The sequence below is a fragment of the Ranitomeya variabilis genome, chromosome 6 (genome assembly GCF_051348905.1).
Source record: "Ranitomeya variabilis isolate aRanVar5 chromosome 6, aRanVar5.hap1, whole genome shotgun sequence".
Classification (NCBI taxonomy): domain Eukaryota; kingdom Metazoa; phylum Chordata; class Amphibia; order Anura; family Dendrobatidae; genus Ranitomeya; species Ranitomeya variabilis.
This window is the reverse complement of record NC_135237.1, coordinates 167,940,839-168,012,927: the sequence shown is the minus strand read 5'-3', so window position 1 is coordinate 168,012,927 and position 72,089 is coordinate 167,940,839.

Here is a 72,089-nt window from a genome sequence, read left to right as displayed (position 1 = left end):
TACTCACTCAGCGCACTGCACTCTTTATCCTCTGGAGTGCAGCCGGATACAAATAAGACAGAGTCTCTGTACTCACTCTTTACTCACACAGTCGTACACAGTTCAGGATATCCTCCGGATAGCAGCCGGGCACCATATCCACCTGTTTGCAATCGTTGCACATGCTAGTCCTCTTTTGGGTACAGGACATCCACCTCCGGGCACAGAACATCCACATCCGACTCCTACGGGCACAGGACATCCACCTCCGGGCACAGGACTGTCCACATCCGAGACCAGTACCATGGACGACTTGCATCTCTGTGTACGCTGCGGGTGCCAGGCTATTCAGCTGCCCTGGGTGCTGGCTCTGCTGGCCTCCATGCACTCTGCAGACCAGCACACACCAGACTGACACTGACGTGCACCTCGCACACCTGGCCTCACACCTGACACGGCCTGCACTGCCTGACACACCCATACCCCTTACTGCAGGGCTTTTAAACACACACAAACCTGTGGCCTTCAGCCACCTAGAAAACCCGGACTGGAAATCCGTGACTCTCATGCACACCTATGGACTTCATCTGTCTGCATGCACATTCTGGGGAGAACAAACAGCGCCCCCTAGCTGTATCAGAGGCCACAGCCTCACACATGTGAACAAAAAAATGCACTATACCTATAATCCAGATGTCAGTAAATATTCCACCAGTTCCTCAGGTAAACGCATTCATTCTCTATGTACAATTATGTTGTTTTCATTTTTTCTATCTAGTTAAACACAATTTATATTTCTGTTTAAATGCTGATAATTGTATGAAAAATAATGATAAAAAAATGTATAGCGTCAGTAAAACAAGGTTAAGACAAATATAATACAAGCACATTTGTGTCCCTGTATTACAGACACAATTAGCACACTAAATCTTGATGTCCATAGGATTCTATATTCAAATTGCCTCTTCTGAGAAAAAGAGGACTTAAACTCTATAGCGCCACCTGTTGGAAGTAGCGATCCTACAAGTCACAATCAACCCTTTAACGAGTCGTGCAATATGACTTAAGGTACCGTCACACTCAGCGATGCTGCTGTGATATAGACAACGAGCCGACCTAAACTAGATCGCTGCAGCGTCGCTGTTTAGGTCGCTGTAGAGACGTCAAACACAGCAACTCCAGAATGATGCAGGAGCGATCCAGTGACGTAACGGCGACTCACTTCTCGTTCTCGCTGGTTGTTAGCTCCATGTGAAACATTGCTGGCGTCGTTGCTTTTGATGTCAAACATGACGATACACGCCGACCTGGCGACGAAATAAAGTTCTGGACTTCTAGCTCCGACCAGCGATGGCACAGCGGGATCCAGATCGCTGCTGCGTGTCAAACACAACGAGATCGCTATCCAGGACGCTGCAACATCACGGATTGTTCTCGTTCTCATGGCAAAGGTGCTGAGTGTGACGGTACTTTTAGGATAAAAGCCAAATCAGTATCTCAGTTCGCAGACGTGGTTTTTCGGGCTGTTGGCCCTCGTCAGTGCGAAGCATGAGAACTGATTTGGCTAGGTGAGAGGCTCTGGACTTGGGTCTAAGGGGTAGCGTTTCTCCTTATGGAGAGTGACATACCAGCTGGCTTGTCAAGCTAAGGAGGCTTATTCGCCGTGCAATGCTCCTCTGGGAAATTAAATATTCAAATTGCCTCTTCTGAGAAAAAGAGGACTTAAACTCTATAGCACCACCTGTTGGAAGTAGCAATCCTAGCTCCTCCTAGCTCCTAGTAGCTAAGGAGGCTTATTCGCCGTGCAATGCTCCTCTGGGAAATTAATTAATTTGATGAAGTTTGGCCGGAGTCATATGCCATCTAGTTAGAATTTTATAGGAGTTTTCCTGAAGTAGAATACATCTAGAGAAACCACGTGCATTGAGAAAGATTTTAGAAATTTGTTCTCCTGAGAAACTAACTTTAAGTTCTGATTCCCAGGAATATAAAAAAGAAGGTTTAAACTTAGGGGGAGTGATTCTAAGGCAAGCATAAACGGGAGATAAGTTTTAATCTCCGGGATGGTAATTTAGTCATGATATCCAGCCAAGACCAGTTAGATTTAGATGGATGCTTTTGTCTAAACTGGCACAGGGTCCGCCTAACATGTTGCAGTTGAAGAACATTTTTTGGATGAGCCAAGGCATTATCAGGCCACTCATTATTCCCCAAAATATTATTGTCATAGAAACTGGTCAATGTATCCCTAGGCAATGCAAACCAAAGGTTATACAGATCATTAAAATCAGGATCTAATAGATATGGTATAAAGCCAATACGTGTCAATGTACATGGGAAAGAGGCAGCCAGAAGTTCACTGATCACTAATCGTTTAACCCGAAGAGTGGCAGAGAGGATTTCATCCAACCGAAAGGTGTCAGGGGGATTCGCTCGAGACCATAGATATGGTATCCCTTTAACCCCTAATAAGATCAAATCAATGTCCTATAGGTCTCCTCTTTCATAATCAAAAACCATTCTTAGCCATCTGCCCAAATGTATAGCTTTAGAATAAATATAAGAATCAGAGACTCCCAAACCTCCTGAAGAAATCTGGTATGAAAGGAATTTGAAAGGCAATCTCACTCTTTTCCATTGCCATAGGAATCTAGGAACATAGCTAAAGTAGGAATTAAAACGTAACCTTTAATATTACGAAGTAAAATGTAAGAAACAAAAAAACACACAGTGTCACCCCAGTAAAACCTAAAATGGTACTAGATGATGTAACCTATTTGATACAACACCATCATAGATAGTACCACAATAGTGTATCGATGAGGACAGCCGTTGATACGAAAAAAGTGTGCTGTCCCACACTCACAAGATACCTCTAGTGTATAACAGCAACGCACAACCGTGCCAAGATGTCTGACTAGATGACCTTATTAATATAGGTATTAGCAGGTATCAAAAACAATAATGAAAGGAGGGAGGGGGGTATAGAGAGACAGGTGGAAATCATGAACAATAATTGTATCAAAAAGGAACAATCTCACCAATTCCCAGAGGTCAATGACATGAAAGGCCCACAATTCGCTGGAGTGGAGAAATCCATACGAGCAGCGTTATCGGGAGACAATACCCTGTCGATCCCTAAGGGGCTAACAATAGACCTCAAAACCCCAGCTCCCGCCCTTACAAGGGCAGTCCACAGCTACCCCTAAACAAAATCATGCCCTGCACTCTCCCTACTGGTGTGTTCCAACGCGTTTCTTCACAGGCTTAATCATCAGGGGACTGCCTGCTTGGGAGATAAAGTGCACGAGTGCTAAAAGTAAGGACATCAAAACCTGCCGCCCTCCATATTGTGCTAAGGAGTCTCCTTAGCACAATATGGAGGGCGGCAGGTTTTGATGTCCTTAATTTTAGCACTCGTGCACTTTATCTCCCAAGCAGGCAGTCCCCTGATGATTAAGCCTGTGAAGAAACGCGTTGGGACACACCAGTAGGGAGAGTGCAGGGCATGATTTTGTTTAGGGGTAGCTGTGGACTGCCCTTGTAAGGGCGGGAGCTGGGGTTTTGAGGTCTATTGTTAGCCCCTTAGGGATCGACAGGGTATTGTCTCCCGATAACGCTGCTCGTATGGATTTCTCCACTCCAGCGAATTGTGGGCCTTTCATGTCATTGACCTCCGGGAATTGGTGAGATTGTTCCTTTTTGATACAATTATTGTTCATGATTTCCACCTGTCTCTCTATACCCCCCTCCCTCCTTTCATTATTGTTTTTGATACCTGCTAATACCTATATTAATAAGGTCATCTAGTCAGACATCTTGGCACGGTTGTGCGTTGCTGTTATACACTAGAGGTATCTTGTGAGTGTGGGACAGCACACTTTTTTCGTATCAACGGCTGTCCTCATCGATACACTATTGTGGTACTATCTATGATGGTGTTGTATCAAATAGGTTACATCATCTAGTACCATTTTAGGTTTTACTGGGTGACACTGTGTGTTTTTTTGTTTCTTACATTTTACTTCGTAATATTAAAGGTTACGTTTTAATTCCTACTTTAGCTATGTTCCTATAATTTGGTGGGATCTGTTAGTTTATTCTAACACATTTAGAATTATACAATTGCTGTTTTTGCGTCCATAGGAATCTAGACATTAAAAGTTTTAAGGTTTTTAAAAAAAGCTTGGGGTACATTTATGAGAATCATATTCATAGTATATAAAATTATTATATACGCTTTGAATATGTTAATACATCCCATCCAAGAGAGTGTAGGTAGGTCAAAAAACTCCATTAATGTTTCCACTTTCTTCAATAGGGCTGGCCAAAAGAGTTTTTAAGCCGCCACCACAACATGGTAGACTCTTTTGGCAGGACCCTACTCTACTCTAACCTATTAAATATAAATGTATATGCAACCCACCATTCCAAATATAAATTATAATACGCCACTGAGCCGCTTCTACTGTAGCTATACATAGCCACTTTCCCCACCTAATAAATATATAAATGAATTAGCCCTTGTACTCTTTCCCCCAATTCATTACCAGTCACTGCATACTCAACGCCCCCCACTATGTACCTCCCGCTCCCCCGACTCATTATATTTACATGCCCCTTCCGCCCCAATTCACTGTCATTAGTGATGAGCGAGTGCACTCATTGCTCGGGTTTTCCCAAGCATGCTCGGGTGACCTCTCTAGCAACCAGGCAACCCCCACATGTACTCAGCCTGGCTAGTAGCTGTAAATCATTCAGCTGACACGATGAAAGCTAAATCTCCGAGCAGTCATACATTTTTGGAGGTCACCCAAGCAACAAGTACACTCGCTCATCACTAATTGTCATGTCTTCTCTCTCCCACCCTCTATTCATTATCAACAGCACTATCCCCACATTCAATACATCATTTACTCCCCACCGTCAAAATTCATTATTATTTGCTATCTCCCGATCATTTGCTCTCACCACCCCCCACCTTCTATTCAATTGCTGTCCCTTTTCCCTCACTCTCAATTCATCATTTGCAGTTCCCCGTCCCCTCCCCCAACTTCATCATGCGCAGTCCCCTTTACCCCCACTTCATCATTTGCAGTCGCTTTTACCCCATATCATCCTTTGCAGTTCCTTTTATCCCCCTACTTCATATGCAGTCCCCCTTTAACCCCCTCCCTACATCATCATGTGCAGTCCCCCTTTAACCCCCACATCATTATGTGCAGTTCCCTTTTAACCCTCACATCATCATGTGCAGTCCCCCTTTAACCCCTACATCATCATGTGCAGTCCCCCTTTAACCCCTCTCCCACATCATCATGTGAAGTCCCCTTTACCCCTTGTCATCCTTTGCAGTTCTTTTTAACTCAACACTTCATGTGCAGTCACCCTTTAGCCCCCTCCAAACATCATGTGCAGTCCCCCTTTAATCCCCCACATCATCATATGCAGTCCCCCTTTATCCTCCCACATCATCATGTGCAGTCCCCCTTTAACCCCCTCCAAACATCATGTGCAGTCCCCCTTTAATCCCCCACATCATAATATGCAGTCCCCCTTTAACCTCCAACATCATCATGTGCAGTCCCCCTTTAACCCCCCACATCATGTGCAATCCCCCTTTAACCCCCCTCCCCACATCATGTGCAGTCCCTTTTTAACCCTCCACATCATGTGCAGTCCCCCTTTAACCCCCACATTATTTGCAGTCCCCCTTTAACCCCCACATCATCTTGTGCAGTCCCCTTTAATCCCCCACATCATCATATGCAGTCCCCCTTTAACCTCCCACATCATGTGCAGTCTGTTGTGAATTTGCTTTATGCTCCCTCTAGTGGTTACTAGTTTTTTGACTCTGGTTTTTCTGTCATTCCTTTTATCCGCACCTGGGTCGTTAGTTAGGGGTGTTGCTATATAAGCCCCCTGGACCTTCAGTTCAATGCCTGGCAACGTAGTTATCAGAGCTAGTCTGCTGTGCTCTTGTCTACTGATCCTGGTTCCAGTTATATCAGCTAAGTCTGCCTTTTGCTTTTTGCTATTTGTTTTGGTTTTGTATTTTTGTCCAGCTTGTTCCAAATCTATATCCTGACCTTTGCTGGAAGCTCTAGGGGGGCTGGTGTTCTCCCCCCGGACCGTTAGACGGTTCGGGGGTTCTTGAATTTCCAGTGTGGATTTTGATAGGGTTTTTGTTGACCATATAAGTTACCTTTCTTTATTCTGCTATCAATAAGCGGGCCTCGCTGTGCTAAACCTGGTTCATTTCTGTGTTTGTCATTTCCTCTTACCTCACCGTCATTATTTGTGGGGGGCTTCTATCCAGCTTTGGGGTTCCCTTCTCTGGAGGCAAGAAAGGTCTTTGTTTTCCTCTACTAGGGGTAGCTAGATTCTCCGGCTGGCGCGTGTCATCTAGAATCAACGTAGGAATGATCCCCGGCTACTTCTAGTGTTGGCGTTAGGAGTAGATATATGGTCAACCCAGTTACCACTGCCCTATGAGCTGGATTTTTGTATTCTGCAGACTTCCACGTTCCTCTGAGACCCTCGCCATTGGGGTCATAACAGTTTGCCAGGCCAGTATTAAATGTTTAATGCATTGCAGAAGAGGGATTATAAGAAAGAAGATTCTGAGTTTTTTTTTTTTTTTCTTCTTCCCCTTTACCTCAGAGTGGCTATGCTTGCTGCAGACATGAATGTCCAGACCTTGATTACAAGTGTGGACCAGCTGGCTACTCGTGTGCAGGGCATACAAGACTATGTTATCAGAAATCCTAGGTCAGAACCTAAAATACCGATTCCTGAACTGTTTTCCGGAGACAGGTTTAAGTTTAGGAATTTCGTGAATAATTGTAAATTGTTTTTGTCCCTGAGACCCTGTTCATCTGGAGATTCTGCTCAGCAAGTAAAAATTGTTATTTCGTTCTTACGGGGCGACCCTCAGGATTGGGCTTTTTCGCTGGCGCCAGGAGATCCGGCATTGGCTGATCTTGATGCGTTTTTTCTGGCGCTCGGTTTGCTTTATGAGGAATCCAATCTTGAGATTCAGGCAGAAAAGGCCTTGCTGGCTATGTCTCAGGGGCAGGACGAGGCTGAAGTGTATTGCCAAAAATTTCGGAAATGGTCCGTGCTGACACATTGGAACGAGTGTGCACTGGCCGCTAATTTTAGAAATGGCCTTTCTGAAGCCATTAAGAATGTTATGGTGGGCTTTCCCATTCCCACAGGTCTGAATGATACTATGGCACTGGCTATTCAAATTGACCGGCGGTTGCGGGAGCGCAAAACCGCAAATTCCCTCATGGTGTTGTCTGAACAGACACCTAATTCGGTGCAATGTGATAGAAAAACCGCAAATTCCCTCATGGTGTTGTCTGAACAGACACCTGATTTAATGCAATGTGATAGAATCCTGACTAGAAATGAGCGGAAAATTCATAGACGCCGGAATGGCTTGTGCTACTACTGTGGTGATTCTACACATGTTATCTCAGCATGCTCTAAACGTATAGCTAAGGTTGTTAGTCCTGTCACCGTTGGTAATTTGCAACCTAAATTTATTCTGTCTGTAACTTTGATTTGCTCACTGTCATCTTATCCTGTCATGGCGTTTGTTGATTCAGGTGCTGCCCTGAGTCTCATGGATCTCTCATTTGCTAAGCGCTGTGGTTTTACTCTTGAACCATTAGAAAATCCTATTCCTCTTAGGGGTATTGATGCTACACCATTGGCAGCAAATAAACCGCAGTATTGGACACAGGTTACCATGTGCATGACTCCTGAACACCGCGAGGTGATACGTTTCCTGGTTTTACATAAAATGCATGATTTGGTTGTTTTAGGGCTGCCATGGTTACAGACCCATAATCCAGTCCTGGACTGGAAGGCTATGTCAGTCTCAAGTTGGGGCTGTCGTGGTATTCATGGGGATTCCCTGCCTGTGTCTATTGCTTCTTTTACGCCTTCGGAAGTTCCGGAGTATTTGTCTGATTATCAGGATGTCTTCAGTGAGTCTGAGTCCAGTGCACTGCCTCCTCATAGGGACTGTGACTGTGCTATAGATTTGATCCCAGGCAGTAAATTTCCTAAGGGAAGACTGTTTAATCTGTCGGTACCTGAACATACCGCTATGCATTCATATATCAAGGAGTCTCTGGAGAAAGGACATATTCGTCCGTCTTCTTCCCCTCTTGGTGCGGGATTCTTTTTTGTGGCAAAAAAGGACGGATCTTTGAGACCTTGTATTGATTATCGGCTTTTAAATAAGATCACTGTCAAATTTCAGTATCCTTTACCGCTGTTGTCTGACTTGTTTGCCCGGATTAAGGGTGCCAAGTGGTTCACCAAGATAGACCTTCGTGGTGCGTATAACCTTGTGCGCATTAAGCAAGGTGATGAATGAAAAACCGCATTCAATACGCCCGAAGGTCATTTTGAGTACTTGGTGATGCCTTTTGGGCTCTCCAATGCGCCTTCAGTTTTTCAGTCCTTTATGCATGACATTTTCCGGAAGTATCTGGATAAATTTTTGATTGTTTATCTGGATGATATTTTGGTTTTTTCTGATAATTGGGATTCGCATGTGGAGCAGGTCAGGTTGGTCTTTAAAATTTTGCGTGAAAATTCTTTGTTTGTCAAGGGCTCAAAGTGTCTCTTTGGTGTACAGAAGGTTCCCTTTTTGGGGTTCATTTTTTCCCCTTCTGCTGTGGAGATGGACCCAGTCAAGGTCCGAGCTATTCTTGATTGGACTCAGCCCTCGTCAGTTAAGAGTCTTCAGAAGTTCTTGGGCTTCGCTAACTTCTACCGTCGTTTTATCGCTAATTTTTCTAGCATTGTGAAACCTTTGACGGATATGACCAAGAAGGGCTCCGATGTAGCTAACTGGGCTCCTGCTGCCGTGGAGGCTTTCCAGGAGTTGAAATGCCGGTTTACTTCGGCGCCTGTTTTGTGCCAGCCTGACGTCTCACTTCCCTTTCAGGTTGAGGTGGATGCTTCGGAGATTGGGGCAGGGGCCGTTTTGTCGCAGAGAGGCCCTGGTTGCTCTGTTATGAAACCTTGTGCCTTTTTCTCTAGGAAGTTTTCGCCTGCCGAGCGAAATTATGATGTGGGCAATCGGGAGTTGTTGGCCATGAAATGGGCATTTGAGGAGTGGCGTCATTGGCTCGAGGGTGCTAAGCATCGTGTGGTGGTCTTGACTGATCACAAAAATCTGATGTATCTCGAGTCTGCTAAACGCCTTAATCCGAGACAGGCCCGCTGGTCATTGTTTTTCTCCTGCTTTGATTTTGTTGTCTCGTATTTACCTGGTTCAAAGAATGTGAAGGCCGATGCTCTTTCTAGGAGCTTTGTGCCTGATGCTCCTGGAGTCGCTGATCCTGTTGGTATTCTTAAAGATGGAGTTATCTTGTCAGCTATTTCTCCGGATCTGCGACGTGTGTTGCAGAGATTTCAGGCTGATAGGCCTGAGTCTTGTCCACCTGACAGACTGTTTGTCCCGGATAAGTGGACCAGCAGAGTCATTTCCGAGGTTCATTCCTCGGTGTTGGCAGGTCACCCGGGAATTTTTGGCACCAGAGATCTGGTGGCCAGGTCCTTTTGGTGGCCTTCCTTGTCAAGGGATGTGCGGTCATTTGTGCAGTCCTGTGGGACTTGTGCTCGAGCTAAGCCTTGCTGTTCTCGTGCCAGCGGTTTGCTCTTGCCCTTGCCTGTCCCGAAGAGACCTTGGACACATATCTCCATGGATTTCATTTCTGATCTTCCGCTATCTCAGGGCATGTCCGTTATCTGGGTGATATGTGATCGCTTCTCCAAGATGGTCCATTTGGTTCCTTTGCCTAAGCTGCCTTCCTCTTCCGATCTGGTTCCTGTGTTTTTCCAGAACGTGGTTCGTTTGCACGGCATCCCTGAGAATATTGTGTCAGACAGAGGATCCCAGTTCGTTTCCAGGTTCTGGCGATCCTTTTGTAGTAGGATGGGCATTGATTTGTCGTTTTCGTCTGCTTTCCATCCTCAGACTAATGGACAGACGGAGCGAACCAATCAGACTTTGGAGGCTTATTTGAGGTGTTTTGTCTCTGCTGATCAGGACGATTGGGTGACATTCTTGCCGTTGGCTGAGTTTGCCCTTAATAATCGGGCTAGTTCCGCCACCTTGGTTTCACCTTTTTTCTGCAACTCTGGTTTCCATCCTCGCTTTTCTTCGGGTCATGTGGAGCCTTCTGACTGTCCTGGGGTGGATTCTGTGGTGGATAGGTTGCAGCAGATCTGGAATCATGTGGTGGACAACTTGAAGTTGTCACAGGAGAGGGCTCAGCGCTTTGCCAACCGCCGCCGCGGTGTGGGTCCCCGACTACGCGTTGGGGATTTGGTATGGCTTTCTTCCCGCTTTGTTCCTATGAAGGTCTCCTCTCCCAAATTTAAACCTCGTTTTATTGGGCCTTACAAGATATTGGAAATCCTTAATCCTGTATCTTTTCGTCTGGATCTTCCTGTGTCGTTTGCTATTCACAATGTATTTCATAGGTCCTTGTTGCGGCGGTACAGGCGGTGTGCCTGTAGTTCCTTCTGCTGAGCCTCCTGCTCCGGTGTTGGTTGAGGGCGAGTTGGAGTACGTGGTGGAGAAGATCTTGGATTCTCGCCTCTCCAGGCGGAGGCTTCAGTACCTGGTCAAGAGAAGGGCTATGGTCAGGAGGATAATTCCTGGGTGGTCGCCTCTGATGTTCATGCGGCCGATTTAGTTCGTGCCTTTCATGCCGCTCATCCTGATCGCCCTGGTGGTCGTGGTGAGGGTTCGGTGACCCCTCACTAAGGGGGGGGTACTGTTGTGAATTTGCTTTTTGCTCCCTCTAGTGGTTACTAGTTTTTTGACTCTGGTTTTTCTGTCATTCCTTTTATCCGCACCTGGGTCGTTAGTTAGGGGTGTTGCTATATAAGCCCCCTGGACCTTCAGTTCAATGCCTGGCAACGTAGTTATCAGAGCTAGTCTGCTGTGCTCTTGTCTACTGATCCTGGTTCCAGTTATATCAGCTAAGTCTGCCTTTTGCTTTTTGCTATTTGTTTTGGTTTTGTATTTTTGTCCAGCTTGTTCCAAATCTATATCCTGACCTTTGCTGGAAGCTCTAGGGGGGCTGGTGTTCTCCCCCCGGACCGTTAGACGGTTCGGGGGTTCTTGAATTTCCAGTGTGGATTTTGATAGGGTTTTTGTTGACCATATAAGTTACCTTTCTTTATTCTGCTATCAGTAAGCGGGCCTCGCTGTGCTAAACCTGGTTCATTTCTGTGTTTGTCATTTCCTCTTACCTCACCGTCATTATTTGTGGGGGGCTTCTATCCAGCTTTGGGGTTCCCTTCTCTGGAGGCAAGAAAGGTCTTTGTTTTCCTCTACTAGGGGTAGCTAGATTCTCCGGCTGGCGCGTGTCATCTAGAATCAACGTAGGAATGATCCCCGGCTACTTCTAGTGTTGGCGTTAGGAGTAGATATATGGTCAACCCAGTTACCACTGCCCTATGAGCTGGATTTTTGTATTCTGCAGACTTCCACGTTCCTCTGAGACCCTCGCCATTGGGGTCATAACAGCAGTCCCCCTTTAACCCCTTACATCATCATGTGCAGTCCCCCTTTAACCCCTCTCCCCACATCATCATGTGAAATCCCTTTTACCCCTTGTCATCCTTTGTAGTTCTTTTTAACTCAACACTTCATATGCAGTCCCCCTTTAACCCCCTCCCTACATCATCATGTGCAGTCCCCCTTTAACCCCCACATCATCATGTGCAGTTCCCTTTTAATCCTCACATCATCATGTGCAGTCCCCCTTTAACCCCTACATCATCATGTGCAGTCCCCCTTTAACCCCTCTCCCCACATCATCATGTGAAGTCCCCTTTACCCCTTGTCATCCTTTGCAGTTCTTTTCAACTCAACACTTCATGTGCAGTCACCCTTTAACCCCCCTCCAAACATCATGTGCAGTCCCCCTTTAATCCCCCACATCATCATATGCAGTCCTCCTTTAACCTCCCACATCATCATGTGCAGTCCCCCTTTAACCCCCCACATCATGTGCAATCCTCCTTTAACCCCCCTCCCCACATCATGTGCAGTCCCATTTTAACCCTCCACATCATGTGCAGTCCCCCTTTAACCCCCACATTATTTGCAGTCCCCCTTTAACCCCCCACATCATCTTGTGATGTCCCCCTTTAACCCCCTCCCCACATCATCATGTGCAGTTCACCTTACTACTTCCCCCTTGTCATCATTTGCAGTTCCTCCTCCTCCCATCACCCATTTAATTCATATTATAAAGAAAACAAAAAAGTTTTGCATACTTACCTCACAGTCACTCCCTAGCAGCGCAGCTCTGCCTCCAGAGTCCAGAACATGTCGGGCATACGCGCCGTCACCCGACATGAAATACACAGAAGATGGAGGGAGAAGTAGCTGCTCAGCCATCAAGGTAAGATGGCTATGCAAAGCTCCAGGAAAGCTCCCAGGCCCCAGCACCGAAATGTGCGCCACAGCTCGCACCACTTTGCTGCACGATGGGACCCGATGAACTGTAGAACGTAAGCGGGGCCCCGGACCTGCGGGTCCTTCTGTGTACTGCTGTTCACTGGGCCCCATACAGCAGTAAGGGCAGTAATGCCCTGATGGCAGCCCTGCCAACCTGCACAAACTCCTCATCCTACTGGTACCCCAATGCTGCTGCCGTATGTGTCCCTATTACTGTACCTGCTGTGTGGTTCTCTGTGCCCTCTAAATTCTAAAACAACCCTTGAGGGTATGTGCACACGTTCAGGATTTCTTGCAGAAATTTCCTGAAGAAAACCGGAAATTTTCTGCAAGAAATCCGCATTTTTTTTTTTGCGTTTTTTTTCCGTTTTTTTCGCGTTTTTTTAGCATTCTGCAAGCGTAATTAGCTTGCAGAATGCTAAAGTTTTCCAAGCGATCTGTAGCATCGCTTGGAAAACTGACTGACAGGTTGGTCACACTTGTCAAACATAGCGTTTGACAAGTGTGACCAACTTTTTACTATAGATGCAGCTTATGCCGCATCTATAGTAAAAGATAGAATGTTTAAAAATAATTAAAAAAATAAAAAAATGCTTATACTCACCCAGACATCTCCTCACCGGCGTCCGGCTCCTCTTCCTATAGCTGGTCTGTGCGCACAGGACCTTCCGTGACGTCACGGTCACGTGAGCGGTCACATGACCGCTCACGACCAATCACAGGACAGTGACGTCATCGGCAGGTCTTTCGCCGCACACCAGCTACAGGAACCGAACGGCAGCGTGCAGTGGAGGCGGGAAGACATCGAGGGTGAGTATAGGACTGTTTTTTATTTTAATTCTTATTTTTTGACCACTTATATGGTGCCCAGTGCGTGGAGGAGTCTCCTCTCCTCCACCCTGGGTACCAACCGCACATAATCTGCTTACTTCCCGCATGGTGTGCACAGCCCCGTGCGGGAAGTAAGCAGATCAATGGACCCCTAGGTGTGCGGAATCCCCTGCAATTCCGCATTTTAATGAACATGTTGCTTTTTTTTCCGCGATGCGATTTTTTCGCGGAAAAAAAGGCTACATTTGCACAAAAAATGCGGAATACACTTAAAATAATAGGAGGCATATGTAAGCGTTTTTTTCGCGTTTTTATCACGTTTTTATAGCGAAAAAACGCGAAAAAAACGCGAAAAATACTGAACGTGTGCACATGGCCTGAGGGATCATTTTAATCAGTATACCGGCGCCGACCTGACACTGTGTGTAGGTTACTGTGCACAATTCTGCTGACAGGTTCCCTTTAAACAAAGAAACATGTAACTTACAGGATAATAATACTTTCAAGTAACTTTTTAACTGTCCTGAGGAAGAAAACAATGAATCACATTATTTTAGCCCTTAGACAATGGAGTATAGAATTTTTTGGTCTAGCTTAAAAAACTATATATTTTCAAACGTCATACTATTTTATTCAACATAACCACCATTCAAATCTATATACTGTCTTTAATGATTTAATGCATGGTTCAAAAAGTCATTCTAATATTTTAGGGAAAAAAAATGTTAGGGCATGTTAGGTTAGGCTATGGGTTGAACTAGATGGACTTACAGTCTTCCTTCAACCTTAATAACTATGTAACTATGTAACTATGTAAAAAGTTATCCAGATCTGAAAACCACGACTCCCCAGCATCAATATTCATCTTGTTTGTTAAAAATGATAGTCCTGTCAATAAATTTAGAAGTTTCAGAAAGATACATGGGACCAGATCAGGAGAATATGGTTGATGATAGACAAAATCAAAGATTATTTTACTTAGCTTTTGAAGAACAATACTAGACGCTTTCCTGTAAATAACGAGCCTTATCCTGTAAAAGCAAGACGCCTTTGGAAAATTTTTGCTGAAGATTCAATCTTCACTTGTCATGACATAATATTTTCCGCTAAAACTTAGCATGTGCAAAGTTAATACTGGCTTTCACAGCCATGGAATTTATTTTTTCTGCTAAAAATATTCAAGGCCAACAATTTACCAGTACCTCCTTGCACGTCTTTTATTCATCCTTTTCATCACCTTTCTTGTATCCTGCAGTTTAACCACACCCTATCTCTTAAGAAGTAGTTGCAGTGCTGACAAAGCTCAGCATATCCTTGGCAGGCTAATGATTGCATGACTGTGAAATATAATCATGTGTCAATTGGCAACAGAGGTGACCGTAGTTTTGGCCGCACGCGCCTGCTGAGCCTTCTTAATAGACAAACATTTTTCTATAATTTTTACTTATTTTTTTTACTTAGTCCCACTTTGGGACTTGAATATTATACACTTTGATCATTGATTTAATTGACTCCATTGCAGGGAATTGGACCTGTCAGTTTTATACTGACATATAACCTGTTCAACTCTTCTTATGGCAGAGTCTAACAGGCCACTGTATGGGGCAGGCCCTAAGGTCATTGCTTGGCTTTGGGTTGCCATAGCAGTCATTGGCATCTATAGATGGAGCCTCCAAACTTCTAGATACCACTGAGGCTATTGAAAGGGTCATCTAGGAGTTTAAACGCCTGCGATCAATGCTGGAACCACTTGTGGCCATTTCAATAAAGTGTAAAGTGTAGTATATAGCTGACACCAACTGCATACTCGCCTGTCAGGGGCACTATTTCCTTATTTTTCATAGGTTTAAAAGACACTGCTGATAAACAAGGACCCTCAATGTTTATCAATGAGATATTTTGTATATTTGTAAAATTCATCAAATGAACCCAGATTACCCCAGTCCATCCATAATTGATAGCTTTCTCCATTATACTATGTGTAAAGAGAAAGTTGGGTGGGGCCCTCATGAATATAAATACTTTTACTTTTGAAACTACTACATGAAAATCAGAGGAATAGCCTCATAATTAAAGTGCCGTATCTTTCATTACTTTATGCAGCTTTGAAATATGCAGCATAAACCGGTATTCTAGTAGTTCACTGAAATACATCAATTATTTCATTCTGATGCCTTCATATAGCAATTAAGAGTTGAGCACTAGAGTAGGACTGAAGGCTATTTTTAGTAATGGGAAAAACAATATAATTTCACCCTGGATATGAAAATTGCTGAGTTTAAATTTATAATTACAGTTCAGGTAAGCCAGGAGAATATTACTAATATGAGTTTAGAACCATAGCTGGTGTATAACAAAATGATGATGAATTAATACACATTAGATAGCTGTCGACTAGAGAAGAGTGGATCACTTCGCACAACCCTGGTCCATGGTCCAGGTCAGTAGCCTCTTGCTCTGGACAGAAGTTGTGTGAATTTCCTGAGCTGCCAGGTTCTCAAGCGCAGTGTTTGCTTAGCCAGGCAGTCATGATATTATCTGTGCGTCTTGCCGAGGCTGGGGTAGCGCGAAGAAATCTGCTCATTTTATTTGTGGACTAATCGATGGTTCAGCCAACAGCTATCTCTTCTCTCTCCCCCATACACAGGAACACACAACTCAGTGGAGCGCTTCCATGTTACATTTGAGAGTACTGTTGCTGGACTACTCAAGTGGAAAGTTATCTAAAGGGAGAACAAAATGATCATCTGCTGAATTCCACAGGCTGTATCCCTCTCTCTTCCAGTGCAATATTCTAAACAAAATGATTTGCTTATTTATTGCATTTCTACAACTTCCAGGAAACATCTATCCTTTTCCTGCTCTTTTCTACATGGTCTGAACACCCTCCTGTTGCAGGAAATACTTCTGATAGGAAATTGGTAACTGTATTCATTAGGGCCCATATGTAGCAGTGTGGGAAGCAAGTCTGCATAAATCACTGGTCATATAAATGTGTCTTGTAGAGATCTGCATATCCGATTTAAAGCAAGATAGTATTCAAGAGTTGCATTAAAGGAATGCTATAGCTCAATGTACTGTCTACATGGCATCCTAATGACCATTGATAGCCTATCTCATTGTTTGTAGCCCTAGGGCTGCTATTTTTACTATGACTTTTTAATCACGGAGTCTTACAGAGGTCTAGGACTGCATCTAGATTTCTTTGGAGCTCCATCATAGTTCTTAATAACTGATTTCAGAAGAGGAAACATTTTTTTTCTTCTTGATTTGAATATTTTGTGTATCTCTCTATGACTGTTTATTTAAAATTGCAATAAATGAGCTAGGCAGAATGATTTTAGGGATGCAATAAATAATGTTGGTTCGTTATATGTCCGTCTATCATAGCAGAAAGTGCAGTTACTTGCAGAGAACCTTGGATGCTTTAGCACTGGACTTTTTTTTACATAATTCTGAGTGTATTTAAAAAATGTAAAGGGATCCTGTCACCAGGTTTGTCCCATGTAATATAAGACCACTATCTGTATAGATTAACCCATTCCGGCTTGCAAGACAAGAAAAGGACCTTTTATTATACTCACCTACAGGGCAGTCGGGTCTGATGGGCGTTGCTGGTCTTGGTCCGGTGCCTCTATTCTTGCGATGCCATCCTCCTTCTGTGCTCTGTGTGGATGATGCATCCTACATCATCCACATTGTGTCCCTGGCATCGTGTTCCTGTGCAGGTATACTTCTCTGCCATGTACTGTAGTGCACATGCGCAGGGGCTCTTTGACCTTTTCCGATGCATGCACACTGCAGTACTTTGCTTTGCCCTGGACAGGGAAGACACAAGATCACCTACTTTGGAGGGCGTTGCCGGGGACTCTGAGTGGATGACATAGAACTAGAGATGGGGGAACCTGAAGAGTAAAGTTCAGGGTCCATATCAAACACCAGGATGCCAGTGTTACTGTTCAAGTTCGGCAGCCTGAACATCGGGTGTTTCCACGTTGTTATCTGCGCAACAGAGCACCCATCAGAGAGCTGCGGTTCCCACGCTGTTAGATGACAGCATTAGCCAATAGCTGTAACCGGTGGTAAAAAGGTTACCTCCAGTCACACGTGTCGGCTGATGACAGTGTACTACTCCCATTAGCCTACTCATGCTTTAGCTGATAACAGCAAGAGCAGGCACCACTGATGGGAGTATTCATAAGCCAGTGTCTGCACTATAAATAAATTTAAAAAAAATAATACTCGGGGTCTCTCCTATTTTTGATAACCAGCACAGGCAAAACTGTCAGCTGTAGGTTGCAACCCTCAGCTGTCAGCTTTATCATGGCTGGTTATCAAGAATAGAGGGGTAAAAAGCAATTTTTTTAAATTATTTAAATAAATAGTTTAAAAAACGGCTTGGGGGTCCCCCCCATTTTTGACAACCAGTCAAACTAAAGAAAACAGCTGGGGCTGGTATTCTTAGACTAGTAAGGGGCCATGGATATTGGCCTCCCCAGCCTAAAAATATCAGCCCACAGTAGCTCCAGAAAAGGCGTATCTATTAGATGCACCAATTCTGGCACTTTGCCTGGCTCTTCCCACTTGTCCTGGTGCGGTGGACAGTGGGGTAATTGTTATGGGGTTGATGTCAGCAGTTTTATGGCAGCTGACATCAAGCCCACAGGTTAGTAATGGAGACGTATCTATCAGACGCCCCCCTTACTAACATCATAGTTAGATTGTAAAAAAGACATAGCCAGAAAAAATCCTTTAATTGAAAGAAAGACACAGACTCCTTTATTTGAATTAAAAGTAAAAAAAAAGCACAGATATACTCACCTTAAGCATGATCCACTGATGCCCATGTCATCCATCTGTAAAATACAGAAAATAATTAACAACCATAAAACTTCATGTGGGGGACAGGTGAGGGATATGATTGTTTATTATTTTCTGTTTTTACAAGTGACATGGGCATCAATGGATTAGGCAAAAGGTGAGTGTAAATGTGCTTTTTTTATTTTTAATTCAAACTAGCTGTACTACCCGGCTTCGCCTGGGGTAATAACTGCTGTTAGCAAAATAGAATGTGTTAACAAAAATTTATTCTGCACAAAAAAACCACAAAACAAATAGATAGAAATATAGTTATTAAAAGGCAAAAACTAAGCTAATAGAAGCATTTTACAACATATATTTCAACACCAGAGATATTCCACCCAGATTTAACTAAATTGGCCAAGTAATGTGAAGTAATCTTCTACTACTTATTCGAGAGCCTTTTGATAAACGACATTCTTAGTTTTTCCTTCAGGTGCAAAGACAAACAGATTTTTGGCTGTTCCAACTCTTGAACAGGCCACATAAAGTTGACCATGAGAAAAGCATGGAGATTGTAAATCTAAGCTAGCTGAAGAGCCCGGCGTTGCCTGGGCATAGTAAATATCTGTGGTTAGTTATAGCACCTCACTTCTCTTATTTTCCCATCAAGCCTCTCATTTTCCCCATCACATCTTTCATTTTCCCCCTCACATCTCTCATTTTCTCCCTCACACCTCTAATTTTCCCCCTCACACCTCTCATTTTCCCCCTCACTCCTCTCATTCCCCCCTAACACTTGTCATTTCGACCTCCACATCTGTCATTTTCCGATCACTCCACTATTTTCCCTCACTCCTCTCATTTTGCACTCACACCTTTTCATTTTCACCTCACACCTCTCATTTTCACCTCAGTATATACATGTTTGTCATCTCCCTTATATATAGTATACACCTGTATGTCATCTCCTGTATATAGTATATACCTGTATGTCATCTCCCCTGTATATAGTATATACCTGTATGTCATCTCCTCCTATATATAGTATATACCTGTGTGTCATCTCACCTATATATAGTATATATCTGTGTGTCATCTCCTCCTGTATATAGTATATACATGTATGTCATCTCCTCCTATACATAGCATATACCTGTATGTCATCTCCTCCTGTATATACTATATACCTGTAGGCAATCTGCTCCTGTATATAGTATATACCTGTGTGTCATCTCCTTCTGTATATAGTATATACCTGTATGTCATCTCCTGCTGTATATAGTATGTACCTGTATGTCATCTCCTCCTCTATATAGTATATACCTGTGTGTCATCTCTCCTGTATATAGTATATATCTGTATGTCATCTCCATCAGCATATAGTATATACCTGTGTGTCATCTCCCCTGTAAATAGTATATACCTGTGTGTCATCTCCTCCTGTATATAGTATATATCTGTATGCCATCTCCTCCTGTATTAGACCTCGTTCACACGTTATTTGGTCAGTATTTTTACCTCAGTATTTGTAAGCTAAATTGGCAGCCTGATAAATCCCCAGCCAACAGTAAGCCCACCCCCTGGCAGTATATATTAGCTCACACATACACATAATAGACTGGTCATGTGACTGACAGCTGCCGGATTCCTATATGGTACATTTGTTGCTCTTGTAGTTTGTCAGCTTATTAATCAGATTTTTATTTTTGAAGGATAATACCAGACTTGTGTGTGTTTTAGGGCGAGTTTCATGTGTCAAGTTGTGTGTGTTGAGTTGCGTGTGGCAACATGCATGTAGCGACTTTTGTGAGATGAGTTTTGTGTGGCGACATGCGTGTAGCAATTTTTTGTGTGTCGAGTTGCATGTGACAGGTTAGTGTAGCAAGTTGTGTGCAGCAAGTTTTGCGCATGGCGAGTTTTGCGCATGGCGAGTTTTATGTGTGGTGCCCTTTGAGTATGTGCAAGTTTTGTGTGAGGCAACTTTTGCATGTGTTGCAACTTTTGTGCATGTGGCAATTTTTCCGCGTGCGCAAGTTTTGCGTGTGGCGAGTTTTCCATGAGGTGAGTTTTGCACGTGTGGCGAGTTTTGCATGTGGAGAGTTTTGCGCGCGGCGAGTTTTGAGTGGCGACTTTTGTGTGTCAACTTTTATGTGGCGAGGTTGGTGTATGTGTGGTGAAAGGTGCGCTGAGGGTGGTATATGTGTTCGAGCACGTGGTAGTGTGTGGCGCATTTTGTGTGTGTGTTCATATCCCCGTGGTGGTGTGGTGATTATCCCATGTCGGGGCCCCACCTTAGCAACTGTACAGTATATACTCTTTGGCGCCATCGCTCTCATTCTTTAAGTCCCCCTTGTTCACATCTGGCTGCTGTTAATTTGCCTCCAACACTTTTCCTTTCATTTTTTCCCCATTATGTAGATAGGGGCAAAATTGGTGAATTGGAAAGCGTGGGGTTAAAATTTCACCTCACAACATAGCTTTGACGCTCTCAGGGTCCAGACGTGTGACTGTGCAAAATTTTGTGCCTGTAGCTGCGACGCCTCCAACACTTTTCCTTTCACTTTTTCCCCATTATGTAGATAGGGGCAAAATTGTTTGGTGAACTGGAAAGCGCGGGGTTAAAATTTCACCTCACAACATAGCCTATGACGCTCTCGGGGTCCAGACGTGTGACTTTTGTGGCTGTAGCTGCGACGGTTCAGATGCCAATCCCGGACATACACACATACACACATACATACACACATTCAGCTTTATATATTAGATAAAAGAGTCTGTGTCTTTCTCTCAAATAAAGGATTTTAATTTGGCTGTGTCTTTTTTTACAACAGCATGGGAACCTTTATGGCTAGGGTTGAGCGAAACGGGTCGATCATTTTCAAAAGTCGCCGACTTTTGGCTAAGTCGGCGTCTCATGAAACCCGATCCGACCCCTGTGCTTGTCGGCCATGCGGTACGCGACTTTCGCGCCAAAGTCGCGTTTCAATGACGCGAAAAGCGCCATTTCTCAGCCAATGAAGGTGAACGCAGAGTGTGGGCAGCGTGATGACATAGATCCTGGTCCCCACCATCTTAGAGAAGGGCATTGCAGTGATTGGCTTGCTGTCTGCGGCGTCACAGGGGCTATAAAGGGGCGTTCCCGCCGACCGCCATCTTACTGCTGCTGATCTGAGCTTAGGGACAGGTTGCTGCCGCTTCGTCAGAAGCAGGGAGAGCGTTAGGCAGGGTCCACTAACCACCAAACCGCTTGTGCTGCAGCGATTTCCACTGTCCAACACCACCTTCGGTGTGCAGGGACTGTGGAAGCTATTTTTTTTTTTTTTTCCCCTCAGCGCTGTAGCTCATTGGGCTGCCCTAGAAGGCTCCGTGATAGCTGTATTGCTGTGTGTACGCCACTGTGGAAACCAACTGCTTTTTTCAAAGCACATATCCTCTTGTTCCTTCCTTTCTGCACAGCTATCTTTTTTGTTTGTCCACACTTTTTATTTAATTTGTGCATCAGTCCACTCCTATTGCTGCCTGCCATACCTGGCTTACATTACTGCAGGGAGATAGTAATTGTAGGACAGTTTTTTTTTTTGTTTTGTTTTTTTTTTGTGGGAGATTAAGATTGGCATTTCTGCTACAGTGCCATCCCTGTGTGTGCCATCTCTCACTGAGTGGGCCATAGAAAGCCTATTTATTTTTTCCGTGATTTGTGTTCTAAAATCTACCTCAACACAAAAACACTACATCAATCAGTGGGAGAAAAATATTGGCCTCAGTCAGGGCTTGTGTGCCACTGCTGTGTGTGCTATCTCTCATTCAGTGGGCTATAGCAAGCCTATTTTTTTTTTTTTTTTTTATATATTATTTGGTTTCTAAAGTCTCCCTGAAAAAAAAAAAAAAAACATACAAAAAACAGTGGGAGAGTAATATTGCCCTTTCAGCTTGTGTGCCAGTCTTGACTCCTGGGTGTGCCACCTCTCTCCCTTTCATTCAGTGGGCCATAGAAAGCCTATTTATTTTTTTTTTTAAATATTATTGGGTTTCTAAAGTTTCCCTTAAAAAACAAAAAATACATAAAAAAACAGTGGGAGAGTAATATTGCCCTTTCAGCTTGTGTGCCAGTCTTGACTCCTGGGTGTGCCACCTCTCTCTCTCATTCAGTGGGCCATAGAAAGGCTATTTTTTTTTTGGTTTTTTTAATATTATTTGGTTTCTAAAGTCTCCCTGAAAAAAAAAAAAACATACAAAAAACAGTGGGAGAGTAATATTGCCCTTTCAGCTTGTGTGCCAGTCTTGACTCCTGGGTGTGCCACCTCTCTCCCTTTCATTCAGTGGGCCATAGAAAGCCTATTTATTTATTTTTTTAAATATTATTGGGTTTCTAAAGTCTCCCTTAAAAAACAAAAAATACATAAAAAAACAGTGGGAGAGTAATATTGCCCTTTCAGCTTGTGTGCCAGTCTTGACTCCTGGGTGTGCCACCTCTCTCTCTCATTCAGTGGGCCATAGAAAGGCTATTTTTTTTTTGGTTTTTTTAATATTATTTGGTTTCTAAAGTCTCCCTGAAAAAAAAAAAAAAAACATACAAAAAACAGTGGGAGAGTAATATTGCCCTTTCAGCTTGTGTGCCAGTCTTGACTCCTGGGTGTGCCACCTCTCTCCCTTTCATTCAGTGGGCCATAGAAAGCCTATTTTTTTTTTTTTTTTAATATTATTGGGTTTCTAAAGTCTCCCTTAAAAAACAAAAAATACATAAAAAAACAGTGGGAGAGTAATATTGCCCTTTCAGCTTGTGTGCCAGTCTTGACTCCTGGGTGTGCCACCTCTCTCTCTCATTCAGTGGGCCATAGAAAGGCTATTTTTTTTTTTGTTTTTTTAATATTATTTGGTTTCTAAAGTCTCCCTGAAAAAAAAAAAAAAACATACAAAAAACAGTGGGAGAGTAATATTGCCCTTTCAGCTTGTGTGCCAGTCTTGACTCCTGGGTGTGCCACCTCTCTCCCTTTCATTCAGTGGGCCATAGAAAGCCTATTTATTTTTTTTTTAAAATATTATTGGGTTTCTAAAGTCTCCCTTAAAAAACAAAAAATACATAAAAAAACAGTGGGAGAGTAATATTGCCCTTTCAGCTTGTGTGCCAGTCTTGACTCCTGGGTGTGCCACCTCTCTCTCTCATTCAGTGGGCCATAGAAAGGCTATTTTTTTTTTGGTTTTTTTAATATTATTTGGTTTCTAAAGTCTCCCTGAAAAAAAAAAAAAAACATACAAAAAACAGTGGGAGAGTAATATTGCCCTTTCAGCTTGTGTGCCAGTCTTGACTCCTGGGTGTGCCACCTCTCTCATTCAGTGGGCCATAGAAAGCTTTTTTTTTTTTTTTCCTTGATTTGTGTTCTAAAATCTACCTCAACACAAAAACACTACATCAATCAGTGGGAGAAAAATATTGGCCTCAGTCAGGGCTTGTGTGCCACTGCTGTGTGTGCTATCTCTCATTCAGTGGGCTATAGAAAGCCTATTTATTTATTTATTTTTTTTCTTATTATTTGGTTTCTAAAGTCTCCCTGAAAAAAAAAAATACATAAATTAGGTGGGAGATTAATATTGACACTAGTGCTTGAGTGACAGTCCTGCGTGTGTGTCATCTCTGTGATTTTGTGCCACAGAAAACAGAGTGTGTAACATTGTGCCTGATTTTCCTTGTGGTCTCACCAACCTGTTAAGGGATATTGAAATCATACTGAAGTTATAGCTCACCGTGTAAGTTGTTTGACAGCAACAAATAAAGTTACTTTGGTTAAGATTTTAAAACAATGAGGAAGTCTGGTGCAAGAGGTCGTCGTGGGCGTTCATTGTCAGCTGGTAATGATGGTAGTGGTAGTGGAGCATCAGGTGGTCGTGGGGATAAAAATATTCCACCTAAGTCTGGAGCTGTGGAGCCAGTTTCGTCGTCAGGCTACACAAGGCCTCGAACGCTCTCTTTTCTGGGAGTAGGAAAACCGCTTTTAAAGGCGGAGCAGCAACAGCAAGTTTTGGCTTACATTGCAGACTCAGCCTCTAGCTCTTTTGCCTCCTCTTCCGAAACTGGTAAATGTAAAAGCAGCGCGTCGCTTGTGGATGTTCACGGTCAGGGACAAGTCGCTTCCTTGTCCTCCTCAGCAAAAACTACAACAAGAGAGAAGGATGCAGCAGGCGACACAACGGGTCACTCCATGGAGCTCTTTACACATACCGTCCCTGGCTTAGAAAGTGAAACATTTAACAGGCCATGCCCATTACAAGTATATTCTGACATGGAGTGCACTGATGCACAGCCACAGCCAGAGTACTATGCTGCTCCTTTGACTCAGACCACCACATTGCCCTCTCAGGGTACAGATCCACAATCAGACCCTGATGAGACTATGTTGCCCCGCCACGAACGCTATACCACCGACCGACACAGTGACACAGACGAAGTTGCACACGAGCTCGAAGAGGAGGTAATAGATGACCCAGTTATTGACCCCGATTGGCAGCCATTGGGGGAACAGGGTGCAGGCGGCAGTAGTTCAGAAGCGGAGGTGGAGGAGGGGCCGCAGCAGGCATCAACATCGCAACAGGTTCCATCTGCCGGGCCCGTATCTGGCCCAAAACGCGTGTCAAAGCCAAAACCTGTTGGAGCACAGCGTTGCCATCCGGTTAAAGCTCAGTCTGCAATCCCTGAAAAGGGATCCGAGTCTAGGAAGAGTGCAGTCTGGCATTTTTTTAAACAACATCCAACTGATCAGCGCAAAGTCATCTGTCAAAAATGTTCAACTAGCTTAAGCAGAGGTCAGAATCTGAAAAGTCTAAATACTAGTTGCATGCATAGACACTTAACCACCATGCATTTTCAAGCCTGGACTAACTACCAAACGTCCCTCAAGGTTGTAGCACCCTCGGCCAATGAAGCTAGTCAGCAACGCAACATCCCTTCCGTCACTGTAAGGCCACCATTTTCCGCACCACCGGCAGTATCTGTGCAGGTTTCTTTGCCAGCCAAAAGCAGTCAGGGTCAGGGAATCACCAGTTTTGTAGGAGGAAATATTGCATCTAGGGCACCGGCGGAAACAATACCGTCTCCAACCGTCTCTCAGTCTGCCATGTACACCGGCACACCCGAAAGTTCCACGATCTCCAGCTCTCCAGTCCAGCTCACCCTACATGAGACTCTGGTTAGAAAAAGGAAGTACTTATCCTCGCATCCGCGTACACAGGGTTTTAACGCCCACATAGCTAGACTAATCTCGTTAGAGATGATGCCCTACCGGTTAGTTGAAAGCGAAGCTTTCAAAGCCCTGATGGAGTACGCTGAACCACGATGCGAGCTACCCAGTCGACACTTTTTTTCCAGAAAAGCCATCCCAGCCCTGCACCAGCATGTTAAACAGCGCATCGTCCATGCACTCAGGCAATCTGTGAGTACAAAGGTGCACCTGACTACAGATGCATGGACCAGTAGGCATGGCCAGGGACGTTATGTGTCCATCACGGCACACTGGGTGAATGTGGTGGATGCAGGGTCCACAGGCGACATCAATTTAGGGACAGTTGTGCCTAGCCCACGGTCTAGGAAACAGTTGGCTGTAGGCGTTCGCACCCCCTCCTCCTCCTCCTCCTCGTCCTCCTGCAGAAGCTACAGCTCTTCCACAGAACGCAGTCTGCCAACCACTCCATCGGCAGATGACACTGTTGCACACCAGTTGTCCCATTATGGGCCAGCTACTGCCAAGCGTCAGCAGGCTGTATTGGCTATGAAGTGCTTGGGCGACAACAGACACACCGCGGAAGTTCTGTCCGAGTTCTTGCAACAAGAAACGCAGTCGTGGCTGGGCACAGTAGATCTTGAGGCAGGCAAGGTAGTGAGTGATAACGGAAGGAATTTCATGGCTGCCATCTCCCTTTCCCAACTGAAACACATTCCTTGCCTGGCTCACACCTTAAACCTGGTGGTGCAGTGCTTATTGAAAACTTATCCTGGGTTCTCCGACCTGCTCCTCAAAGTGCGTGCACTTTGCTCACATATCCGACGTTCGCCTGTACACGCCAGCCGTATGCAGACCTATCAGCGGTCTTTGAACCTTCCCCAGCATCGCCTAATCATAGACGTTGCAACAAGGTGGAACTCAACACTGCACATGCTTCAGAGACTGTGCGAACAGAGGCGTGCTGTTATTTATTTGTGGGAGGATACACGGGCAGGCAGTAGGATGGCAGACATGGAGTTGTCAGGTGTGCAGTGGTCTAAGATACAAGACATGTGTCAAGTCCTTCAGTGTTTTGAGGAATGCACACGGCTGGTTAGTGCAGACAACGCCGTAATAAGCATGAGCATCCCCCTAATGCGTCTGCTGATGCAAAGTTTGACGCACATAAAGGAGCAGGCGTCTGCACCAGAGGAAGAGGAAAGCCTTGATGACAGTCAGCCATTGTCTGGTCAGGGCAGTGTACAGGACGAGGTAGCGGGCGAAGAGGAGGTGGAGGACGAGGAGGATGATGGGGATGAGTATATTTTTAATGCCGAACCTTTCCCGGGGGCACAGGAAATTGGTTGCGTGTCACGGCCGGGTTCTGGTTTTTTGAGGGACACAAGTGACGTAGATTTGCCTGCAACTGCCCCTCAACCAATCACAACCGGAGATTTGACAACTGGAACTTTGGCCCACATGGCGGATTATGCCTTACGTATCCTAAAAAGGGACACACGCATTACGAAAATGATGAACGATGACGATTACTGGTTGGCCTGCCTCCTTGATCCACGCTATAAAGGCAAATTGCAAAATATTATGCCACATGAGAACTTGGAACTAATATTAGCAACCAAACAATCAACTCTTGTTGACCGTTTGCTTCAGGCATTCCCAGCACACAGCGCACGTGATCGTTCTCACACGAGCTCCAGGGGGCAGCAGACTAGGAGTGTTAGGGGTGCACACATCAGAAGTGGCGTTGGACAGAGGGGTTTTCTGACCAGGTTGTGGAGTGATTTTGCTATGACCGCAGACAGGACAGGTACTGCTGCATCAATTGAAAGTGACAGGAGACAACATTTGTCCAGTATGGTTACGAACTATTTTTCATCCCTTATCGATGTTCTCCCTCAACCGTCATTCCCATTTGATTACTGGGCCTCCAAATTAGACACCTGGCCAGAATTGGCAGAATATGCATTGCAGGAGCTTGCTTGCCCGGCAGCAAGTGTCCTATCAGAAAGAGTATTCAGTGCTGCAGGTTCAATATTAACCGAAAAAAGGACTCGTCTGGCTACCCAAAATGTTGACGATCTAACATTCATTAAAATGAACCACAACTGGATTTCGAAATCTTTTGCCCCACCTTGCCCGGCCGACACCTAGCTTTCCTATGAAAAGCTCTTGCCTGTGAATTACTTTTCTAATGTCTAATTTGCTGCAGCTGATTGTACAGCATACGACATGTTTACACCTCCCTAAATGGCAAAACTCCCCACACGGGGCCGTGGTATCGCGACTTGGCGCAAGCACCCGTGAGACTGCTGTTTGTCTGAAGAGGTGGGTGTGCTCGCTTTTGGTTGACGGCATTGCTACTGGGTCCCTCATAGTACAATGTAGTGTCTCTGGCGGTGGTGGTGCGCACCCAACGTCAGACACACCGTTGTAACATGAGGGGCCCTGGGGCGGTCCCGCCGGCCTCAAGAGAGTTCCCCCCTACCCCAGCTCAAAATGTGCTCTACCACGTCCAAAATTATGTCGCACAGCTCCACCAATCTTTAGTCTATTCGCTGACATCATTCAATGTCTGGCACTGACAATACAAATTTGTAGACATCTATGATGCAACTTAAAGTAGTCTGTGTCTGTGTCCTATATTGGCACCATTAAATAGTTACTGCCAAATTACTATGTCAGAAACTCAGTAGATGAGCCCACCCCTGTACCTAAGTATGCCACCTTTTTTTTTGTTGTGGTTGTTTTGCGAGACATTAACATCTATTTATATTTTGGGAGTACTGGGACAGACACTCCTTGCACTACTCCTCCACTCACCACCAAGCTGCCTGTGTATCCATGTAACCGCTGTAAAGCTGCCATGAGCCTATTGTTTGTTATTTTAGGCCTTTGATAGCCTGTCTGCGGTCCCTACTTTAAATACTCCTCCACTCACCACCACCAAGCTGCCTGCCCGTGTATCCATGTAACCGCTGTAAAACTGCCATGAGCCTATTGTTTGTTATTTTAGGCCTTTGATAGCCTGTCTGCGGTCCCTACTTTAAATACTCCTCCACTCACCACCACCAAGTTGCCTGCCTGTGTATCCATGTAACCGCTGTAAAACTGCCATGAGCCTATTGTTTGTTATTTTAGGCCTTTGATAGCCTGTCTGCGGTCCCTACTTTAAATACTCCTCCACTCACCACCACCAAGTTGCCTGCCCGTGTATCCATGTAACCGCTGTAAAACTGCCATGAGCCTATTGTTTGTTATTTTAGGCCTTTGAAGCCTGTCTGCGGTCCCTCCTTCCACTAGTCCTCCACTGACCAGACCACTGCTGCCCGTGTACCCCTGGAACCAATTATAAAGTGCCTACAGCCAGCCCATTTTCTTATGTTAGGCCTTTGAAGCCTGTCTGCGGTCCCTACTTTAAATACTCCTCCACTGACCACCAAGCTGCCTGCCCGTGTATCCATGTAACCGCTGTAAAACTGCCATGAGCCTATTGTTTGTTATTTTAGGCCTTTGATAGCCTGTCTGCGGTCCCTACTTTAAATACTCCTCCACTGACCACCAAGCTGCCTGCCCGTGTATCCATGTAACCGCTGTAAAACTGCCATGAGCCTATTGTTTGTTATTTTAGGCCTTTGATAGCCTGTCTGCGGTCCCTACTTTAAATACTCCTCCACTCACCACCAAGCTGCCTGCCCGTCTATCCATGTAACCGCTGTAAAACTGCAATGAGCCTATTGTTTGTTATTTTAGGCCTTTGATAGCCTGTCTGCGGCCCCTACTTGCAATACTCCTCCACTGACCACAATGCTGCCTGGAGTGCCTGCCTGTGTATCCATGTAACCGATGTAAAACTGCCATGACTGCCTACTGTTTGTTATTTTAGGCCTTTGATAGCCTGTCTGCAGCCCCTACTTGCAATACTCCTCCACTGACCACACCAATGCTGCCCGTGTACCCCTGGAACCTATTTAAAAGTTCATAGAGCCTAGTTATATATTTTATTTACTATTAATAAGGCCATGATGGACTACGCTGTACCACGCTACAAGCTAACCAGTCGACACTTCTTTTGCGAGAAAAGCCATCCCAACCCTCCACCAGCATGTAGAAGACCGCATTGTCCATGCACTCTGGCAATCTGTGAGTACAAAGGTGCACCTGACAACAGACGCATGGACCTGTAGGCATGGCCACGGAAGATTACGTGTCCATTACGGCGCAATGGGTTAATGTGGTGGATGCATGGTCCACAGGGGACAGCCTACTAAGTCTGTCTGCAGTCCCTAATTCAAATTGTCCTCCACTGTCTAAATCGGAGCTTCCACCTTCTGGCTTTCGGCCTATAGTATCAGAAATTAAACTGCATTTGGCCTTCAACTTTGGTTAGGGCCTACTAACGGCTTCTGCCCCTCCCTGGTGTTGCCCTCAACTAAATAAAGCTGAGCTTCAACCTTCTGCTCCAAATTACCATTTTGAAAAATGCAATAGGCTTTTCCGGCCTACTAAAGGTGTCTGTCTGTGTGCCCCTGCCTGGTGTTGTCCTCAACTAAATAAAGCTGAGCTTCAACCTTCCGGCTCTCATTAAGTGGTTTTAAAAAAAAAAATGGTGGTTAGGGCCTACTAACGGCTTCTGCCCCTCCCTGGTGTTGCCCTCAACTAAATAAAGCTGAGCTTCAACCTTCTGCTCCAAATTACCATTTTGAAAAATGCAATAGGCTTTTCCGGCCTACTAAAGGTGTCTGTCTGTGTGCCCCTGCCTGGTGTTGTCCTCAACTAAATAAAGCTGAGCTTCAACCTTCCGGCTCTCATTAAGTGGTTTTAAAAAAAAAAATGGTGGTTAGGGCCTACTAACGGCTTCTGCCCCTCCCTGGTGTTGTCCTCAACTAAATAAAGCTGAGCTTCAACCTTCCGGCTCTCATTAAGTGGTTTTAAAAAAAAAAAATGGTGGTTAGGGCCTACTAACGGCTTCTGCCCCTCCCTGGTGTTGCCCTCAACTAAATAAAGCTGAGCTTCAACCTTCTGCTCCAAATTACCGTTTTGAAAAATGCAATAGGCTTTTCCGGCCTACTAAAGGTGTCTGTCTGTGTGCCCCTGCCTGGTGTTGTCCTCAACTAAATAAAGCTGAGCTTCAACCTTCCGGCTCTCATTAAGTGGTTTTAAAAAAAAAAATGGTGGTTAGGGCCTACTAACGGCTTCTGCCCCTCCCTGGTGTTGCCCTCAACTAAATAAAGCTGAGCTTCAACCTTCTGCTCCAAATTACCATTTTGAAAAATGCAATAGGCTTTTCCGGCCTACTAAAGGTGTCTGTCTGTGTGCCCCTGCCTGGTGTTGTCCTCAACTAAATAAAGCTGAGCTTCAACCTTCTGCTCCAAATTACCATTTTAAAAAATGCAATAGGCTTTTCCGGCCTACTAAAGGTGTCTGTCTGTGTGCCCCTGCCTGGTGTTGCCCTCAACTAAATAAAGCTGAGCTTCAACCTTCTGCTCCAAATTACCATTTTGAAAAATGCAATAGGCTTTTCCGGCCTACTAAAGGTGTCTGTCTGTGTGCCCCTGCCTGGTGTTGTCCTCAACTAAATAAAGCTGAGCTTCAACCTTCCGGCTCTCATTAAGTGGTTTAAAAAAAAAAAATGGTGGTTAGGGCCTACTAACGGCTTCTGCCCCTCCCTGGTGTTGCCCTCAACTAAATAAAGCTGAGCTTCAACCTTCTGCTCCAAATTACCATTTTAAAAAATGCAATAGGCTTTTCCGGCCTACTAAAGGTGTCTGCCCCTCCCTGGTGTTGTCCTCAACTGAACAAAGCTGAGCTTCCACATTCTGGCTTTCGCCCTATACTATCAGATATTAAACTGCATTTGGCCTACTAGTGTGGTTAGGCCCTTGAAACAGTGTCTGCTGCTCTTGGGTTTGCTACTCCACTGAACAAAGCAATGCCGCCTGTTTAGTCCTGTTACCAATTTTGAACTGCATGTAGCCTACTTTATTCTTTGGCCCTATATCTGTTTCCTCCTCATCCTGCCCATTGCCCAGCCACTGCTAAATGAGTCTGCTGGTACATTGACCTAGACCACTACATTCCCCTTGTACTCTACACAGCCAGAATCTGTCCCTGCTGAAAGTAAGGTTCCCCTTCCCGCATGTTATACCACCTTACACAGGGACAAAGAGGAAGGTGCAGATGAAAGTGCAGGTTCCTTCATCAGGTGGGGGGGCATACTCGTTGGCGACGTCACTGGCACAGGGCCCCTCAGAGTACGCAAAAGTGTCGCTGCTGGTGGGAGGCGCCCCCGCCATGCAAACACACCGCCGTACTTTGAGGGGCCCTGTGCCAGTGGCAATGCGAACGAGTGGGCCCCCCCCTGCTTGCTCAGGATCACAGCACTTGCAACTTTTAAATACTTACCTTTCCCTGCAACACCGCCGTGACGTAGTCCGCATTTCCTGGGCCCACGAAAAACTTGAGCCAGCCCTACTCCCCCCACAACTTTCCCCCAATTCCCTATGCCCAACTATTATTATACAGTTAATTAAGATTGGCAAGCTTCAGAAACAAGAATGGATGTTTTTGGCATTAAAATGGGCACTGTAGGTGTTTTCCTGGCCTCCACTCACTGCCGACTATGCTTCCCCATTGACTTGCATTGGGTTTCGTGTTTCGGTCGATCCCCGACTTTTAGCGATAATCGGCCGACTGCACTCGACTCGACTCTGGACAAAATCGGGTTTCCCAAAACCCTACTCGATCTTAAAAAAATGAAAGTCGCTCAACCCTATTTATGGCTATTGGCACATTCCAGAATATTAACTTCAGCTGTCGGCTTTCCTTCTGCTGCTTATGAAAATTACAGGGGACCCCCATGCATTTTTTTCATTTTTTATTTATTAACAAGAACAGTAAGGTCACATCATAGCAACTGTTGCTCTTACTTTGCAAGTGCCAGTGCCGGACTGATGAACATCGGAGAGTCCGGCACTCGGCAGTTAGTCGTCATAACCATGGAAACCTAAGATACTGTAATGCCTGCACATGAGGTAAGCAACATAGCTAATTATCAGAGCTATACTGCATTTCTAAGTGGAGAAAACATATAAAATGTTGTGCAAATGACCATGGAATTGAGAAACATAGGTATGTTATATAAAAAATAAAGTTTTAAAAAAACAAGTTACCATTAAGTTAGCCAAAGAATGCGCCATATTAAAACCTGATGTGTCACAAATTAATCAGAAAATTGCAAATGCACAAGAACAAATGTAATTACTGGTATGAGTGCAGTATATAGTACATTCAATAGAAAGTGACAAAATATATCTGGTGTGGTCAATGAACTAGAAGTGAATAAGCGTGGCTGTATGGTATTCTCTATATCGAGGACCAGTAACTGACCACAGGTTAGAACCAGATATAAAGATGTTGTTACCAGGGTATCATGCGATGCCAGGTGCCCCTACACACGTTTTGGTGTTTAAGCCATCTTCCAGGGGGAGTAACTGACATTGTGGTTACAGCATCTACAAATATATTAATGTGGCCAATGGTGTTGGGTAAAAGAAGATTGTTCATTAGTGTTGAGCATTCCGATACCGCAAGTATCGGGTATCGGCCGATACTTGCGGGTATCGGAATTCCGATACCGAGATCCGATACTTTTGTGGTATCGGGTATCGGTATCAAAACAACATTAATGTGTAAAATAAAGAATTTAAAAAAAAAATATTGCTATACTCGCCTCTCCGACGCAGCCTGGACCTCACCGAGGGAACCGGCAGCGTTCTTTGCTTAAAATGCGCGCTTTTCCTTCCTTCCGTGACGTCACGGCTTCTGATTGGTCGCGTGCCGCCCATGTGGCCGCGACGCGACCAATCACAGCAAGCCGTGATGTAATTTTCAGGTCCTTCTAGGCATTCAGTATTTTAAAATTACGTTCCGGCTTTGTGATTGGTCGCATCGCGGTCACATGGGCGACGCGACCAATCACAAGCCGTGACGTCACGGGAGGCAGGAAACGCGCGCATTTTTAAAATTACGTCACGGCTTGTGATTGGTTGCGTGCCGCCCATGTGACCGCGACGCGACCAATCACAGCAAGCCGTGACGTAATTTCAGGTCCTGAATGCAGAAATAGGCTTATTTCAGCCAGGTCCCTGAATACATACAAACACAAACTCCTCGCCGGAGGTGCCAGCCTTCTAGGGGCTTATTTCAGCCGGGTCCCTGAACACACTCTCACGTGACCACACTGGCGCAAAGCATCATAATAAAGAACAATACTAGCGCATGGCCATGCAGCCATGCGAGCCTTAAATAGTTGCAGCACGTACAGGACCTTCCTAGAAGGACCAATGAGAGGCTGCCACAGAGCATGAGTGTGACGTTAACCGTGGAGACTAAAGAGTGAACCCTCTGGACCCCGACAACGAACCTCCCATGGGCGAGCTGGCCAAGTGAACCACCCCCTATACAGGGAGCGTTTAGGGGCAGGCCCGAGGAAGACTATCGCCAGGGCAGCTGGTACAGAAAAACTGAGGAAGGAGACTGATAGGGAACTAAGTAAATATGGACTGCGCAGAAGGGATGGGTGGAGAGGAGAAACACACGGACAGGAACCAGACGGAGGACAAAAGGTACAGAGGCTGGAGGATGGAAAAGGCTGGAAAACAAGAACACTGGGAAACGAACTAAACGAGGAACACAGGAGGAAGCAACCTAAAAGGAAAACAGACAGAGGAGACAAGAATTAACTACAGAGCGCAGCAACAGGAAGCGAGCGACAATGCAGAGGAGAAGTGGAGCCAGATACACTTGCGGAACACAAATGACCATCAGGCACCGCCGAGAGGATGAGGCGGCCTGATAAAGGGAGTGGAGACATACCTTCCGGGTCGGGGTCACAGAGCGACGCAGAAGGCAGGCCAGGATCAGAGGGAGATGTGTGCACGCGCGCCGTGGAAACCAGAGCGCGCGCGTGCCCGGGAAGGAGCAGGAGGCGAGAACGCAGGAAGAGCAGAAGACCGGAAGTGAGGAGGGATGCGCCGAGACGCCGCAGAGCGGTAAGTATGAGGCGAGGCCGGCGGTGGCATAACAGTACCCCCCCTTATGCCCCTCCTTCCTAAGACCCGAAAACATTTTTGCCAAGATCCGAGGAGCCTGGATATTTTCCCGAGGCTCCCAAGACCTCTCCTCAGGACCAAAACCCTTCCAATCAACCAGGAAAAAGGTCCTCCCTCTAATTCTTTTCAAAGCAAGAATGTCCTTAACCTCAAAAATCTCATTAGAAAAATCTAGATGAGGAGAACGATTGAGATTGGAATGGAACTGATTAAGAACCACAGGCTTCAGGAGGGAAACATGAAAAGAATTGGGGATGCGGAGCGAAGCAGGAAGTTTCAACTTATAAGAGACATTATTGATACGAGACAAGACTTCAAAAGGCCCAATGTATCGAGGACCCAGTTTGTGTGAAGGCACTTTTAAGCGGACAAACTTGGAAGACAGCCACACTTTATCTCCGGGCTGAAACAAAGGAGAGTCCAAGCGCCTTTTGTCCGCATGTCTTTTCATTCTGGCGCAAGCCAGTTCAAGAGCGGTCCTGGTCTCCTGCCAAATCCTAGAGAACTCCCCGGACAAAAGATCGGCCGCTGGGACACCAGTAACAGGAGGAACCGGAAGAGGTACACCAGGATGTTGCCCGTAGACAATAAAAAAAAAGGAGACTTGGAAGTAGATTCGTTGGCATGATTGTTATAAGCAAATTCGGCCCACGGAAGCAAATCTACCCAATCGTTCTGATGAGAGTTAGAGAAGTGACGAAGATAGGTTACCAACATTTGATTTGTACGTTCCACTTGACCTTTGGATTGTGGATGGTAGGAGGAAGAAAAGTCAAGCGTGATGTCCATGAATTTGGAGAGAGACCTCCAAAAGCGGGAGGTAAACTGTACTCCTCGGTCTGAAACAATATGTTTAGGAAGACCATGAATGCGAAAAATATGATGGATAAAGACTTTTGCCAACTCAGGTGCAGAGTGTAAACCCGGAAGAGATAAAAAATGAGCCATCTTGGAGAACCTATCTACGACGACAAGGATGACAGTGCAACCGGAAGATCGAGGCAGATCGGTGATAAAATCCATTGCAATGTGCTGCCAGGGAGCAGATGGGATTGGAAGCGGATGAAGCAAACCAGAGGGTAAATGCCTAGGAATCTTGTTCTTGGCACAAGACGGACAAGAGAACGCGAAACTTCGGACATCCTGACTAAGAGTCGGCCACCAATAAAAGCGAGACACAAATGAGAGAGTCTTCCTGAAGCCGACGTGACCTGCCAACTTGGAGGAATGTCCCCAACGAAGCACTTGTCTTCTGTTGCACACAGGAACAAATGTTTTACCAGGAGGTAGCAAAGACAAAGTAACAGGTGCCACCATGAGGACCTTTGAAGGATCCAAGATGTGCGAGGGGACCTCCTCAGAGTCAGAGGATAAGAAAGACCTGGACAAAGCGTCAGCCTTGAGGTTTTTGTTACCCAGACAAAAATGTAACTCAAAATTAAAACGAGCAAAAAACAAAGACCATCTAGCTTGCCGAGGATTAAGTCTCTGAGCAGAACGTTTATATGCTAGGTTCTTGTGATCCATGAAAACTTTAAATGGATGGACAGCACCCTCCAGAAGTTATCTCCACTCCTCCAATGCCAACTTGATGGCTAAGAGCTCTCTGTCACCTATGGAGTAATTCCGTTCAGCAGAAGAGAATGTCTTGGAAAAGAATCCGCAGGGAGCCAGTCTTCCAGAAGATGACTTTTGAGAAAGTACAGCTCCTGCGCCTATGGCAGACGCATCAACCTCCAGAACAAAAGGCTTATTCACCTCCGGACGGTGTAGTACTGGAGCAGAAGCGAAGGCTTGTTTCAGAGAGGAGAAAGCATCTAAGGCTTCAGATGACCAGATAAGAGGATTGGACCCCTTACGTATCAGAGCGGTGATAGGTCCGGACAAAGAAGAGAAGTGAGGGATGAACTGTCGATAGTAATTTGCGAAACCAAGGAATCGCTGGATAGCTTTGACACCATGAGGACGCGGCCAGTTGAGCACGGCAGACAGCTTCTCCGGATCCATGCAAAGACCTGAGTCAGATATAATGTAACCCAAGAAGGAAAGAGACAGCTGCTCAAAGGCGCATTTTTCAAGCTTGGCATAAAGGTGATTCTGTCTCAGGCGCATTAGCACAAGACGAACATGCTTTCTGTGGGAAACCAGATCCGAAGAGAAAATAAGGATATCGTCCAAGTAAACCACCACACAGGTGTACAGAAGATCACGAAAAATCTCATTCACGAATTCTTGGAACACAGCAGGAGCATTGCATAATCCAAAGGGCATGACTAAGTACTCATAGTGCCCATCTCTGGTGTTGAAAGCAGTCTTCCACTCGTCACCAGAACGAATATGGACTAAATTATAGGCTCCACGGAGATCTAGTTTCGTAAAAATGCGTGCTCCTCGGAGTCGATCGAAAAGTTCCGGAATAAGAGGAAGAGGATACTTATTCTTAATCGTGATTTTATTGAGACCTCGATAATCGATGCAGGGACGAAGAGACCCATCCTTCTTCTTGACAAAAAAGAAACCCGCACCTGCGGGAGAAGATGACTTGCGGATAAAACCCTTGGCTAAATTCTCCTGGACATACTCAGACATAGCTTGAGACTCAAGAGGATTCAGTGGGTAAATTCGCCCCCTGGGTGGAATAGCGCCAGGTACCAGGTCGATCGGGCAATCAAACGGGCGGTGTGGAGGCAAGTTCTCCGCCTCCTTCTTGTCGAAGACGTCCGAGAAGGATCAGTAGGGCGAAGGTAATCCTGCAGGTACCAGGTTAGATTGAAGAGTCTTTACAGGTTGCATGGATAGGAGGCACTTGGTCTGACAGGCATGACCCCAGCATAGGACATCACCAGACCGCCAGTCCAAGACAGGCTCATGAGTTCTCAGCCACGGAAGACCCAACAGGAACGTATGAGACAAAGAAGGCAACACATAGAAGGCGATCTTCTCACGATGCAGTGCTCCGATTTGTAACTCTACTTCTTCAGTAATGAGGGTAACGGTCTCCCGCAAGGGCCTACCATCGACCAAAGCTAACTGCCGGAGAGTCTCCAAGGACTTGACAGGAATTTGGAGTCTCTTGACGGCCTCAAGCTGTATAAAGTTGCCTGCAGCACCGGAATCAACATAAGCTACCTCAGAAAAACGACTGGCACCAAGACAAACTAAAACAAAAAGAGTTAATGGTAGAGAGGATTCACAAGTACCTAGGGAGGCCTCTCTTACCTGACCTAGGCGGAAGTGTTTCCCGGCTTCACCGGACAAGAACGCAGGAGATGAGACGCACTGCCACAGTAGAAGCAGAGACCTTGAGTGATTCTCTCCTTGCGGCGTAGTTCCTCTGAGCGAAGACGATCCACCTGCATGGGTTCAGGAGCCGGAGCCAGAGGCGGAGAAACCAACTTCGAAGAGGAAGAGCTGAATGCAACCGAAGACAAACGAGGAGGTCTTCTTTCTCTAGCTGTTTCACGAAGCCGTTCCTGGAAACGAAGATCGATGCGAGTTGCTAAGGATATGAGATCCTCCAACAACGTTGGCGTGTCACGGCCCGCCAGCTCGTCCTTAATCCGAGAAGATAAGCCTTGCCAAAAGGCCCCCACCATGGCCTCGTTGTTCCAACCTAGCTCAGATGATAAAGTACAAAATTGAATGGCGTACTGACCGACAGATAGAGAGCCTTGATGAAGATTGAAAAGGGACTCAGTGGTAGAGGCCAAGCGTCCGGGCTCATCAAACACCTTACGGAAGGTTTCCAAAAAATTGGCCAGTTGGGAAACTAAAGGATCGTCCCGTTCCCAGAGTGGGTTTACCCAGGACAGAGCCTCACCTTCCAGGTGTGACACAACAAACGCCACCTTAGCCCGATCAGTGGGATATAGTTGCGGCAATAACTCAAAGTGAAGTTGGCACTGATTTAAAAATCCACGACATAACTTAGGATCTCCACTGTAGCTTGGAGGTTTGGCCAGGCGAGGTTGTGGGTGTGGGGCGGGGACGGTAGCCGAAGCAGACGTCTGCAAGGCTAGCAGACGATTATCTACAGAAGCAATGAAATTAAGTATGTGACCCTGGGTGTCGCATTGCTGAACAAGCTCTTGCTGAAGACTTGCCATCTGGGACGCGTTCGCAGGATCAGAAGGCTGTAACGCCGATAAGCGGGACTCCATGGCTTTTAAAAAGGCCATGATCCTAGTCTGATTTTCCTGAAGAACCCCAAGCTCTTTCTGAGCAGAAAAAGGAGTACCAGCGGGGTCCATGGCCTGATGGTACTGTGACGTTAACCGTGGAGACTAAAGAGTGAACCCTCTGGACCCCGACAACGAACCTCCCACGGGCGAGCTGGCCAAGTGAACCACCCCCTATACAGGGAGCGTTAGGGGCAGGCCCGAGGGAGACTATCGCCAGGGCAGCTGGTAGAGAAAAACTGAGGAAGGAGACTGATAGGGAACTAAGTTAATACGGACTGCACAGAAGAGATGGGCGGAGAGGAGAAACACACGGACAGGAACCAGACGGAGGACAAAAGGTACAGAGGCTGGAGGACGGAAAAGACTGGCAAACAAGAACGCTGGGAAATGAACTAAATGGGGAACACAGGAGGAAGCAACCTAAAAGGAAAACAGACAGAGGAGACAAGAATTAACTACAGAGCGCAGCAACAGGAAGCGAGCGACAATGCAGAGGAGAAGTGGAGCCAGATACACTTGCGGAACACAAATGACCATCAGGCACCGCCGAGAGGAAGAGGCGGCCTGATAAAGGGAGTGGAGACATACCTTCCGGGTCGGGGTCACAGAGCGATGCAGAAGGCAGGCCAGGATCAGAGGGAGATGTGTGCACGCGCGCCGTGGAAACCAGAGCGCGCGCGTGCCCGGGAAGGAGCAGGAGGCGAGAACGCAGGAAGAGCAGAAGACCGGATGTGAGGAGGGATGCGCCGAGATGCCGCAGAGCGGTAAGTATGAGGCGAGGCCGGCGGTGGCATAACAGTGAGCACCTACCGGACCATCCTGAAGGACCAATGGCCTCAGCTGCAGTATCTGATCATGTGACCCTCGATCTCCACTGAGAGATCTTACTCTGGGCATGCTCAGAACGAGAAAAGCAGGACTTAGTCCCAGAAGCGTCTGCTCGCCGCTGCCCAGCACTGACTTCAATGGCAGAAGCAGGAAAACAGCAGTAACTTTTTTATACAGAGTCAGACTGAGCGATACGCCGGGACCGACGTCTCCGCTGAGCAGGCTCCACTGCGGCAGGAGAAGAATGGGAGACCGCAGCGGAGATGGCCCGAGATTCCCCCTGTGCAGAAGCGGGAACTCGACCCCTAACACATGTAACCCCAGTGTTGAGTGATGCATGAGGATGCCCACTGCTCGCCCATGTTTCACATCCCTCCCAGAATCATGAGTACATCCCGATCATCTGACCCGAAGCCACATCCATGTTGATCTCATGAGTGGGCGACGGGACAGGAGATGTGCTATTTTCTGATTAATTTGTAACACATCAGGTTTTAATGTGGTGCCATCTTTGGCTAACTTAATGGTGACTTGTTTTTAATGTATAACAATAAACTCTATTTTTTTTATAATCTACCTATATTTCTCATTTCCATGGTCATTTACACCCCCTTTTATATAATTTCTTTTAACATGGTGTAGTACTATTTCTTTTTAGTACTTTCACAATTGATTTTTTCCATGGTGCATAATATGGTATTATATTTTTATATTCATGCATGGTGCTGGATTTTAATGTATTCATTTCTAAGTGGAGGTATTTGCTAATATTACTGCGACTACTACATATCGGGATAGGATCTTGGAGATGGGAATACTCCCTTAAGGACTGTGCTATGCATAATAAGTGAGTATATATATAATAAGGCTACATTTCTGTATCCATGTGCTGCTCGATTTTTTTTCTCAGACAGCACACAGACCTACTGAGTAAGTCCTATTGTGATCTTCTATAGCAGATCAGAACAGGACACACTCTGAGTCTCGCAGATCTAATTCTCAGATCCATGATCTTCACAGATATTTGAATAGATCTATAAAACTCTGAGGAACATCATACCAACAGTAAAATATGGTGGTAGTGTGATGGTCTGGGGCTGTTTGGCTGCTTCAGGACCTGGAAGACTTGCTGTGGTAAATGGAACCATGAATTCTGCTCTCTACCAAAAAATCCTGAATTAGAAAGTGCGGCCATCTGTTTGTGACCTCAAGCTGAAGCACACTTGCATTATGCAGCAGGACAATGATCCAAAACACACAAGCAAATCTACCTTTGAATGGCTTAAGAAAAACAAAATTTAGACTTGGAAGGACCTAGTCAAAGTCCTGACCTTAATTTGATGGAGATGTTGCGGCATAACCTTAACAAAGCGGTTCATGTTCGTGTTCATGTTCATGTTCATATGGCTGAATTAAAACAATTCTGCAAAGATGAGTAAAACAAAATTCCTCCAGAACATTGTAAAATACTCATTGCCAGTTATTGCAAACACTCGATTGCAGCTGTTGCTGCCCAACCAGTTATTAGGGTTAGGGGGCAATCACTTTTTTACACAGGGCCCTATAGGTTTGGATTTCATTTTCCCTTAATAATAAAGACCTTCATTTAAAAACTGCATTTTGTGTTTACTTATGTTATCTTTGTCTGATATTTTAATTTGTTTGGTGATCTCAAACATTTAAGTCTTACAAACATGCAAGGAATAGGAAATCAGGAAGGGCGCAAACACTTTTTTGCACAACTGTATAGGTCATAGAAAGCTGAATAAAATGATACCTTGATATCTGTGATCTGATATGTTATTCCATATATACTTATGTTTTTCTTATATGTAAATGACCAGGCTATGAGCCAGACACTGATCTGCAGAATAATCTGTCTCCCAGAGATTATTATATATGAGATGGCATTACCAGTGTGACAAAGGTATTGTTTTATTCAGCTTTCTATGACTTGTGTGCCCATGTACACTATGTTCCAAATTATTATGCAAATGACATTTTCCTCTGATTTTCCTAAATGGTTGGTGCAAATGACAGTCAGTCTAATAAAAGTAATCACCCGTTAGAGTATACATCGAATTTTATTGAATAAACCTCCCAATGATAACAGTATAATCTCCAAAATGAATAAAAACTTAAAATGCACTGTTCCAAATTATTAGGCACAGTAGAATTTCTAAACATTTGATCTCTTTTAACCCCTTAATCCCGTATGACGTACTATACCGTCGAGGTGGGGTGGGCCTTAATTCCCGGTGACGGTATAGTACGTCATACGCGATCGGCCGCGCTCACGGGGGGAGCGCGGCCGATCGCGGCCGGGTGTCGGCTGCATATCGCAGCTGACATCCGGCACTATGTGCCAGGAGCGGTCACGGACCGCCCCCGGCACATTAACCCCCGGCACACCGCGATCAAACATGATCGCGGTGTACCGGCGGTACAGGGAAGCATCGCGCAGGGAGGGGGCTCCCTGCGTGCTTCCCTGAGACGATCGGTACAAGGTGATGTACTCACCTCGTACCGAACGTCTTCTCCCTGCAGGCCCCGGATCCAAAATGGCCGAGGGGCTGTATCCGGGTCCTGCAGGGAGCACTTCCGGGTCAGAGCAGGCTGCAGATGAAAGCTGCAGCCTGCACGGCTGTAAGTGAGATCGGAGATCTCACAGAGTGCTGTGCACACTGTGAGATCAGCGATCTGTAATGTCCCCCCCTGGGACAAAGTAAAAAAGTAAAAAAAAAAATTTCCACATGTGTAAAAAAAAAAAAAAAAAATTCCTAAATAAATAATAAAAAAAAAAAATATTATTCCCATAAATACATTTCTTTATCTAAAAAAAACAAACAAAAACAATAAAAGTACACATATTTAGTATCGCCGCGTCCGTAACGACCCAACCTATAAAACTGGCCCACTAGTTAACCCCTTCAGTAAACACCGTAAGAAAAAAAAAAAAAAAAACGAGGCAAAAAACAACGCTTTATTACCATACCGCCGAACAAAAAGTGGAATAACACGCGATCAAAAAGACGGATATAAATAACCATGTTACCGCTGAAAACGTCATCTTGTCCCACAAAAAACGAGCCGCCATACAGCATCATCAGCAAAAAAATAAAAAAGTTATAGTCCTGAGAATAAAGCGATGCCAAAATAATTATTTTTTCTATAAAATAGTTTTTATCGTATAAAAGCGTCAAAACATAAAAAAATGATATAAATGAGGTATCGCTGTAATCGTACTGACCCGACGAATAAAACTGCTTTATCCATTTTACCAAACGCGGAACGGTATAAACGCCTCTCCCAAAAGAAATTCATGAATAGCTGGTTTTTGGTTATTCTGCCTCACAAAAATCGGAATAAAAAGTGATAAAAAATGGTCACGTGTCCGAAAATGTTACCAATAAAAACGTCAACTCGTCCCGCAAAAAACAAGACCTCACATGACTCTGTGGACCAAAATGTGGAAAAATTATAGGTCTCAAAATGTGGAGACGCAAAAACTTTTTTGCTATAAAAAGCGTCTTTTAGTCTGGTTTCACACTTGCGTTTTTATCTGCATGCGTTTTTTAAAAAAACCGCATGTGTGAAAAAAATGCATGTAAACGCGGTAAAACGCATGCGTTTTTATAGAAAAACACAAGAAAACAAGAAAAAAACAAAAAACCCTAACCCTACCCCTAACCTGAAATACGTGGCACTGAAATACGTGGCACTGAAATATACGTTTATATACGTATATACGTATATAAGTGCCACGATATTTCAGTGGCCACGTATATAAGTGCCACGTATTTAAGTGCCACGTATTTAAGTGCCACGTATTTAAGTGCCACGTATTTAAGTGCCACGTATTTAAGTGCCACGTATTTTTCAGTGCCTGAAATACGTGGCACTGAAATACGTGGCACTGAAATATCGTGGCACTTAAATACGTGGCACTTAAATACGTGGCACTTAAATACGTGGCACTTAAATACGTGGCACTTATATACGTGGCACTTATATACGTGGCACTTATATACGTGGCACTTATATACGTGGCACTTACATACGTGGCACTTACATACGTGGCACTTACATACGTGGCACTTACATACGTGGCACTTATATACGTGGCACTTATATACGTGGCACTTATGACTGTCAGAAAATGTTCAGTAAACGGTTAGGGGTGAGGTTAGGGGTAGGGTTTCAGGTAGAATTGGGGAGTTTCCACTGTTCAGGCACATCAGGGGCTCTCCAAATGCGACATGGCGTCCAATCTCAATTCCAGCCAATTCTGCGTTGAAAAAGTAAAACAGTGCTCCTTCCCTTCCGAGCTCTCCCGTGCGTCCAAAAAGGGGTTTACCCCAACATATGGGGTATCAGCGTACTAGGGACAAATTGAACAACAACTTCTGGGGTCCAAGTTCTCTTGTTATCCTTGGGAAAATAAAAATTTGGGGGGCTAAAAATCATTTTTGTGGGAAAAAAAATATGTTTTATTTTCACGGCTCTGCGTTGTAAACTGTAGTGAAACACTTGGGGGTTCAAAGTTCTCACAACACATCTAGATAAGTTCCTTGGGAGGTCTAGTTTCCAATATGGGGTCACTTGTGGGGGGTTTGTACTATTTGGGTACATCAGGGGCTCTGCAAATGCAACGTGACGCCTGCAGACCAATCCATTTAAGTCTGCATTCCAAATGGCGCTCCTTCCCTTCCGAGCTCTGTCATGCGCCCAAACAGTGGTTCCCCCCCCCACATAGGGGGTATCAGCGTACTCAGGACAAATTGGACAACAACTTTTAGGGTCCAATTTATCCTGATACCCTTGTGAAAATACAAAACTGGGGGCTAAAAAATCATTTTTGTGAAAAAAAAAATAATTTTTATTTTCACGGCTCTGCGTTATAAACTGTAATGAAACACTTGGGGGTTCAAAGTTCTCACAACACATCTAGATAAGTTCCTTGGGGGGTCTAGTTTCCAATATGGGGTCACTTGTGGGGGGTTTGTACTGTTTGGGTACATCAGGGGCTCTGCAAATGCAACGTGACGCCTGCAGACCAATCCATTTAAGTCTGCATTCCAAATGGCGCTCCTTCCCTTCCGAGCTCTGTCATGCGCCCAAACAGTGGTTCCCCCCCACATAGGGGGTATCAGCGTACTCAGGACAAATTGGACAACAACTTTTAGGGTCCAATTTATCCTGATACCCTTGTGAAAATACAAAACTGGGGGCTAAAAAATCATTTTTGTGAAAAAAAAAATAATTTTTATTTTCACGGCTCTGCGTTATAAACTGTAGTGAAACACTTGGGGGTTCAAAGTTCTCACAACACATCTAGATAAGTTCCTTGGGGGGTCTAGTTTCCAATATGGGGTCACTTGTGGGGGGTTTGTACTGTTTGGGTACATCAGGGGCTCTGCAAATGCAACGTGACGCCTGCAGACCAATCCATTTAAGTCTGCATTCCAAATGGCGCTCCTTCCCTTCCGAGCTCTGTCATGCGCCCAAACAGTGGTTCCCCCCCACATAGGGGGTATCAGCGTACTCAGGACAAATTGGACAACAACTTTTAGGGTCCAATTTATCCTGATACCCTTGTGAAAATACAAAACTGGGGGCTAAAAAATCATTTTTGTGAAAAAAAAAATAATTTTTATTTTCACGGCTCTGCGTTATAAACTGTAGTGAAACACTTGGGGGTTCAAAGTTCTCACAACACATCTAGATAAGTTCCTTGGGGGGTCTAGTTTCCAATATGGGGTCACTTGTGGGGGGTTTGTACTGTTTGGGTACATCAGGGGCTCTGCAAATGCAACGTGACGCCTGCAGACCAATCCATTTAAGTCTGCATTCCAAATGGCGCTCCTTCCCTTCCGAGCTCTGTCATGCGCCCAAACAGTGGTGCCCCCCCACATAGGGGGTATCAGCGTACTCAGGACAAATTGGACAACAACTTTTAGGGTCCAATTTATCCTGATACCCTTGTGAAAATACAAAACTGGGGGCTAAATTTCATTTTTGTGAAAAAAAAAAAAAAAAAAATTATTTTCACGGCTCTGCGTTATAAACTGTAGTGAAACACTTGGGGGTTCAAAGCTCTCAAAACACATCTAGATAAGTTCCTTAGGGGGTCTACTTTCCAAAATGGTGTCACTTGTGGGGGGGTTTAATGTTTAGGCACATCAGGGGCTCTCCAAACGCAACATGGCATCCCATCTTAATTCCAGTCAATTTTGCATTGAAAAGTAAAATAGCGCTTCTTCCCTTCTGAGCTCTGCTATGCGCCCAAACAATGGTTTACACCCACATATGGGGTATCGTCGTACTCAGGACAAATTGCACAACAACTTTTGTGGTCTAATTTCTTCTCTTACCCTTGGGAAAATAAAAAAATGGGGGTGAAAAGATCATTTTTGTGAAAAAATATGATTTTTTATTTTTACGGCTCTGCATTATAAACTTCTGTAAAGCACTTGTTGGGTCAAAGTGCTCACCACACATCTAGATAAGTTCCTTAGGGGGTCTACTTTCCAAAATGGTGTCACTTGTTAGGGGTTTCAATGTTTAGGCACATCAGGGGCTCTCCAAATGCAACATAGCGTCCCATCTCAATTCCAGTCAATTTTGCATTGAAAAGTCAAATGGCGCTCCTTTGCTTCCAAGCTCTGCCCTGCGCCCAAACAATGGTTTACACCCACATATGGGGTATCAGCGTACTCAGGACAAATTGCACAACAATTTTTGGGGTCCAATTTCTTCTCTCACCCTTGGGAAAATAAAAAATTGGGGGTGAAAAGATCATTTTTGTGAAAAAATATGATTTTTTATTTTTACGGCTCTGCATTATAAACTTCTGTAAAGCACTTGTTGGGTCAAAGTGCTCACCACACATCTAGATAAGTTCCTTAGGGGGTCTACTTTCCAAAATGGTGTCACTTGTTAGGGGTTTCAATGTTTAGGCACATCAGGGGCTCTCCAAATGCAACATGGCGTCCCATCTCAATTCCAGTCAATTTTGCATTGAAAAGTCAAATGGCGCTCCTTTGCTTCCAAGCTCTGCCATGCGCCCAAACTGTGGTTTACCCCCACATATGGGGTATCAGCGTACTCAGGACAAATTGTACAACAACTTTTGGGGTCTATTTTCTCCTGTTACCCTTGGTAAAATAAAACAAATTGGAGCTGAAATAAATTTTGTGTGAAAAAAAGTTAAATGTTCATTTTTATTTAAACATTCCAAAAATTCCTGTGAAACACCTGAAGGGTTAATAAACTTCTTGAAAGTGGTTTTGAGTACCTTGAGGGGTGCAGTTTTTAGAATGGTGTCACACTTGGGTATTTTCTATCATATAGACCCGTCAAAATGACTTCAAATGAGATGTGGTCCCTAAAAAAAAATGGTGTTGTAAAAATGAGAAATTGCTGGTCAACTTTTAACCCTTATAACTCCGTCACAAAAAAAAATTTTGGTTCCAAAATTGTGCTGATGTAAAGTAGACATGTGGGAAATGTTATTTATTAAGTATTTTGTGTGACATATGTCTGTGATTTAAGGGCATAAAAATTCAAATTTGGAAAATTGCGATATTTTCAAAATTTTCGCCAAATATTCGTTTTTTTCACAAATAAACGCAAGTTATATCGAAGAAATTTTACCACTAACATGAAGTACAATATGTCACGAGAAAACAATGTCAGAATCGCCAAGATCCGTTGAAGCGTTCCAGAGTTATAACCTCATAAAGGGACAGTGGTCAGAATTGTAAAAATTGGCCTGGTCATTAACGTGCAAACCACCCTCGGGGCTTAAGGGGTTAAAGAACTGAAAATGCTCATTTGTGGAAGTTGCAGCATTAGGAGGTCACATTCACTGAACAAAAAGCTATTTAACTCCAAAACATCCTAACAGGCCAAGATACATGTTAACATAGGAACCCTTCTTTGATATCACCTTCACAATTCTTGCATCCATTGAACTTGTAAGTTTTTGGAGAGTTTCTGTTTGTATTTCTTTGCATGAAGTCAGAATAGCCTCCCAGAGCTGCTGTTTTGATGTGAACTGCCTCCCACCCTCATAAATCTTTTGCTTGATGATACTCCACAGGTTCTCTATAGGGTTGAGGTCAGGGGAAGATGGTGGCCGCACCATGAGTTTATCTCCTTTTATGCCCATAGCAGCCAATGACTCAGAGGGATTCTTTGCAGCATGAGATGGTGCATTGTCATGCATGAAGATGATTTTGCTCCTGAAGGCACGTTTCTGCTTTTTATACCATGGAGGAAAGTTGTCAGTCAGAAACTCTATATGCTTTGCAGAGGTCATTTTCACACCTTCAGGAACCTTAAAGGGCGCTACCAGCTGTTTCTCCATGATTCCGGCCCTAAACATGACTCCTCCACCTACTTGCTGTTGTTGCAGCCTTGTTGGGACATGGTGGCCATCCACCAACCATCCACTACTCCATCCATTTGGACCATCCAGGGTTGCTCAACACTTATCAGTAAACAAGAATGTTTGGAAATTAGTCCTCATGTATGTGTGGGCCCAATGCAACCATTTCTGCTTGTGAACACTGTTTAAGGGTGGCCGAATAGTAGGTTTATGCACCACAGCAAGCCTTTGAAGGAGCCTACACCTTGAGGTTCGAGGGACTTCAGAGGCACCAGCAGCTTTAAATATCTGTTTGCTGCTTTGTATTGGCTTTCTAGCAGCTGCTCTCTTAATCCGATGAACTTCCCTGGCAGAAATCTTCCTCATTTTGCCTTTATCAGCACAAACAGATCTGTGCTCAGATACAGCCACAAATCTCTTAACAGTACGATGATCACGCTGAAGTTTTCGGGAAATTTCTAATGTTTTCATCCCTTCACCAAGGCATTGCACTATTTGATGCTTTTCAGCAGCAGAGAGATCCTTTTTCTTTCCCATGTTACTTGAAAACTGTGACCTGCTTAATAATGTGGAACATCATTTTTAAGTAGTTTTCCTTTAATTAGAATCAACTGGAAAACTAATTATCCCATGTGTTTAAGATTGATTTCAGTGATCCATTGAGCCCTGAGACACAATACCACCCACGAGTTTATTTGAAAAACAAAATAATTAAATCTTTATCACACTTAAATGCAATTTGCATAATAATTTGGAACACAGTGTAGTTGTCTGAGGAGGGCTGATCTTACTGACAGATTCCCTTTAAAGGGAATCAATTGATCTTGGAATAAAAATAAGTTTCACAACTGGATCTGTTAAAAAAAAATTCCTGTGCTGAGATAATCTTATAAATGTGCCCCTGCTGTGTACTGTGTAATGGCTGTGTCTGACCATACAGGGACCTGGTCTAATCATCCCACAGCTCCTGAGTAAGGGAGGATGCAAAAGAAAATACAGACAGGACAGAATGGGAACATAGCTACTGGTGGGAAACATTTCTCTGCCTGATTAGAAAATCTTGTTTTACATCACAGAAAGAATCAGCTGCGATCCCATCCTGTGATGTCTGTATACTCTCTTTTGCTTCCTCCCCTGCCCAGGAGCAGTGGGATGATGAAACCATGTTCCTGTATGGTCAGACACAGCCATTACACAGTACACAGCATGGGAACATTTATAAGATTTGCTGAAAAAAAAAGAGACAGCACCTCCAAAAAAAGGGACAGCACCTCCAAAAATCATACAATGTTTTAATGCCGCTAGACAAAAATATATAAAAAAGAACCTGAGGTTCTTAGTTTAACATTCTGATCAGACTGTACACTGTGTGCAGAATTATTAGGCAAGTTGTATTTTGATCACATGATACTTTTTATACATGTTGTCCTACTCCAAGCTGTTCAGGCTTGAGAGCCAACTACCAATTAAGTAAATCAGGTGATGTGCATCTCTGTAATGAGGAGGGGTGTTGTCTAATGACTTCAAAACCCTATATAAGGTGTGCTTAATTATTAGGCAACTTCCTTTCCTTTGGCAAAATGGGTCAGAAGAGAGATTTGACAGGCTCTGAAAAGTCCAAAATTGTGAAATGTCTTGCAGAGGAATGCAGCAGTCTTGAAATTGCTAAACTTTTGAAGCGTGATCACCGAACAATCAAGCGTTTCATGGGAAATAGCCAACAGGGTTGCAAGAAGCGTGTTGGCCAAAAAAGGCGCAAAATAACTGCCCATGAATAGAGGAAAATCAAGCATGAAGCTGCCAAGATGCCATTTGCCACCAGTTTTGCCATATTTCAGAGCTGCAACGTTACTGGAGTAACAAAAAGCACAAGGTGTGCGATGCTCAGGGACATGGACAAGGTAGGGAAGGCTGAAAAATGACGACCTTTGAACAAGAAACATAAGATAAAACGTCAAGACTGGGCCAAGAAATATCTTAAGACTGACTTTTCAAAGGTTTTATGGACTGATGAAATGAGAGTGACTCTTGATGGGCCAGATGGATGGGCCAGAGGCTGGATCAGTAAGGGGCAGAGCGCTCCACTCCGACTCAGACGCCAGCAAGGTGGAGGTGGGGAACTGGTATGGGCTGGTATCATCAAAGATGAACTTGTGGGACCGTTTCGGGTTGAGGATGGAGTGAAGCTCAACTCCCAGACCTAATGCCAGTTTCTAGAAGACAAGTTCATCAAGCAGTGGTACAGGAAGAAGTCAGTATCGTTCAATAAAAACATGATTTTCATGCAGGACAATGCTCCATCACATGCCTCCAACTACTCCACAGCGTGGCTGGCCAGTAAAGGTCTCAAAGAAGAAAAAATAATGACATGGCACCTTGTTAACCTGATCTGAACCCCATAGAGAACCTATGGTCCCTCATAAAATGTGAGATCTACAGGGAGGGAAAACAGTACACCTCTCGGAACAGTGTCTGGGAAGCTGTGGTGGCTGCTGCATGCAATGTTGATCATAAACAGATCAAGTAACTGACAGAATCTATGGATGGAAGGCTGTTGAGTGTCATCATAAAGAAAGGTGGCTATATCGGTCAATAATTTTTTGGGGTTTTGTTTTTGCATGTCAGAAATGTTTATTTCTAAATTTTGTGCAGTTATATTGGTTTACCTGGTGAAAATAAACAAGTGAGATGGGAATATATTTGGTTTTTATTAAGTTGCCTAATAATTCTGCACAGTAATAGTTACCTGCACAAACAGATATCCTCCTAAGATAGCCAAATCTAAAAAAAAACCCACTCCAACTTCCAAAAATATTAAGCTTTGATATTTATGAGTCTTTTGGGTTGACTGAGAACATAGTTGTTGATCAATAATAAAAATAATCCTCTAAAATACAACTTGCCTAATAATTCTTCACACAGTGTATGAAGCCCACTGCCACTTCACGGCAAACTTCGTAGTGGGTCCTACCGCCCTATCAGAGCAGAGCCATGTGCCAACCACTGCCACAGCGGCAATGCACTAGCAGGGTAAACAGCCTGGTGGCCCACAGTACCCATGCTGCAAGACTGAGTCCCTATGACTCCAGACTGTGCCGCCCCACCAGCACAAAACCACAGCATAAACGGCCACCACATAGCATCCCCACCAAATGAAAGGAGTACAGAAACTCACCTTCCTCTAACTCTTCAGTGAGAGCAGAAATGGGCTAGACCTAGTGATGAGCGAATATACTCGTTACTCGAGATTTCCCGAGCACGCTCGGGTGTCCTCCGAGTATTTGTAAGTGCTCGGAGAAACTCATGGCTTTTCCCATTTTTCCCCCATAATTTGCAACTTTTTCTGTTCTTCACTGGTCTTCCAAAATTTTTTGGAAAAGTCGGAGGGGTGCATATCTTCTAATCAAATTGGTTCGTCAAACTCCACTGCCATCTGAAACTGGCATTAATAAATACCCTGGCGTATGATCTTCTTTCTTCTTTCATAAAAGCATACAGAACTCAATAAAACACAATAAAATTGAGTATCTGTGTAAAATCGCATCGTTTTTTTACACTCCTTCCAAAATGAGCTGTAACATAACTGTTTGAGCCCTCACAGTGGGAATTTTAAACCATTTAGCCTAATTCATACTTATGTGTTTTTCTCGTATTTTCATGTAGGTCAGAATTGATGGATAGATTTCAATTCCAAGTAAAGTGTCACACTTCACTGGACAAAGCGAAAATAAACAATGAAATGTTATGTTCAAAGCTGTTTTTGAAACAATAAAAAATATTAAAAAACCTGAAATAGATTTACAATGAAAGACTGTAGTGAGGATGTACAGTCTGAGAGCAGGCATACAGTAGTGATTATCAGTGGTGATTGATGACCCTGCACTCACACTGCTTTGGGTGCCCAAGCTGTAATGTGAAACCATCAATCATATCAAATTAAAAAGCATCTACTAATCTGGGAAAGCATGTTGTGCCCTTGAGAGGCAGCGAGCCGATTGCATACATAAAGAGGTAGATAGCATACACTCTAGAACTTCTAAATATGGAACATACATCGCCATCAATATATTTACTGGCTGAATTAACTGTCAGTTTTGGTACCAAATATGTAATGATGATATTATTTTGTTGATTATAATTTATTCCTTAACTACATTAATGGGTTTACCTTACAGTTATAGGAGATTGAGAGGAAGCAGTAGCACCCAGACCCTGAAGATGTCTAAAATGTCCCCTTAACATATAAACGTTAGTATAATAAATGATCCATTATATCTTAGGGAACTGATACTTTGTGGCCCAGGAGCTTCAAGTTATGCCTCTGTCAGTGTGCGTGTTACATAGTTTCATAGTTATATACTTTAGGTTGATATTTGAATTAGATCCATCAAGTTCTCCATGCCATTTGTTGTGAGAAAAGCATCTATCCCTTTTTAAATGCTTCTATAGTGTCTGCCATTACTACTTCTTGGGGTAGGACATTCCACAGTCTGACTGCTCTAACCATAAAGAACCCTTTCCTATTTAGCTGCTGAATCACCTTTCCTCCACCCATAATGAGTGCCTTCTGGTCCTTAGTATGGTCTTTTGAAGGAATAAGTCATGTGCCAGTCTTTGTTTAGACCACCCATGTATTTATACAGATAAATGAGATCTCCTTTGAATCATCTTTTTTCTAAGCTAAATGCGCCCCCAAAATTTTCAAGACTTTTTCAAGTGGTTTATACAGAGGTAACAACACATTGGGATCACTGGATTTTCACTCTCTTGTTTGCTTTTCCTGCTGCTGCATGACATTGAGTACTGCTGCTCAGCTTACTTATTACCAGAATACCCAAACCCTCCTGTTCTGTAGTCCATACTATATTTCCATTCAATATATATGCAGCAATAGGATTACTCCATCATAGGCGCACTACTTTAAATTTAGCAACATTAAACCTCATCTGCCGTGTTTTGTTCGTACTGACATCTTATCCAGATCATGGTATCAAAATATACTATAAAGCTCAGTCTTTATCTTACATAGTTTTGTCATCACTAAAGACTGACACTTTACTCTCAATCCCATCCACAAGGTCATAACAAAGAAATGAAAAAGAATTCTTTGTGGTATCCACTGCTATCCCAATGTATTGTTATTTCAAGGGAATAAGGAAACAAGAGTGGCAGATTCATGTGGTACTGCTTATCCCTGAGGATAGCAATGAGCAACACAGGAATCTTGGACCCTTGTCCATTCTGATGGTGTTGTCAAAGGACTGTCATCAAGGCCCATTAGAGGTCCATACCCTCATTCCTCAAATAACTGGAGTGTCTATTTCTAATGTATCAGAAGTCCTCCTGCTCTTTATGACCCCTAATGGTTTTCCCAATTCAAAAGATCACATCAAACTATCTTCTACAGGCATTAAAAATGTTCTTTCCATCACTAGAACAGTTAGGAAATTCCTACACTGGAAGTATGTTTTGCCAAAATCTTCTACTTAGGCAAAATGAAAGGATTAATAGCCACCTCCGCAGCTGATTTATATAGATATTCTAAAACATGAAGCCATACCTCCAAAATCTTGAAGATCAGAAAGAGGGACAAATTATGCGGCGCACAAATTTTGGCCACGCCTCAATACACACCCATTTACCTTTCCTTTCTGTCCTGGCAGGAGGAGAAGTCAGAGGGGCTGTGGCAGTGAGGGACATTCAGCACAGGTCCGAGACTGCAGGGCATGGACCCAAATCCGGGACTGTCTGCTGTACCCAGGACAGTTGGCACTAGGGATGAGTGGATTAATTCACGGGACTCCGGGTTAGCGTCCAGGTCAGTGGTACCTGAACAGGAGGCCAAGAATCTCTTACCTTTTCCAGTGGCAGCGTTTCATTAGCCAGGGAAGGCACTAAATCTCCTATGTGTCCTGGTCATCTCTAGTTGGGACTTGTGGATTATTTTTTGTTCCTTCATTCATAGTCATTGGTGTCTGTAAGGCTGTGTTCACATGTTACATAAATACTGTGGTTTCTGTTTTCTGCAGATGTCCACACCAAACTGCACAATAACGATCTGCTCTGGTTTTGGAGGTAAAAAAAGGAAAATTGGCAGAGTTCAGCAGCATCTTTAGACACACGGGGGGGGGGGGGGGGGGCAGTTTTCATGAAATCACATTCACTTTGCTTGGACAGGTAAGCACAGCAGAATTTTTGTGCAAAAAAAGCAGCAGAAAATACACAGCATTTACACTGCATGTGAACATGACCTAAACGCCTGCACAAAGTGGACGTGATTCCATTAAATGTCTGCTCTCTGTGCACCTAAAGATGCTGCTGAACTGTGCGGTTTTGGTGCATTTTCTCTCTATAGACTTCTTCTGAAAAAAACGCATCAAGAAAAAACACACCATTGCATTTTTAAGCACAGAATCAAAGCTATTTTGTACTATTAAAAAAGTATTAAAAACGCAGATTCACATTTGCACCAAAAACGCATTAAATATGATGGAGAACGCATAAAAGAAACACAGCAAACATGCAATAGTGATAGAAGATTGTTATTGGATTGTGTGGTGAGGACATCTGCAGAAAAAAAAGCAGTAGACAAAATGCAGCATTTATGCGGCATGTGAACACGGCCTCAGCATTACATTTTTATTATATTTTTTATGTGTTCAAGAGAGAAAAATATCAATCACACCATTTTTTACACCATTTACTGATCCCTGTAAATAATTTAATCACTGTGATGTGCAGGTCTTTATGACTACAGGGACACCAAATATGTCCATGTTATTTGCTGATTTGTGATCATTTTTTTAAAAAAGTGCATTAAAAATGACAATATCTTAAGTAGTTGACATTTTTTTTAGTAATTTTATAGCATTAAAAAAATCTCTTTTATTCTCGTTCTAGAATACAAATTCATAGAAATACGCTGCTGTGCACAATATATCAGTAAAGTCTGCCTGTGGCATCAGAGTCTGCAATACAGATCAAGTACACAAAAATCTCCCCATTATTTTTTCTTCACCTCAGTGTACAAGGGACATAAAAAAAATTGAAATATACACTCACCGGCCACTTTATTAGGTACACCATGCTAGTAACGGGTTGGACCCCCTTTTGCCTTCAGAACTGTCTCAATTCTTCGTGGCATAGATTCAACAAGGTGCTGGAAGCATTCCTCAGAGATTTTGGTCCATATTGACATGATGGCATCACACAGTTGCCGCAGATTTGTCGGCTGCACATCCCAAAGATGCTCCATACAAGGCAGGATGGATCCATGCTTTCATGTTGTTTACGCCAAATTCTGACCCTACCATCCGAATGTCGCAGCAGAAATCGAGACTCATCAGACCAAGCAACGTTTTTCCAATCTTCTACTGTCCAATTTCGATGAGCTTGTACAAATTGTAGCCTCAGTTTCCTGTTCTTAGCTGAAAGGAGTGGTACCCGGTGTGGTCTTCTGCTGCTGTAGCCCATCTGCCTCAAAGTTCGACGCACTGTGCGTTCAGAGATGCTCTTAGGCCTACCTTGGTTGTAACGGGTGGCGATTTGAGTCACTGTTGCCTTTCTATCAGCTTGAACCAGTCTGCCCATTCTCCTCTGACCTCTGGCATCAACAAGGCATTTCCGCCCACAGAACTGCCGCTCACTGGATTTTTTTTCTTTTTCGGACCATTCTCTGTAAACCCTAGAGATGGTTGTGCGTGAAAATCCCAGTAGATCAGCAGTTTCTGAAATACTCAGACCAGCCCTTCTGGCACCAACAACCATGCCACGTTCAAATGCACTCAAATCACCTTTCTTCCCCATACTGATGCTCGGTTTGAACTGCAGGAGATTGTCTTGACCATGTCTACATGCCTAAATGCACTGAGTTGCCGCCATGTGATTGGCTGATTAGAAATTAAGTGTTAACAAGAAGTTGGACAGGTGTACCTAATAAAGTGGCCGGTGAGTGTATAATATATCTCTATGGACATGTATAATCTGTCTGAGATCACTGCCTGCAATACAAGTCAAGATTACAAGAGAAAAAGCAATGAATATGAAATTTAATTTATGCAGAGAGATGTGGACCCACCCCAGGGAAGGGGCTACCGATTGATGAAGATGTCGGAGAAAGGCGAGTATCAGAAGCTGGGGCAAAGCTCTGATGTGGCGGGACATGCCTGCTGAATTCGAGACAGTTGGGAGCTATGATGAAGAGACACTATAGAGCCCCTTCTGTTTGATATTTTCTTACTCCCCACAGTCCAGTCAGCTTCATATGTGTTTGGCCCATTTTCCCACTCTTCTTCCCTCCTTTTTGTTCCCATTTTTTATATTCTTTAATGAAATGCATTTTTTTCTAACCCATTTGTAATTGTTGCATTTCCCTTTTCTTATTTTGGCGGTTTTGAAAAACCTAATAAAAACTGGTAAAAAGCATTCTAGTGAGCAGTACATTTTTTTTAGCTGCAAAAATTCTACTACAGTTTGGCTTGGTATATGTATCCATTTTTTTTCTTCGTATGTGAAAAACAGGCTTTTTTTTATTAGTGTGCTAGATCCATTTTTGGTTGGTGCTTCAGTTTTTACAATTTTACTTGAATACTTGAATTAGTGAGTGACTTTAATCTTCAAATGGGGATCAAAATACGACACCTATTCATATTTTTTGTAAACTATCTGTTTTGACATGTGTTTTTGCCGATTTTTCAACACATTTCTTCCGTTGCATTGCAAAGAGACAAATACATAATGAATTCCGGAAAAAGAATTGAAATGCTAATATATGTCAGGCACAATATGCACATATCTCTCCATGATGTGTACATTCGATTTAAAGAAGTCTCATCCAATTACCCACGACTATATTACACTGCAGATTTTTGTAATCAAATCTGTGCTAAAAATCTGTATATTCAACTTGGAACATGCCACCTTAGTTACATTTCTCTAATGAAATAACTGTGAGATTACCGATAGTATTGGGCGAGAGGTAAGTGATTATTGATACATTTCTCTCCCCTCTTCAATAATTGCCAATTATTAAGATGTAACCCTTTAATCCCTAGCTAAACAGAAAAAAACACAATCGCCACTACCAAATCTCACGCCTATCGCCTGTGCAGAATTAGCAAATTGAATGTCGTCAGCAGACAGGAGTTGCAGATGATATGAAGTTCATTACTAGCAGCCCAGGCTGTCTTCAAAGCTTAGTTTAAACAACTCTACTGATTAAATTCCATACAGAAGCCCCTGCCAGAGACGCTTACAAAATACTAACATCTAACAACGTCTTTTTTTCTTTCTTACATGTTCCAATTATTTGCCTCCTATCTGCAGGTGCTGGCAAACATCAGTGTTTTTGGCCCCGCTGTCTACAGCCTTATCCACTTGGCGCCTGATTGAGCCTCTCACATTACCAGAAGTAGGTTCTGGTTTGAACTGTGAAAATATAGGAGCATTACTCTCTCTCACTTTCTCCTCTGTCCTGTTCCTTCACCCCTTCCCTTGCAGTTCTTTAAAATAACTTGAAATTACCAGAGTGTGGCGCTCCCCAGGCTCTACTCAGACACATTGTGAGATGGAGACATTAATAATCTCGGCTTCTCCCGCAATGAAAGCCTTCCATGTCCTGTTTGGAAAGTGATAATTTGATGATTGCTCGCTGGTTTGCAGAGACAATACATTTTAACAGTTGTGTAAGAAATACAGTTTGAGGTTAAGGGTTGTAGGAAAAAAATGCCTCAGTTAGGTAAAACAGCATATTCAACTATTGACCAAGAATAGAGAGATTCACTGCCTGCATACATTTTTTATACAAAATGTGGAAAATAAGTATTTGATACACTGCTGATATTGCAAGTTTTCCCACCTACAAAAAATGGAGGTCTGTAATTTTTTTTTATCATAGGTACACTTCAACTGTGAGAGACAGAATCTAAAAATAAAAAAAAAAAACAGAAAATCACATTATATGATTTTTACATAATTAATTTGCATTTTATTGCATGAAATAAGTATTTAATCACCTACCAACCAGCAAGAATTCTGGCTTCTTTAAGAAGCCCTCCTACTCCGCGCTTATTACCTGTATTAATTGCACCTGTTTGAACTTGAACCTAATTTGCAAAGAAAAAAATTAGATATTTTTACATACAGTCGTGTGAGAAAGTGTTGGGACTCTTGAAATTGTTCCAGAAAATTATTGCAATTTTACATGTTTTGTTATACACATGTATCTTTCCTTTCTGTATTGGAAGGTTACAAAAAAAACAGAAAAAAATAGCAAATAGGATATATTTTCATACAAAAACCCTAAAATGGTCCGGACAAAATTGATGTTTCCCTCAACTTAATATTTGATTGCACACCCTTTGGAATAAATAACTGCAATCAATCACAGTCCACTCCTGCAAGCAATTCTACTGCCTCTGCTGACGTCACGACGACAAAGCGGTAGCTTCTCTTCCAATGCCATGCTGATTGACAGCCAATTCCCCCTCAGTTAGGCAACTGGGATCCAGCTGTTAATCAGAATGATGCCAGCAGTGTAGCTCTGTCAGAGCAGAGTGCAAAAGAAGCAGCCACTCTGTCGACATGACGTCAGCAGAGACAGCTGAATCGCCGAAAGGAATGGTCTGTGATCGCTCGGTGCTAGGGAAGAACAGCATCGGGCAAAACAGGCAGGTAGGTAGCAACTCAGAGATATGGATAGGATATCAGCGTCCCGGAGCAGGCGGCACAATTACGTCACTGCAATGCTCCACCTTTGCCTGGGAGTTAAAAGAATAAGACTTAGTTTGTGGTCTCATCCGGAACTTGGCGTAACATCGATATAAATTCTGTTGGTTTTTGTTTAGTGTGTGTGGAACATTTTTAGTTTTAAAAAGGCATTATTCATTTATTGAGGGGAACTCAAAGGAAATTTTTTTAAAGGAGCATTTGATGCATTATTAATTGCAAATGGGCACTCAGAGCAATTTTTTTCTTTTAGGGGGCACTTAGGACATTATTACTTTTTTGAGGGTACTTAAGACACTATTTGTTAAAAGATTACTTTGGGGGCATCATTACTGTAGAGACACAAGGTCAGTGGGTGCTCTTGTCCACTGGTCTGGCTGTCTTTAGAAAGACTGCATAAACCAGGGCTCATGCCACTGCATGCCCGCTATATCCCCATGGGCAGAACACTACTCAGACAACACAGGGCGAGGATAAAACGCGTGGCAACAATTTATTGAATCACCAACACACAATAGCATGTAGAACAGTCTGTTCCACTTGGCTTGCTAAAAATAGACGTCTGGTTAATTAAGATAAAATCCTGTGTTGTCACATTGCTTACCCATCTCAATTAGCTAGACATGATAGGATTCCGATCATCTTTCTCCACTTATCGGTGACAGTCCACAGCATGTCTTTAAGCACAGACACGAATCTAAGAGGCCTCACCTTCATGACAACAAAACTTTGCATCATCCAGTTTCATCAGACCATATTCCATGTCGTCCTTGCTGAAAAAACTCCACACATAATTGATGAGAACTGACTCGTATTCATTGTGTCAACATATGGCGTCCCCCGCATCCCGTGGTTTCTGGATTAAATCCAACTGAATGTCGGTGGCCTGATATTCAATCCGTCGAAGCTGGCACAGCTGCTGTAGTTGCTGTTTCTTGTTGCAGTTTTATATCAACTATGGTCCTCTTTCCTGGGCACAGTTGGTGGGGTTGGACATAGTGGCGTCCAAAACCTGCTTTGTATGTCTCATCCATGGTATGCTGGGTCTCTCTATATACCTCCCTGGTTGCGGAACCCTGGACGGTTTCTGAGAACACCAGGCCCTTGCAGCTCCCTTGGTTCCGCCGGGCTGAATATCCCACCGCTGCCACCATAAGTAGAGACACAAGGTCAGCAGGTGCTTTCGTCCACTGGCCCGGCTATCTTTAGAAAGACTGCATGGACTAGGGCTGATACCACTGAACTGAACGCCCGCGCTATTTTCCCATGGGCAGAACATTACTCAGACAACACAGGGCGAGGGTTATACAGTGTGGCAATAATTTATTGAACCACCAACATGCAATAGCATATAGATAACAGTCTATTCCTCTTGGCTTGCTGAAAATCGATGTTTAGTTAATTAAGCTAAAATCCTGTGTCATCACAATTAGAGATGAACAAATATGATTGGGTCCCAGCTTATTAGGCAAGCTATAGCACTTACTGAATAAGCTACAGCTGGATACAGCTACACCGGATATATGGAGCGCTCTGACTGATAAGCTGTTCGGCTCTGCAGCTGCATGTGTTGCGACTGTGTGACAGTCACAACTCACAGGCTCTCCATGCATGTGTTGTGACTGTCACACAGCCGTGACACATTATCGGGAGCGCTCCAGGTATCCAAGTTCCCAATGCAGCTTCTTCGGTAAGCGCTATACTGGCCGAATAAGGAGGGAGCCAATGATATTCGCTCATCTCTACCTCTAACTATATGTAATAACTAGCTGAAGAGCCCAGCATTGCCTGGGCATAGTAAATATCTGTGGTTAGTTATAGCACCTCACTTCTCTTATTTTCCCATCACGCCTCTCATTTTCCCCCTCACATCTTTCATTTTCCCCCTCACATCTCTCATTTTCTCCCTCACACCTCTCATTTTCCCCCTCACTCCTCTTATTTTTCCCCTCACTCCTCTCATTCCCCCTCACTCCTCTCATTCCCCCCTAACACTTGTCATTTCGACCTCACATCTGTCATTTTCCGATCACTGCACTATTTTCCCTTACTCCTCTCATTTTGCACTCACACCTTTTCATTTTCACCTCACACCTCTCATTTTCACCTCACACCTCTCATTTTCCCCTCAGTATATACATGTTTGTCATCTCCCTTATATATAGTATACACCTGTATGTCATCTCCTGTATATAGTATATACCTGTATGTCATCTCCCCTGTATATAGTATATATTTGTATGTCATCTCCCCTGTAAATAGTATATACCTGCTGTATGTCATCTCCTCCTGTATGTTGTACTGTATATACCTATGTGTCATCTCCTCCTGTATATAGTATATACCTGTATGTCATCTCTTCTGTATATAGTATATACCTGTATGTCATCTCCTCCTATATATAGTATATACCTGTATGTCATCTCATGCATAGAGTACATACCTGTATATCATCTCCCCTGTATATAGTATATACCTGCTGTATGTCATCTCCTCCTCTATATACCTATGTGTCATCTCCTCTTTTATATAGTATATACCTCTATGCCATCTCCTCCTGTATATAGTATATACATGTGTCATCTCCTCCTGTATATAGTATATACCTGTATATCAGCTCCTCCTATATATAGTATATACTTGTATGTCATCTCCTCCTGTATATAGTATATACCTGTAAGTCATCTCCTCCTGTATATAGTATATACCTGTGTGTCATCTGCTCTTGTATATAGTATATACCTGTGTGTCATCTCCCCTGTATATAGTATGTACCTATATGTCATCTCCTCCTGTATATAGTATATACCTGTGTGTCATCTCCTCCTGTATATAGTATATACCTGTAAGTCATCTCCTCCTGTATATAGTATATACCTGTGTGTCATCTGCTCTTGTATATAGTATATACCTGTGTGTCATCTCCCCTGTATATAGTATATATCTGTATGTCATCTCCTCCTGTATTAGACCTCGTTCACACGTTATTTGGTCAGTATTTTTACCTCAGTATTTGCAAGCTAAATTGGCAGCCTGATAAATCCCCAGCCAACAGGAAGCCCTCCCCGCTGGCAGTATATATTAGCTCACACATACTGTACACATAATAGACAGGTCATGTGACTCACAGCTGCCGTATTTCCTATATGGTACATTTGTTGCTCTTGTAGTTTGTCTGGTTATTAATCTGATTTTTATTTTTGAAGGATAATACCAGACTTGTGTGTGTTTTAGGGCGAGTTTAATGTGTCAAGTTGTGTGTGTTGAGTTGCATGTGGCGACATGCATGTAGCGACTTTTGTGAGATGAGTTTTGTGTGGTGACATGCGTGTAGCAACTTTTTGTGTGTCAAGTTGCATGTGACAGGTTAGTGTAACAAGTTGTGTGCAGCAAGTTTTGCGCATGGCAAGTTTTGCGTGTGGTGAGTTTTATGTGTGGTGCGTTTTGAGTATGTGCAAGTTTTGTGTGAGGCAACTTTTGCATGTGTTGCAACTTTTGTGCATTTGTCAATTTTTCCACATGTGCAAGTTTTGCGTGTGGCGAGTTTTCCATGAGGTGAGTTTTGCACGTGTGGCTAGTTTTGCGTGAGCCTAGTTTTGCATGTGGCGAGTTTTGCACGTGGCGAGTTTTAAGCGGTGACTTTTGTGTTTCGACTTTTATGTGGCAAGGTTTTTTGTATGTCTGGTGAAATGTGTGCTGAGGGTGGTATATGTGTTCAAGCATGTGGTAGTGTGTGGCGCATTTTGTGTGTGTGTTCATATCCCCATGTGTGGTGAGTATCCCATGTTGGGGCCCCACCGTAGCAACTGTATGGGTTATACTCTTTGGCGCCATCGCTCTAATTCTTTAAGTCCCCCTTGTTCACATCTGTCAGCTGTAAATTTGCCTCCAACACTTTTCCGTTCACTTTTTCCCCATTATGTAGATAGGGGCAAAATTGGTGAATTGGAAAGCGCAGGGTTAAAATTTCGCCTCACAACATAGCCTATGATGCTCTCAGGGTCCAGGCGTGTGACCGTGCAAAATTTTGTGGCTGTAGCTGCGACGGTGCAGATGCCAATCCCGGACATACCCACTTGCACACATACACACACACACACACATTCAGCTTTATATATTAGATAATGTTTTTTACTGGTCAAGTCATTAATTGTTCTTACACTTTATTACTAGGTTAACCTTGATAATACCCAAGTTTTAGTTTTAATTCCTAACATGCCTGTACATACGCAAACCAAAATCACCTAATGTCCAATGTCTAAATCATAGACACACTTGCATAGGCTTCATTAATTTTTAGCACCCTTGTAGGACATATATCATCATAGTGTGACTGTGCTGTTTAATGCAGATAAGTATTTAGTAGCTTTACGGCATGACCTATATTTATTATGCGCCAGCATTTTATGTAAAGAAACATGTTTAGAAAATTGTCAGAATGAAAAAAAACAGCAAATTGCCTAATGGTTTCATCTCTTATAGGATTAAATAAGACCTTCTCCTTTAAGTACTGTCCCCTTCCCTCCTGAAATAGCAGCACTAATTTCAGTAATGGAGCATTAATAGAGTAATGGGCCGGTGAAGCTAGCCTGAAGGAACTGTAGTGCTCAGCAGAAATTGAGTAAATAAACCATATATTAGATTTTTAAACAATACTTTTAGCCTAGCCTCATGGGAATAGAGCTTCGTCAAGATTTACTTAAGTTAGCCCTATGAAATGTATGCAAAATAAAAAACTATATTTGCTCTTATTGATAATTCTTGTATATGGCTGAGTTACTATCACATAATTCACATGGATATGAAGAGTATGTTGTCTAAATGTCCATTTCAATTCGTTTTGCTTGCATGATTTCCAAACCTTGTGAGCCTTGATGGCTATGACTATCTCTCTTAATCAAAGCTCTGTGCAGTGCAAAATAAAGATGCTCATTCTCTGCATTGTTAACTGGCATTTCTGGATCCTGACAAGCTTAAGGGCAAATATGAAAACTGGCTAGTCGTATCTTTTGAATAAATTACTTAACCATCAGAATGACAGGTTAAACTAGCAGAGGAGGAACATACGGGTGCTTCTCACAAAATTAGAATATCAAAAAGTTAATTTATTTCAGCTTTTCAATAGAAAAAATGAAACTCATATATTAAATAGAGTCATTACAAACAGAGTGATCTATTTCAAGTGTTTATTTCTTGAATATGGCTTACAGCCAACGAAAACCCAAAAATCATTATCTCAGTAAATTAGAATACTTTATAACACCAGCTTGAAAAATGATTTTGATATCCGAAATGTATGTTCAGTAAATGCACTCAATGCTTGGTCGGGGCTCCTTTTGCATCAATTACTGCATCAATGCGACGTTGCATGGAGGCGATCAGCCTGTGGCACTGCTGAGGTATTATGGAAGCCCTGGTTGCTTTGATAGCAGCCTTCAGCTCGTCTGCATTGTTGGATCTGGAGTCTCTCATCTTCCTATTGACAATACCCCATAGATTATCTATGGGGTTAAGGTCAGGCGAGTTTGCTGGCCAATCTAGCACAGCGATACTGTTGTTTTTAAACCAGGTATTGGTACTTTTGGCAGTGTGGACAGGTGCCAAGTCCTGCTGGAGAATGAAATTTCCATCTCCAAAAAGCTTGTCGGCAGAGGGAAGCATGAAGTGCTCTAAAATTTCATGGTAGACGAATGCGCTGACTTTGGTCATGATAAAACACAGCGGACCTACACCAGCAGATGACATGGCTCCCCAAACCATCACTGATGGAGGAAACTTCACACTAGACCTCAAGCAGCTTGGATTGTGGGCCTCTCCACTCTTCCTCCAGACTCTGGGACTTTGATTTCCAAATGAAATGCGAATTGCCTCTTCAGAGAAAAAGAGGACTTAAACTCTATAGCGCCACCTGTTGGAAGTAGCGATCCTGCAAGTCACAATCAACCCATTAACGAGAAGCAAACATATCCTTATTCCATATCCCTATTAACCTAAATGGTAAGCGTGCTAGCATAGCATAGGACACTCTCAATTAACGATTCGACACAAGAGGAAAAAGAGTACAAAAAAAGTCCCAGATAAAATCAATATGATAATTTATTCAAAAAATATATATTTTAGACAAAACAAAAAATAAGAAACGATTCACAGACAAAGTAGAATGAATAATCTCACAGGTGAAACATCCAGGAACCATATATATTTAAGTGGATGGGAGGGCGAAAAAACACTACATCAGGACAGGCTAATATAATAAAAAAATTACCTACAGATTTTTAACATATGTATATATTACTGGCAGGTAAAATCACCCTGCTCAAAAGTACACTCATTGCAGCAATAGCTACAAGTACAAAAAAAGTGTAATTAACAAATAGAAAACACTGCAATAAGAAAAAGTATTAGGAGAGGAGCAGCATGACAATCCAGCCAGACTTAAGGTACATTCACACTAAACGATATCGCTAGTGATCCGTGACGTTGCAGCGTCCTGGCTAGCGATATCGTTTAGTTTGACACGCAGCAGCGATCAGGATCCTGCTGTGACATCGCTGGTCGTTGAACAAAGTTCAGAACTTTATTTGGTCATCAGACCGGCGTGTATCGTCGTGTTTGACACCAAAAGCAACGATACCAGCGATGTTTTACACTGGTAACCAGGGTAAACATCGGGTTACTAAGCGCAGGGCCGCGCTTAGTAACCCGATGTTTACCCTGGTTACCAGTGTAAAATGTAAAAAAACAAACAGTACATACTCACCTTCGCGTCCCCCGGCGTCCGCTTCCTACACTGACTGAGCGCCGTAAAGTGAAAGTACAGCACAGCGGTGACGTCACCGCTCTGCTGTTAGGGCCGGCGCTCAGTCAGTGCAGGAAGCGGAAGCCGGGGGACGCGAATGTAAGTATGTACTGTTTGTTTTTTTTACATTTTACGCTGGTAACCAGGGTAAACATTGGGTTACTAAGTGCGGCCCTGCGCTTAGTAACCCGATGTTTACCCTGGTTACCCGGGGACTTCGGCATCGTTGGTCGCTGGAGAGCGGTCTGTGTGACAGCTCTCCAGCGATCAAACAGCGACGCTGCAGCGATCGGCATCGTTGTCGCTATCGCTGCAGCGTCGCTTAATGTGAAGGTACCTTTAGTATGTAATCTGCAAATTAGGTGTGTATCCCTTTAAAAGTGTAAACATTACTGAGAGTGCCAAATAAGGCTCTTACCCATAGTCTCCACTGTGGTGAACCTGAATGAGCAGCCCCAAGGTGCGTTTCGCGTGGGCTTCCTTTGGGGGGGGGTTAAAAGTGCTCACCACACATCTAGATAAGTTCCTTAGGGGGTCTACTTTCCAAAATGGGGTCACTTTTGGGGTTTTTCACTGTTTAGGCACATCAGGGGCTCTCCAAACGAGACATGGCGTCCTATCTCAATTCCAGCCAATTTTGCATTGAAAAGTCAAATGGCGCTCCTTCCATTCCGAGCTCTGCCATGCGCCCAAACAGTGGTTTACCCTCACATATGGGGTATTGGCGTACTTAGGACAAATTGTATAACAACTTTTGTGGTCCAATGTCTCCTGTTACCCTTGGTAAAATAAAACAAATTGGATCAGAAGTAAATTTTTTGTGAAAAAAAGTTAAATGTTCATTTTTTGTAAACATTCCAAAAATTCTTGTGAAACACCTGAAGGGTTAATAAACTTCTTGAATGTGGTTTTGAGCACCTTGAGGGGTGCAGCTTTTAGAATGCTGTCACACCTGGGTATTTTCTATCTTATAGACCCCTCAAAGTGACTTCAAATGTGAAGTGGTCCCTTAAAAAAATGATGTTGCAAAGCCCCTATAACCCCTATAACTCCCTAACAAAAAAAATGTTGGTGCTGATGTAAAGTAGACATGTGGGAAATGTTGGGAAATTAAGTATTTTGTGTGATATACAGTATCTCTGTGATTTAAGTACATGAAAATTCAAAGTTGGAAAATTGCTAAATTTTCTAAATTTTTGCCAAATTTCCATTTTTTTCACAAATAAACGCAAGTAATGTCAAGGAAATGTTACCACTAACATGAAGTACAATATCTCACGAGAAACCAGTGTAAAGGTACCGTCACACTCAGCGATGCTGCAGCGATATAGACAACGAGCCGATCGCTGCTGGTGAGCATGTGTCGATTGTCAACTCCGATGTATGCACAATATATTCATGTCACTGTGCACTATTCTACACAGTGCGCAGTGACAATGTGCTCCCTCGCTGCCTCTGATCTGAAGTGATGTCACTTGCGGTGGTGGCACTGGTCTTTGCTCCATCGTTCTCTCTTTACAATGTGCACTGACCATGTGCTCTCTTGCCGGCTCGTCACTTCAGATCAGAGCCAGCAAGAGAGCACATTGCCACTGTGCACTGAGGGGAACAGTACAGCAGGGATCAACAAAGCTCCCGAAAAGGAGGTCACTGATGAGGCTTCTTTTGAGAGAGGGAGAAGAGGCTGTGGCAGTGACCACAGCATCTGTTCCCTGATGACACTTCATTTCATTATGCCAGCTTGCACTGATCATCAAAAAGGAAGTAGTAGAAAAAAATATTTATCGAAGGATAGAGTATTTTTAATTAAAGTATATTAGAAAAAATATGAGATTATGTAATTAAATAGAGTTTAGGATGAAAATTTAATTTATTTTCGGACCACTCCTTTAAAAAATTTGCACTGAGCGATCTGTTCCATATTATATAGCATCCTCTGTTGTTATATATATTCCTGTTCCTTATTACATAGCATTCCTTTTTTTTATGTATAGAATCGCCCCATATTAAATAGCGTCATTTTATCCTGTATTATGTATAGTGCTATATTATTGATAGTGCTGTACATAAGGGGTAAAAATGTGCCTGATGCTCATAGCATGCCGTTGTCTCTGTCGGCTTACATCTGCACATGTACGCAAGTGTGTTAATCACATGACCTATCACATGATTTCTCAAAGAGGATCATGTGACATGTCACTTAATACATCATGTGCTGGGGAGGTCCACATCCTCTAAACCAGAGGTCTCAAACTGCATTCCTCAAGGGCCACAAACAGGTCATGTTTTCAGGATTTCCTTGTACTGCACAGGTGATCATTTAATCACCTACACACATAAAGATTACAGCACCTTGTGCACTGCTAAGGAAATCTTGAAAACAAGCATGGTTTGGGCCCTTGAGGAATGCAGTTTGAGACCCCTGCTCTAAACTGCTCAGGGCCCTGGCTACTCTTAATCCGCCTCTGACAACACCAGGATTAGCAGAACTGAGTTTATAATCGTAATAGTTGGTTGATGGATAACAGTCTGGAGCAGCTGAACAGATCGTCAGACACCTGATTTGAACAGAACAAAGTGTGGTTTGACTAAAGAAAAACATGGTGCTTGACTATCTGAATATTCAGGCAGCAAACCGCTGCCTGAGCTGGCCTTTGAAGATCTTGGATGATGAAAACAGAGGTTCTTGCTAAATTACCCTAACTGCGGACTAGCACGGGGGCAGCCAGTATGGATGAATAACATTCTCAATGTTAGTAAAACGAGCAAAGGTGGACACATACATCAAATATCATTTGGACGAAAGCTGGTTAAAGTTGGATAGTTGAAAGCTATCTCTGCTTATGCCTCTATATACATTCCCTTCATCTTAGCCATGTGATCTGTAGGTGATTTCTTATCTCAAGAGACAAAAAAAGAATCAGGTGTTAAAATTCCAAATCCTCTTCCTGTCCTCCCTTAACATTGCTGAAATTGGTAGGTTCAGCTCAATTACATCAAATGTGTATTGGTGCTTAAAGGGAACCTGCCACCAGGTTTGACTGATGAGATACAGCCACCACCTTTCAGGCATGATATACAGCCTTCTATAATGCTTTATATCTGCCCCCAACCCAACCTGCATGAAAAGTAAAAGGCTTTTTACCATAATTTTCTGCAGGGCGTTAGGGTCCGTGGGGTATCGCTCTTCTTGGTCCGGCGCCTACCTTCTTCTTGCAATGCTTCATGTAGATGACGTGTCCTACATCACTCACACAGTCTCCCTGGCATCGTTCTCCTGAGCAGGCTTACTTCTCTTCCCTGACTAGGGCAGAGTAAAGTACTGCAGGGTGCATGCACCGGGGCTCTTTCACCTTTCCCAGCACATGCGCACTGCAGTGCCCTAGTCAGGGCAGAGAAGTATGCCTGCACAGGAACACAATGCTGGGAAGACTGTGTGGATGACTTAGGGACACACAAAGCAAGAAGGAGGATGGCATCGCAAGAAGAAAGGAGGCCCGGGGCCAAGACCAGCGACACCCATCAGACCTGACCTTTCCGCATGTGAGTATAGTAAAACGTCTTTTTATTGTCTTGCAGGTCAGGTTGGGGGAAGATTTACTATACAGCAATATAGAATGTTGCATATCAGATGTGAAAGGTGGTGGTCTTATCTCATATCGGTTAAACCTGGTGACAGGTTTGCTCTAAAGAAGTTTCCAAGCTTATTATATTTATGACCTATTCTTAGGATTGGTAACTAATATACAATAAAATAGGATTTGACAGCTGGAGCCCTGACCAGTTCCTGTGGTGGCCGGATGTAAACAGTAAATGAAGCCAAACAGTATTGCTCCAATTACTGTGAGTGCCTGTTTTCTGGTACTACAGCTAAGCTAATAATTATTTTTAATACGCGCTGAGCCGATGTACCTGAAAATGACTGCTACATTATAAAATGAAGCTGATGTTTGGCTCTTTTTGCTATCTATATCTAGCCACTACTGGAGTTTAAAATAGTTGATCTTGTCGTGGGATAGATCATCAATTTGATAAGTCTGAAAAACCCCTTTAAGTTATCCCAGATGAATCCGAGAAGTAGAATACTTACTTGTTATTACTAGTACTGCTAACCAGTGCGCAACTTCAGTCCTATAGGTGCAGGTGCAAAATTTGGACCAAGGCCCTCACCAGCATGTTAATCTGATCTATGGGTTACTGTAATAATGTTATCCATCTTGGCCCCTATCCTATAATAATGACCCCAGTCCTATAATAAATGTCCTCTAACCTGTAGTGATATCACCCCAACATCTTGGCATCTCTCCTGTAATAATGTTTTCCATCCTGTAATAAGGTCCCCAGTCCTGTAATAATGTTCCCCCATACTGGCACCTATCCTGTAATAATGTCCACTGTTCTGTAATAATATCCCCTGCCCTGTAGTAATGTCCTCCATCCTGGACCCTTCCCATAATAATGTCCCCTGCTTTGGCCCCAGCCTGTAATAATGCCCTTCATCCTGGGCCCATCCTAAAGTAATTAAACATAAAAAAATAAACAATTCAAATTTTTCTTTGCTCCCTTAACAAGCAGAGTCTTTTTCCTCCTCCATTGCGGGTGCAGAGGGACGGTGGGGTATAAAAGTGACGTCATATGCGCTGCCCACACCGAACACATTGATGTCACCTGCCAGCCTCTATAGGCTGGCGACCACTATATTTATTGTGGTGCAGGGAGCCAGTGGCTACCTGAGTCACAATACATGCCAGCTGAATACAGTGCTGACATCGGCAGGACCACCTTCAGCACGAGCCCATTTGCAGTCACACCATCTGCCACCAAGATGGTTACGCCCCCGCTGTTAGCAGAATATTATCATTACAACAAGTCATAAGAATATGAAAGTTGTACTGTACTGCTGTAATCTGTGATTCCACATTAAAGGGCCACTGTCACCCCCCCCCAGGCGTTATAAACTAAAAGAGCCACCTTGTGCAGCAGTAATGCTGCAGTCTAACAAGGTGGCTCTTTTAGTTTTTGATTAAGTTATTACCGCAATAAAACGTTTTAAAAATTGGCCAAACGTACCAGCGATTGTACCGGGAGGCGGTCCGAAGCGTCCTCTATGAATCTTCAAACTGCCGTCACTCTTCTCTTCAGGGCCGATGGTACCCGCCCCCTTCGCGTTGTTGCTTCAAATCCGGCGCCTGCGCTGTGCGTGCCTGCCTGGGGCCTGCGCAGTCTTCTTTGGCCGTCATCACTCACACGCAGGGTGCCTGACTGCGTCTGTGCAGGCAGTGCGGCCGCCCTGTTACTGAATCCCCGCCCCGCACTGTGTTATTCATTATGCACACTGCGGGGCTGGCATTCCTGGGCATGCGCACTGCACTGCGCTGTTCAGGCCCTCCCCCAGCTCGGACGTTCTCCCTTGTCTGACGTTGCCCCTGCTCCCCCGCCTTCCGGCATTATTTTCGGCTGCCAGATTCCAAAATCTGGTGAGGATTAGTGTATATGGCGGCAAGCTGCTGTGTGCTTTGTCTCTCTCTATGTGTTTGTATGTTTTAATGCAAATGCATATTTACACCAGCAGCAATGAAAATTTGGTACTTGTGTGGGTGGCCATAAATTACAAAGCACTGATGATCAATACTGTTTTTTTGGGGAGCATTATAGGTTTACATTGCGTTCGGGCAATACGTTTTGCGAATATAGCTAGCGTATTGCACCAGCGCAATGTCTTTAGCGGGATTGCTTTTGCCGATCCCGCTATCGCAGATCCACAATCTGCGCTAGCGAGGAACGGAGCTGGGACGCTGAAAGCAGCATCTGAGGTCCGACTGAAAATAACGGCACATCGCAAGGGCGTGCCTAAAAAATGGCATGCGCTAGCGATGCGATCCAGATCCTAAACACATTGCCGTCAATGGGTGCGCTAACGGACCCGTTGCATGGCGTAACTTGCGACAATCACGCCATGCAGCGTACTCCTTTAGCGTTAACCCATTAACGCTTAGTGAACCTATTCGTAACGCACTGAACATCACTAAAGGAGGAGGGGTCTGCATTATACCACATCAAAGAACAATAAACGTTGAGGGGTGACCATTATTACACCGTACTGCAGATCAATGCACGGTCAGGGGTCTGCATTATTATACCGCACTGATCATCAATAAACGGTGAGGGGGGATCATTATTATTCCGCACTAAAGATCTATAAACGGTCATGGTGGAGCATTGAGTGGAGCACTTAAATACGTGGCACTGAAATACGTGGCACGTGGCACTGAAATACGTGGCACTGAAATACGTGACACGTGGCACTGAAATACGTGGCACGTGGCACTGAAATACGTGGCACGTGGCACTGAAATACGTGGCACGTGGCACTGAAATACGTGGCACGTGGCACTGAAATACGTGGCACTGAAATACGTGACACGTGGCACTGAAATACGTGGCACGTGGCACTGAAATACGTGACACGTGGCACTGAAATACGTGGCACGTGGCACTGAAATACGTGGTACGTGGCACTGAAATATGTGGCACTGAAATACGTGGCACGTGGCACTGAAATACGTGGCACTGAAATACGTGGTACGTGGCACTGAAATACGTGGCACGTGGCACTGAAATACGTGGCACGTGGCACTGAAATACGTGGCACGTGGCACTGAAATACGTGGCACTGAAATACGTGACACGTGGCACTGAAATACGTGGCACGTGGCACT